The following is a 72,089-nucleotide window of genomic DNA, read 5'->3' on the forward strand; positions in this document are numbered from 1 at the left end:
GCATTATATTATTTCTCGAGTGGATTTTTAAATAGTCTTTAATACATAACAACAGCTTCACACAAGAATAGGCATAAAGATGACCTACCTTATAGGTCGACCGGGATATACTCAACTGATAGCATGAGTAGAGAATCCTAACAATATATCAGAATAACAACTATGTGCCAGAAAATATTCATCTAGAACCTTCTTTAGGGACCATCATGTCTCTCATTAGCAGACCATTTATAACAGTATATTCCTTCAATAACCTTAGCAATGACATAAGCTATAAACGACAAAAGAGGTATACATATGGGTAAAGGAAAGATTCCTCAGACAATAACACACTTTGTCATCTCATGATTGTGGAGGTTATATGAGGTGGTATATAAAGGAGAAGTCCTCTCTATGGTAAAGGTACTTTCTCTGAACATCTGTAACTTACTCTCGTGCTCACGTCTCTTATTGTTCTTCATTCACCCATCCAGACTTGTACTAATTTGAGCATCAGAGGATCTTCGCTAGGGACTCCCCCTTGGTTTCTAAGCGCTGACGTTTTGTTGGATCGTCTCCATGTGCATAGGATTGAAAGAAAGCTTTTCTGTGGAGTAAAAAGTCTTATATCAGTCAATCATCAAGCCACCATGCTCAACATGTCATTTCTGTAATTTTTAGAAATGATCAAATTTGGCTCCGTCTGTGGAAACTTTCACCTAAATTTGAAGATCAGAGATGGAAGAAGTTGGATGACTCACCATCGTTATCCTAACACAAGAAGATCTGGATTTGCTCATCAACTCCCAAGCACAAAAATTATTACAACAGCAACAAGTAACTACAAGTGGTACTCTACCGCCACCTAATCCCATCGCATCAACAATAACCTATTAGAGGGAGAGAGGAGTGAGGGAGGAAGGCCAAACTCATTTACCTCCGGCATCACACTCACTAATCTTACGCCATTGAGCTCTTTTCTGCATGCCGCCCGAGCACATGGGCCAAGAAGGACTACTTCAAGAATCCTCTGGAGAAGGACATGTTCGAGACGGACGCAAGGGAAAAGCTCCAACAGCTTGCAGCTCCCCTGAGCAGATTAGCACCCATTTCTCTCAGAAGGTGTTAGAAAATAAATTGTCGAAACATTATCAATCCCTAGCGATAGGGGAATACTTAGGGTCAATTGATCCTGAGGATCATCTCCACAAATTTGAGTATGTCGTCCTCCTATATCAATATACCGATGGTGTAAAATGTCAGATGTTCCTCACCACACTCGCTAGCTCGGCACAAAGATGGTTTAAGTGACTACCGGCTGAATCCATTCACAGTTTTATGGATTTCTGCAAGGCTTTCCTTCATCACTTCGCTAGTAGTCATCGTTACCAGAAGACATCCCTGAGCCTTTTCTCACTCAAGCAGGGGCCGAAAGATACGCTTAGGGCCTATATCAAAAATTTAATCAAGTGGAAAAAGATATTCCTACAACCACCACCGAGATTCTGGTGAGTGCCTTCTCCCAAGGGCTTACCGATAATGACTTTTTCCGCTCCTTGGTAAGGAGACTCCAAGGAACTTCAATCATTGCTGGATCAGCGACCGAATTCATTAATGTCGAAGAGGCGCAGGCCACCCGGAAGATGGAAGTCATCACACCAGCTATGGTTCCAGTGCTCGAGGACCAAACATTACCCGCTAAGCCACACAGAGGAGTCCAAACTGGTCCCTAGCCTCGCCATCAAGAACCACGGCCCCACACCGTACAGCACATGGAAGCCGAGTTAGAAAGATATCTCGAGCCCCCTCGGGGAACTCTATGAAGGTGGTCTACATACCACCAGTCATCCATTCATGATACCCAGGATTGTTATAATCTGGTAAATCGCCAGAGCAACAATTAAAGATTCTATCAATGCTCCTCAACACCCAATCGCCGCCCTTATCAATGACTGACCGGCTCACCCAGAAGAGACCGGTGAGAGGCTGAGCGACGCCAAAGAACACCCCCACCGCCAGCAGACCAGGCGCAAACTCCCACCCGAGTTTAGCTAAAGTTCCCAACCTAGCAGGAGGAGAATCACAATAATGTTGCTTAGGGTGATATTGGCATGATTGTCGGGGGTCCAACTGATGGAGACTCCAACCGAGTAAGAAAGTCACATGCTCGTCGCTTGGAGATTCATGTGGTCGACTATAGTACAAAGCAGGCGACTGACCCTTAAATTAGCTTCGGGCCTAGAACCTAGAGGGGGTGGAAGTCCATGATAATGCTTTAATAATTATGGATGTTATAGCCAATTATAACATTTATTATATTTCATTGACACATGCAGTTAAGTCAATATAATCTTTAAACAAGCGTTTGAGCACCTGCAAATAGATTCTAACTATTATTGAAGCATTACTAGTCTACTATGACTACACTGGAATCATTGTACAAGTAAAAGCACCCAATGATCCAAACATGTGTTTCGTCTCTATCATCTAATCAGGGAGATCATCAGTAGGAAAGAAATGCAACTCGAGAAAATTTTCACTAAAAGGAACCTAGTAGATCCTTTGATAAAGACTCTACCACAAAGCAAGTTTAAGAATTACATCCAAGCTTACGGTACAGGGCACCATGGTGATTGCATTAGGCCAAGTGAGAGTATGTTATATTTGAAAGATGTCCTAAACAATCACCTTATGGTTTGTACTATTTAATTCGATAAATAAAGATTCATTATTTAAGTGTGTATTGCTTATGTATTTGAATGGTCTTAAACTCACTTACTGAATGTTTGCAATAGATTCATAGCATGAACGAACTTGTGATTGGATCACAACTAATAAGCATCTCTATATGTGCAATTATAAAAGTATTGAAATATTTCCCAGTCAATAAATTGATATATTTAGACATCATCAATTCTATGATATTAGCATGGGTTATATTCCTTGGTCTAACCAAGCACTTGTTACTCATTAGCCGGAGACATTAGGATATCGAGAGTTAAACGTGAATACTAGTTATGGTAACTAGTTCATTGGAGTGACTTGTTGCAAGACTTCATATTGTTCTATACATATATGGTTATGTCTATAAAGTTCTTACTGCACCTTGAGTGCAAGTTTCCTTCGATTTGAGGTATTCAAGTCATCTTGGTCATGGAAGCTTATACTTTGACATCTTAAACAAAGTATCACCTTGGAGATATGGACCTAAGATGATTGGATATAAGTTAAAGTATCTAAAGGTGTTTAGATAGCTCACAGAGGAGATGTATACCCTATGACCACTTGTCACAGTTGTTACTCAAAGTCTTTACAAAGCATCACATGTTAAGAATATGAGACTCTTAGACACATATTGTAGTAATTTGAATCCACAAGACGAGTTAATATTACTTGAGTTAGGTGTGACGTAGTCAGCCTAGTGGGGGCAGACACATAGATCATATCTTGAACCAAGTGAGTATAAAACAAGTGAAAGAAATAAGATATAACTCACTGTAGCTGCTGAAAGGTTTAAAACTAGTTTTAGAATCAACTGTGATTTTTCAATTAATTAGGGATTATGATGTACTATTAGGTGTTACTCATAATTGATTCATAATTAAATAGTAAATTATGGATGATCAAGATAAATCAAGAACTTATTGGGTCACATGTACTACGAGTATCTAAATGATATAAAACAAGTTTGAGGATTTAATTTTTAGATCAAGAGATAAGATATTTGGTTGGACAAGACGAAGGGCAAATATGAAAGATATTTTATTGGAACGGAAGGGTGAATGAACCATATCTCTTATGGAAGAATTAGATCCTATTTAGTTTATTAATAAACCAAATTGGTTTGGTTTAAACCAAGTTGTCTGGGTTGTGAACCAAATCAAGAAGTTAATGGGCTAAATTTTGGTTAAGAAATTTTGGTCTGAGTTTAGGCTTTCTAATCCAACTCATCAAAAGAAACTATATATTGATATAGAAGAGAGAAATTAAACAAGAATTTATTATTTAAGAGTTTAGGTTTTTTAAAAACCCAACCTCTCTCTCTCCTCTCCCTCTCTTTGTTGTCGCCGACCACAAGAGCCAAAGGAAGTTTTTCTTCCTCAAGCTTCTTCACTTATTCTTCCTTCTTCCTTCTCTTGGATTGCATCACCTCCACAATTGGCTAGTTCCAATCGAAGGTGAACCTTATTGCTCCTTGGAGTTTTCTTGAAAATATCAGCTTGGATACGAATAGAGGCGATGTTCGTAGACATTGTTAAGTTGATGTCATTTTCCCATTGCATCATTGGTAAGGTATGTCTAGGATAATTATTATTTTTAAAAGTTTTGTTTTATGATTATGTTTGCTGATTTATATCCTGCATGCGTGTAGTGTGTATCTTATAATAAAATTAATTTTATTATTGTCTTTTTGCTTTCGCTGCATGTTTTGCAAAACATGTTAAGCACACACCACATCGGGCAAGTCCCAATAATAGGGACTAAAAAATAGTAGAAGATTAGTCAAGGGAGAATCAAATTTATGAGTTGGCAATGGAGCAAAGGTTACCATTGTAGCCAGCAAAACTTATTTGTTAAATCTTCCTAGTGGGCTAATTTTGGAATTGGATAAATATTATTTTGATCCTGCATTGATAAAGAATATTATTTCTATTTATTGCTTAAATAGAAAGAGTTTTCATTTGATATTTAGTAACAATTGTTGTTACATAACTTTATATGACATTTTTTATAGAACTAGAATATTATGCAATGGTATCTACGCGTTAGATATATATAATGAGGTATTCGATACTGAAACAAGCAACAAGCGTGCTCGAATGGATGATTAGTTAACCTCCTACTCGTAGCATTGCCCCTTGGCTATATAAGCAAGAGACACATGCCCGAACTACAAAATATTGGGTTGCAAACAAAGTTCCATGATCATGGACTTATAAGGGAAAGATAGATCCATTGGTATGAGGTCTTTTAAGTATAGCGTAAAAATAAAATCATGAAGGCCTAAATCCAAAGTGGACAATATCATACCATTGTAAAGATATCTAAATTCTTTTGGTCCTAACAATTGATATTAGAACTCAGACTACCAAAAGGTCTAACCACTGACTGTGCACAAGAGTCATTGTCCAATCAAGCCATGTGGGTAAAATATTGACCTCTAATGAAGGAAATGGGGGCTCTCATATTTGGATCAAGATAATCAGACACCAGGCAGAGAAGTCCTAGTTGCGACTATGTAGGGAAGTCTTAGTATGTCGGATGGACTAAGGGACAAGGAAGTCCTAGTAAGTCGATTGGACCGAGGAGCAGAAAAGTCCTACTGGATCAAGGATTATAGATGACATTAATTGGATATGCTTGAGAGGACGATCCTTTATTGAGGGGGGATTGTTGGGTTGCAAACAAAATCTCAATATCATGGACTTATAAGGGAAAGATATCTCTATTGGTATAACATCTTTTGAGTAAAGCCCAAAAATAAAACTATGAAGGTTTAAGTCCAAAATGGATAATATCATATCATTATAGAGATATCTAAATTCTTTTGGTCTTAACACAAAAAGTTGGCAGTTTGGAATCATTTTAATTAGATTCATTTGATACATGTGAATCATGCTTAAAAGATAAGATAACAAAGTTAACTTTTTTTGGAAAAGATGAACTAGTGGGAGATTTGATCGACTTTATACATATTGATGTATGTAGATCGATGTCAACTCAAACATATGGAGGTTATAACTATTTCATTACCTTTATGATAATCACTCATGATTTGGATATATTTATTTAATGAAATACAAGTTTGATACCTTTGAAATGTTCAAAGAATTCAGAAATGAAGTAGAGAAACAACTTGAAAAAAAATATTAAGATACTTTGATCTGATCGAGATAGTGAATACTTAAGTCAAGTGTTTCAAGAATATCTAAGATGAAATAGAATATTGTCTCAATAGACTTCGCTTTATATGCCACAACACAATGGCATATTTGAAAGGAGAAATCAAACCTTGTTGGACTTGGTTAGGTCAATGATGAATCATGCTAGTCTTCCCAAATCCTTTGGGGTTATACACTAGAGACAACTATTTACTTGTTAAACAGAGTCCCGAACAAAATAGTCTCTACTACTCCATTTAAGAAATAGTCTGGTAAAAAACCTCACCTATCTTAATTGAAGATATGAGATTGTCCTGCTTATGTGAAGAGGATAATATCAGATAAGCTAGAAATTAAGTCTGATAAACATCTATTTATTAGTTACCCTAAGGAAACAAGAGGGTACAAATTTTATCATCTCTTGGAATAAAAAGTGTTTATTTTAAGTAGACCTGACCACGGTTCGGAACCGACGGTTCGACGGTTCCAGGCAGGTCAACCCTTAACCTTAACCGCCCAAGACGGTTACGGTTCACGGTTCGGTTCACGGTTCGTCACGGTTCGCCACGGTTCAAAATTAATATGTTAAAAAAAATTAAAAATTAAACATTAAACATTAAAAATTAGAAATAAAAATTTATTAAAAAAAGGGTTTGCACTTATTTAAGTTGCCTACGTATCCCTTTAGGGGAATCAAAGCCCACGTAGTTCTTTTACATTTTTATCCTTTTACATTTTCATTCACTTCCATTTCCTGTTCTTGTCGTATTTGTTCCTTCAGTATCAAAATCTTCAACTTCGTCATCTGAAAGTTGCATTCCTTGGATTCTTTTCTCCGCTCTGGTCCAATCGTCCAGTAATGCTTGGGCTTCCAATGAGTCGGGAGACAAAATTGATCGTCGTTCATCTAATATGTTGCCGCCGGCACTGAATGTCTGCTCCACAGCAACAGTTGACACTGGACAAGCTAAAATTTCTTTTGCGATCACGGAGAGAACGGGAAAGCTTTGAGCCTTCTGTGACCACCACTTTAAGATATCGAAGTTTTCGCTATCTGCTTCATTAAAATCAAAAGAAGTCGTAAAATAATTCTCAAGTTCCTGTGTGGAACTTGAGGATCCTCGTGGACGTTTTGTCCGTTCTTTTAATAAGAGTTGTGCTTTTGTAAGTTTTAAATTACTACTAGTAGTTTGTTGAATTTCAGAAATATTAATTTGTGTTCCATATTTTGCATAATATTGATTATAAATATCATATAAATAAATTCTAACATTATATATAATATTAACGGATCGGGGAAGAAGAATCTTTAATTGGAATTAAAGCGTCATAATATAAAGTTAACATTTCTTGTAAAACTTCTAATTTAAATCTAGGATCTAAAGCAAATGCAATTAAATAAATTTCAGGAATTAAATAAAAATATTTTTCCCATTTAGTTTTCATAGCTAAGATGCAAGGAGATAAAGATTCATTATTAATATATTCATTTAAAACTAATACTATATTAGAAAATTTTTCTAAAACTAATTGAGCAGTGGGATAATAAACACTGGAAAGTTGTTCGGTTGCATCATTAAATACTTTTAAAATTTCACAAATACTACTACAAATATTCCATTGTTGTGAAAAAAAATATATATTAGTATTAGTGTTTTGTGCAAAAAATGAACATAATAATTCTTTATATTGAAATGAATCTTGTAATAATTGGTATGTTGAATTCCAACGTGTTGGTACATCACGTGGAAATTTTTTAGGTCTCATTCCATTAATTTTACAAAACCTACCCCATTGTTTCATTATAGATGGATGAGACCATAAATAAGAAATTACAATTCTAATTGGTTTAATATAACTTTCTAAAATTTTTAAACCATCTTGAACACATAAATTTAAAACATGGCATACACAACGAATATGAAAAAATAAACCTCCAATAATAGGTTGACAAACAAATTTTAGATCATCTATACTAGCATTATCTAATGATATTGAAAATATTTTATGAGTTAAACCATATTCTTCTAAAATTAAACATAATAATTGTGCGATATTATGAGCATTATGTGATTCATCAAAAACTCTATAAGCTAATAATCTTTTTTGGAGGTTCCAAGAGTTATCGATCCAATGGCAAGTCACACCCATATACGAATGTGTTTGCCAATTATCACTCCAAATATCGGAACATAAAGAAACTTTATTATCTAATTTACTAAATTCATCAATTAAATTCTTTTTTCCTTGTTTTACTAATTTTTTAATTGTACGAGTAAGTGTAGTCCTAGGAACACATTTAGAACATGGATTAAGAGATCCTTTACAAAAATCTTCAAATGTGCATTTAGATCCAAAACTAAAAGAAAGATGTTCTACGGAAACAAATTTAGCTAATGATTCTCTTAATTTATTATCCGAATATAAAAATAAACCGGAATCGATACTACTGCTAGTTGAAGAAAATCTTGATAATTGTGTTTGAGAACGGTCGAGTCCATATTCCGTCGGGTGCTTCGTTTCTACATGTCGTTTCAACGACCCATAGCCGCCGCCGGCTTGGAATTTGTAGGAAGCATTGCAGTGCTTACATTTTGCACGCATTTCTCCCGACGGAAGAGTGACCTTCTCAAAATGTTTAGTAAAAATAGAAGACTTTAGAGGAGGAAGTTCCCGAACCTTAGAAGTAATTGCATCGGTACTTCCTTATGTTTCGGGTGTCAGATTCGGAAGATGCTTGATCTCATCATCGGTGGATTGAATGTTGGGGTCCTCCTCCCGCGGATTCATTATTTGCTTTCCCTTCCGAGCTCGAGATGATGCACCTCCGCGGCCTCCTTCCATTATAATTGAAAATTGAAAACGAAAGTGTGTAGAGATTAGAGAATACGAAAATGAGATTAAGAGCAGAGAAGATGTGTGTGAAAAATGATGAAATGAGCTCTCTATTTATAGAGTTTTGATAGTAACGGACACTAAATCATAGTCATTGATCAAAAAACGGTCAAATGATCCTAACCGTTGAAAAAAAAATACCCAAAAAATCCTTCCAATGGCTACGAACCGTCGGTTAACCGGCGGTTCCAACGGCTATGAACCGCCGGTTAACCGGCGGTTCAAGCTGTTTAAAATAATAAAAAAAAAATTTACGGCTGAACCGCTGGTTCAACCCGCCGGTTAACCGGCGGTTCGCCGGGTTTACAACCAATGAACCGGAACCGGCCCGGCAACTTGTTGGGCCGGTTCCGGTTCGACCCGGCGAACCGGGTCAACAGGCAACCAGCCCGTTGACCCGGTTACGGGTCCGGGCCAGACCCGGCCTGGGGTCGGGTCTAATTTTAAGGCATGCTGTATATATAGAGAAATAATTTCTCTTATAGGAAAATAATGGAAGTAAAGTTAAAATTGAGGAAGTTCAAGAGACTCCAATAGACATGGAAGAGACGCCTAGTCAAGAATCACAACCGAATACTTATACTGATGAGCTATCGACTGAACCTATGGAGCCACAACATCTTTGTAGATCTAGAAGGACATGTAATATTCTTAAGAGATATGAATTTCTCATAAGTGAATTGAATGACGTGTTGCTCATTGAGGATGAGGAACCTACTTGTGAAGAAGTTCTAAAAATTCAGAAAAGGACAAGTGACTAACAATCATGAAGTCAGAAATGGATTTTATGTACGCAAATTAAGTTTGGAATTTAGTAGACCCATCTGAAAGCATCATACCTATGGGTGCATGTAGGTTTTCAAGAAGAAAACTGACATAAATGATAATACGATTACCTACAAAGCAATATTAGTAGCAAAAGATTATCGTTAAAGGTAAGACGTTGACTATAATGAAACTTTTCACTAGTAGCTATGTTTAAATTCATTATGATACTCTTGGCCATAGTAGCTCATTATAATTATAAAGTATGACAGATGAATGTGAAAAATATATTTCTCAATAGATGGATGATTATGGGTTGGAGAGGTTCTTTTGAAAAGAAGGACGAGTAAAGATGAGCCCTCGTTATGGGGACAAGCTTAGGCGACGATCCAACTATGGATCCTACTCAAAATCTGAAGTTGTGATTGGACAGTTAAGTGACTATCTTAAATAGAATTTACTTAAATTGCATATTCTATGCTAACCTTGTCTTGCAGGTTCAGACGACCAAATGAGTTAACTAGTCAACGAAATGGTCCGGGCGACCAAATAGTAAGACTCGGTCCAGCGAAAGGTAAGAGAGCACCATGTGCTAAGATGCCCTCTATGCTAACGTGGCATTTGAGGTGGACAAGGATAAGTCTCGAATAGTTGACATGGCACAAGATATGAATCATCTAGTTGATGTGGCAGGAGACAAGGATCGACACGTTGACATGGCATGAGGAACAATCAAGGATAAACCTTAGGAGGCTGACATGACCGTGGATCAATATCAGGATGATGAGGTGGTAGAAAAGCATTGGCAGAATACAGGATCGGTAGACTAATCCTATGGATCGGTTGACCACTAAATCGGATCTGGATCTAGTTATCAAGATGATCGATAGATCGATCAAGCTGATCGATACATCGATCCGACTGATCAATACACCAATATAGCTGATCAGTAGATCGATTTAACTGATCGGTAGACCGATCCAAGCCTATAAAAGTAGGCTCAATCAGAGACTTCGACATCAACAGAAGCCTTATTGCTCTCGACTCGTGCAAATACTCTAACGTTACACTCTGATAATGAAACTCTGCTCCATCTTATTTTGTTGGTATTATTTATTTATCATCGCTTTTCTTCATGCTTTCAACCGTAAGGAATGGTAAATTTATTACCATTCCTCATCTTTGGTAAGAGTTGACTTGTAGCCTCTAAATAGTTTGTTGAAAAAAAGATCGATAGTGAATTATCCATTCATAAGTAATCGGGATTATAGATATTGACTATGAACTAAATAAAAATAAAGTGTTTCATGTGATTATGTTTGCCGCGTCTTACTCTTATTTTCCAAAGAAAAAGAATAGTTTTAAAATGGAAAAACAATGCTAGCTGGCTAACATTTTTGGAAGTCCTTTAGGCGAGTGTCGTTGCCTTCTATGACTTCTAGAGAGCAATCTAAGGCCATCAAGATCAAAAGAAAAACATGGAAGATTTATTTATTGTAAAGTTCTTTCATTTGTTTAATTTGTATTCTTACTTGGTATTTTGTTTTCCTTTGCATTATTTGTAGATATAGGAATTTGTGAAAGGTTTCTCCGTATGTATCTAGGCTGATGAAGGTATAATTATAGACACGAATATAAGAGAAATGATAAGTATCTTTCTCTAGTTGCTACTAACATTTTAACTTTATCCCGGGACTATAATATTACAGTACGATATTCAGATTATCATCCAAACATTTACGGTTCGATCCCCAGCTATAAAATATTTATAGAAAATTTTCCTCTAAATAGGAGGCGCAACCAAAGGATATTGGACTTTTAGGCTGACTGTCGTGTGCGCTTCCCGATTTACCCTAGTAGTCGGTGCGAAACTTCCGTAGGATCGGACCGATCATCCTAGGGTAGTCAATGAAACTAACTGAGATTATAATTTTTTTACTAACATTCCAACATTGCTCTCGGGACTATGCTACAGCGACAGGATATCTAAATTGTTACTCAAGCACCGGTAGTTTGATCTCCAGTTATGGTGTATGTAGAAATTTTTCCTCCAAATGAGACACGCAACTAAAAGATACTGGACTTTTAGGTCGTCCATTATGAGTGCTTTCTGATTTATTCTGATGATCAATAAAAAAATTCTATAGGACCGGACTGGTCGCCTAAGACTAACTGGGTTATTTATCATTTTTTTCACTAAAATTCCAACATTTCCACAGAAAAAAATTCTCATTCAAATCTTGTTGGATGAATTCTCATTTTGGCCATCCTTTTGATATTCAGGACTCCACCTCCTTGTTGAATCAATGGTCAAGCCTTTTCAAGAAACTAACTATATCACTTGGTGTAAGAAACTAAATCTTGAGGTGAATGCTAAAGGAAAAGGGATGAATAGTGGTCATGCTCTATTCTTGCTATGATCCCAGTAAGGTCACAACGCAAAATTAATAATAAAAAGATAAACAAACACATATATACTATAAAGACAGACGATCTATGTGGTTTAGAAACTCCCAATCTCTTAGTCCATGACCTATGATTCTTTAGGTGGATTACTCTCAGAATCCTCCATATCTCCTGCTCTCTAGCTAGTGAAGTGCTCATGGGGAGAAACCTTTTATAAGATTCTAAAAGATAACACAAGAGGCATACAAATAGAATTCTAGGATTTTATCAAAAAGGCAGAAAATAAAAATAGAGACTTAGCATGAAAATATAATTTATTGTTATTCCATTTTAGGGCTTCTATGACTTCTTTTTAAAGCCTTTTTCTATGAATTCTTTCATTGACACCTATCAGTTGATTGGTTTATCACTATCAATTGACTGATCCAACTGATTATTGTGGCTCACGATCATTTCTTGTGTTTCTCTAAATGATTGTTTCATCTATGGTTCACTAGTGAACTGGTCGTCCATTATTTGACTGGCAATTTGACTAAATCCAGTGCATCGTAATTGTTTCCTTCGTCTCTTGTGATGATTAGCTCATCTAATCTACATCATTCAACGAATAATTATAGACAATCAGTCGATATTTTTGAGTTGACTGTCTAGTTGACGCAGCTATCCTTTGACTGAAGGACTCCTTTAATCAACTTTATATTCAATATAACTCATCTCTTGGATAAGCCCACCTACATTGAGATCTATAAATGCTAGAGTACAATTTCACTCACCTCTCAGTTGACTAGCAGTTGTCTTTTATCACAATAGCTTCTTATCCCTTAGATACACTGCTTTTTCACCTCCCTTCCCATGTCTCATTTCTAATAATTTTTTACTAAATTTCTCATCCGTGAAATGAATTAAATAATCCTCAACTCTTTCCTCGTGTCATTCTTCTTACTCCACTTACACACGCTCATCCCAACACAATTGCCTCTAATGCTTCTAAATAACCTGCAATATATACCTCGAGTGTCTCATAGCACCACCCTCAATCTTCAAAGACCTTGAGCCATTGGGTACTCACAACCTAACACAAATGTAAGGTCTAATTTAAATTCTTTATCCGGACATCAAAATCTATGATGATATCAAATCACTTGGGACAAATATTCCAACAATTAGCACATGGCTTAATTCTTTAGTTTATATTATTCCTATTATATAATTAACTTTGTCTATCAATTAAGCTTGTGGTTTCAACTAAGTCAGCAACCCTCTAGTTACTTCTCATTTTTATTGTCTTTGGAGCACTATCATTAAAAATATAGGTTGAACATTTAAATAACTTGATCTGAAAAAAATAGACTTGTGGTATATTTATATTAATTCTCTTGATTGACTTGATCTAAAAAAAAAATCCAAGCTTGGGATCAATTGAGGATCGCAACAATAGGAAATTATACTCTTCTTTAATTATTTAATATTTATGGTCTCTTATGTCAAAATTGTAAAATGACACAAAAGGTCAAGATAGAAGTGATTTTTCCCAACTTGCAAATTTTCTAGTTCAATACAAATTGATCAATTCAATAGACTCTTGGAAAATTAATTGCATAAGAAATCCAATTAACTTAACTTCTTGTGGTCAAATTGGTTGGTCTGATATGCAAAGGTAAGGGCCTTTTGAGAACATAAAAATGAACTTTGCTTGAACTTTATTGGTAACGGGACCTAAGTAGAACACTAATGAAAATTAATGTCATTCCTAGCTTAATTGCTTATAAATCAATGCTTTTCCAATTAATAATTTTTTTTTTGGTATTTCATATTCGTTTACCACCTTAGGCAATTACCGGAGCAGGGTCCTGGGACAATGAGGCATTCGTCATTGATGATTAATGATAAACTTTAATGAGAGCAGCTCCTCCATCATCCCCTCAAACAATGCTATTGTGTTCGGCACTCACCCATGAGCACCACAAACATTGACCATGGTGGTCCATGAAGCAGTTGTTGCTAGTTATTTTGTGGAACATAGATAGTGGTGGCATGAACATAGATAGTGGTCGCAGGCATTTAAAGACAGGGAAAAGTCGTTAGAATGAAAAACATAGGTGGTCCAAAGCTAAAAGAGAATAAATGGCAGTTGAAAAAGTGAATGGAGATAAACTCCTGATGATAATAATAGATATAGATTTATTGTTGCTGAGCCGTGCATGTAAATTTTAAGATTTCTCATGTTGTGTACCTAACTTTGATAATATCTAAATCACATAGTATTCTCGAAATGCTCTTTTCTTTTATGTCATTAGTTAATTTTGGACGAAACTAATTGATAAATTGAGAAAACTCTAAACCACTTCAAATCAAAATCAATGGAATTCTAAAAGTCTCTTTAATATATTTATACCTACGGATTTGAATTTAATAATGTAAATTAAAAGAATTTTTAAATTTACAAAGACTTGATAAAATTTATCACAAATTCATTATAAGATTTATGATAATGATACTCATTAATTAACACCGCTAATGAATTTTTAATAATTTTTTAATTAAAAAAATACCAATCTTTTAAATTTTTGAATGATGTAAGGTCTATCGATCAATTTCATCCGAAACTGATTGATGAACTTAAAAAAGTCAAAATTTCTTTAAACCAAAATTAATGTACTTCTGAAATCTCTTTAATATATCTATACCCTTATATCTGAATTTGATAGCATAAAATGAGATCAATGAATTTTTAAACCTTCAAAGACTGATAAAATTTTTCACAAACTCATTATAAGACTTAAAATAATAATACTTACTAATCAACACCATCAATAATATCTTAAAACTTTCCTGATTTAAAAAATATTAAACGTTTAAATTTTCAAATGATATAGATATATCATTCAGTTTCACTTGAAATTGATTGATAGATTTAGAGAATTCTGAATTACTTCAATTAAAATTATTATACTTCTAGAAGTCTCCTTAATATATTTATGTCCTTAGATTTGAAATCAGTAATGTAAATTTAGAATAATAATTTTTAAATGGATAGAGTAAAAATATAGAGAAATTTTATGATTATTTCTTGAAAAAAATTATTGAATTCAGATATATATGGAGACATAAATATATTAAAAAGTTTTTTAAAAATAATTAATTTTAATTTAAAATGATTCAGAATTCTCAAATCAATCGGTTTTAGATAAAATTAATTGATAGTATGAAAAAAGAGGAATGATATTTCAAGAATACACTACATGATTTAGATATTGTGAAAATTAAATATTTAAAATAAGAAAATCTTAAAATTTATCCACGAGGTAAGTAAAATGCCGTAGATTTATTATTTGTTCAGTTGAGAAAAGGAGCTCCTTAAAAAACAAAGCAACCTTTCAAAATAACATTTTAAAGGAAGGACCGTAAACCTAGGTTAATTAAGTACTCTTTTCTCTTCCACTCGTCGGTCGCTTCGGAATCACACACATGCTGAATAAGAAATATGCACGTGCTTCACATGGATTTGGGGGCTAGGTTATAATAATAAATGCTGTTGGCCGGCAGACTAGTCAGCATTTAATTTGGAGAATTCGGACGGTGATCACGCGCTTCAAACTTAATAGCACGTGGGAATTCGACGCCTCGGTGATCCTCCGCCGACTAGCGTGCAACACGACGCCTCGGTGATCCTCCGCCGCTTTTTTATTATTATTATTTTTTTTTCCTTTCGGTACGTTTCCACACCGCGACGGATGAGGTCCTTCCGGCTTCCGCACTATATAGATTCCACCAATTCCCCGCTTCTCATCTCACATTCTCACTGTTCGACCTCTCTCGCTTCCATCTGATTCATCTCCATCTCCATGGCTTCTCTCAGATCTCCCTCCCTCTGCAACAATCTTCCCTCCATCCGCCCCTCCAACAAGCTCTTCGGTCTCCATCTGATCGCCCCTGCGCGCTCACACAGGGGAAGCCCCTTGTCCAGCAACAAGCAACAGCTAAGGTCCATCCGCTGTACAAACCAAATATCAGCTGTTCCCTTGAACCACTCCTACCCCAGCATCAGACCTGGTGTTGCTCCGCTCTACTTTCCTTTAGTCGGTCTCTCTGTTTTATTATTAGTATTATTATTTTTCATTTCTAATATAATTGTGTGAGCTTGTTCCTGCAGCTTCCAAGGTTCAGGAAATGCACGTGTATGAAATCAACGAGCTCGACCGCAACAGCCCTGCTTACCTTCGCCTGAGCCAGAAGGAGGTCAATTCGCTCGGCGACCTAGTCCCTTTCACCAACAAGGTAAGTGAAATTAATTAGCAGGGAGATTCTGAAATTAGTGTGTGACAGAGGAAAATGTCGAAACCGATCGATCGGTTGCAGGTGTACTCGGGGGACTTGCAGAAGCGGCTGGGAATCACAGCGGGACTCTGCGTGCTCATCCAGCACGTGCCGGAGAAGAATGGTGACCGGTACGAGGCCATCTACAGCTTCTACTTCGGAGAGTATGGCCAGTTATCGGTGCAGGGGCCCTACCTGACGTACGAGGAAACTTACTTGGCTGTCACTGGTGGCTCCGGCATCTTCGCCGGCGCCTACGGACAGGTCAAGCTAAAGCAGCTGATCTTCCCTTTCAAAATCTTCTACACCTTCTACCTGCAAGGCATCCCTGACCTCCCTGAGGAGCTCCTCTGCACGCCCGTGCCACCGTCGCCTGAGGTCGAGCCGACGCTCGAAGCCAAGGCAGGCCAACCCCATGCGGCGCTCCATAACTATACCGATTAGCCGATTGCTGCAGTCGCATCCGCAAATAAATTGACTAAAGAAACAATGTCTTCCCTTGATCTGTCGGAGTTTAAATGGATAAAATTTCTGTAATATATCTATCTGCTGGTGAACTGGTGGAATTACAATCGGATCGTATCAAATCTAATAAAATGAGCTCTCGACCTCGAACCCGAACACCTCGAAGGCTCGAGTCCGATCAGGACACCTTAAGGGCCTCATGCCCAATCAAATTCAAGGGCTTGAGCCTGACCCTAATAACTCTGAGCCTGAGGGGCGGAAGACAAACTTGAGGATATTATCTTAATGGGGCAGGACTTAGACGTGGGTAGACCAAATGTGAAATTTATCGCCGTGCCCCCAACCATGACTGTTCCACGTTGGTACGATGAATATGAAAAACGATGAATATGAAAACCTTCACGTATCCTTGAGGGTTAAGCATCAAGTCTAAGTGGAGGTCAACGTTAAGATCCGGATAAATCAATGTAAGGAAGATCCGCTTGGATAGTTATCTTGAATCCTGATCACACAAGCTTTGCCTTTCAGCCTTGGTCGGTCACACCGACTAGAGGTGCTCCGTTTCTCCCCTGGTCGATCTCATCGATCGGACGTTATGCGTTTCTCCCCTGATCGGTCTCATCGACCAGTCATGCAAAAAGTCAATTGAAACAAGATAGCAGATTGTTAAACCATAAAGATGCAAATTGAGCACTTAGGTAAATTTTTGCTTTTATGGACTTATCAATTTATCAGCCCACAGCTAATGAGTTCAAATATAGTCTTGTGCCCATATTATTGTTCTATAATGGGTTGTCTAACAGCCTCTCATGGCAGCACATATACCTTGGCTCTTTGTCTGCATTCCCATGAAATTTAATCCCTGGTTCAAGCTTATCTGACTTGACATTAAAGGACGTTGAGCAATAAATTTACAAAATTGACACTAACTACTTGAGTTTTGGGGATTATGCTATCAGGATTATGATAGTTCAATAATATTGAGAATTGCATTGCAATCCATTTGATGAAAGGAGATGGTCATTGATGAAAAAAAATCAAGTTTAAAGAAGAGTATATTGCTGGAAAACCTGAGTAATGCGTGAAGAAATCAAGTAAGGTCAACATGGGGGTTTGTAAACCATTTAATGCATTTATTGAGTTCTAGGGAGGTGAAAGAGTCCATTAATAAGTCTAGGAACTTTAAATTTATTGAACATTAAGTAAATTTATGTTTTGACAGCAAGGGTTTTTTAGAGAAGAAGCAAAAATGTCAGTTTAGGTCTGAGGTAACCTCCTATTCTAAGATTTCTTCCTAGAATTATCTTGTTTAAAGAAATGGAAGATTTTGAGTATTGAGGTGTCAGTCTGTGGCATCTTTCAATCCCTCTACTGCTGCATTTCAGACAAGAGGGCAAATCCTCCATCAATTTATCTTGTGGTATCAGAATTTGTTTATTAAAGTTGTGGTTTTACTACCAGTCTCATTCTTTGAGATATTTTCTGTGCTGAGTGTTGCGCTTCTCTACTGCTGAACTTTGATTACACCTGTCGTCAACTTGTGTCATGCTCAGGAACCAAAACAAGCAACCACTAATTTAAAAAAAAAATACTGCTCCATCATATACAAAAGCAAAGAATCAGAAAAGTTGTTCATCATGTAGATTACTGACCCACTAACAAAAAATGTTAACAAGTTGACCATCTCAGGTTTTCACTTGGACCCTACTATGAACCCAAACATGGAAGTTGACTAAGATTTGGTTCATTTGCTATCATTTTGCCAAAAACTTGATCTCAAGCCATGAGTAGCTGGGAAAGATAATAATCAGGAACTGCAAATTTCACCTACTCCTCAACTAGACTTAAATACTAACTTCGCCTGCCTAAACAAGCTTCAATGGGTTGACAGGAGCTCAAACCCAGTTACAGTGGGTTGGGTAGGTTAAGTACCAGAAAAAGTTCGAAGAAATATGATTCTGACCCAACATGAGCAAGACAATCTCAATATGAGAAACATATGACAGAATAAGTAAAGCATGTGCTTGGGAATGAACTGTTCATATGGCACATGGAACTAGCCATTGTGGTGAGTCATGAGCACAGCCTTTCATCAATCAATTTTTAATAGACAAAACTTTGTACAATACATGCAACTCAAGAATAAAATTTCTACAGAACCACCATCCATAACATGGTTGTCACTTGAAACAATGAACTAGAGTAGGTGTTGAATGTTAATACCATATTGGCAATGCAATTACACTGCTTTGATAACCATAGTTTGGCAATCATGCATGTGCTTAGGCTCTGAGCTCCATGGAGAGAGGAACTCAGAAGTAACTGGACATAATCAGAATATGGAAGTGTGATGGCTGTCTCACTCATCAGTTAAGTCTTACAGAACCTTCCGTAAAACCTACAAAATATTTGCTAGAATATGAAAATTTAGTTTGCAAACTGCTTAGTAGCCCTATTAGCCTTTTAGGAAGTTTAACAAAAACGTGAGCAATCAATAATGAATACTTCAAATGGCAATCTAAATCTTGAATGGCATAATAGATATGAACCAGATTGTGCACAAACTATTCCAAACCACTAACTTTTGCTAATTTGGAAATGCTTTAATGCACGAGAAGCTTGACACATGAAATAGGAAGGATCTAATTGTGAACGTACGTCAATACATATTGTAGTCAAGAACTTCAAATAACTAACCAGGATGTATAATGTAAAGCTCCTCACCTTTCAAGTTTAACATAAGTGCTTGTCACAGCACGATATAAATCAAAAGCCATTTGCTCTTTCCCATCTTCCTCTAGAATTTCACAAGCGTCAATATACAACCGAACAGCTTCATCAGGGTTTGTATCTTCCAAAGCACTGTGGTAAAGCCAATATGTGATAACTTCTATTTAACCGACAACATTGGTCACACCAAGTTGACTCACCTAGCACCCTTTCCTAGAGCATCTGATGCAGGTTGTGATCGTCCACAATCTCTGAATAATTCAGATGCTTTTCTATAAAAGTCAAAAACTTCATTCCTCCGACTAAGCTCTTTTGCTAAAGAAGCAGCAGACTCCATATGCTTGGCAGCATCCCAAGGTCTGTAAAGCTTGTAAGGATTACAGCTATCCGTCTTTATCAGAAAATACAAATTATGGATTTTAGCAAATAACAAAGCAAACAAGGATACGGGGAAATCAATTCTTGTCCCTTGGAAGCCTTTTCAAAAGCTTCTTTTGCTTTCTCATTTTCTTTCCTGAATCTATAGCCAACAGCTTCAAAAGAATGGAACTAATAAGCAAGCCAAAGAGTTACTACAGCTAAAGAGGCAAAAGTAATATTAGCCAACCATCTTGCTCATACAATGCAGTAGCATTCTTCCAATCTGCATTCCATCTTATAAAACTGAGGTTTGTTCTGCAGTAAAAGAAAACTAGTCATTGATCTCATTCAAAAATAAGCTTGTATAAAGACACAAGAGGACAGCTCAGCATTTTGGTTGAAAGGTTGACGAAGACCATGGACTTAAAAAAGACTGTTTCTATTAAAGGACAAGTATATGAATTTCATAATTGAAATGAACACTGGATAGGCTAAGACAAAATGTTAGTCTAGCAATGAAATGAACCTTGGCCATTATCCTAATAAAATCTGAAACAATAATTTGTATGTAAATCAACTTTAACTGGAAGCCGGGCAAGAACTACAGCAGTAGAGACAGCTAAAGTCGTCCTTATATAGTTTTGTTCTTGAAGATATAAAGGAATGTTGTATTGGCTGTCATGCTTGTACAAAAATGCACATAGGATACTAATGGGACATGCTAAAAAATTCGAGCATTCCAGAACAATACAAGGTTCCATGTGGCAAATGTTTCAACATATGTCAATGCATGATCTTACAAGCATGCATGCTAGCCAAGTAGATAGTCTTAAAATTTGCTTAACCTCTATGAACCCTCCATTCTACCTTGGAAGAGGGAGGGACGGAGGGGCAAAGGGAAGGAGAAGGTCTAATTGAGTTAAGAACTTCTCTTGAAGAGATCCAAATAAGAGTAATATTCTTTTCCAATTAAAGTACCCCCAGTAAGACCTTCTGGCATCAGTGTTCTATGTAAGACTTTTCCAAAGGTAAGTTCTTCTAAGTTAGATATAAGAGCTCCTGATAAGATTCTCTTTCCATAGTAGAAAAAATCTCCAAAACCGACTCTCTCCTTGAGAGTAATAGCTCCAGGTAGTCTCTCCTTCGAAGGTAAGAACTCTCAGAAAGGCTCCCTATATAATGTAAGGACCCCATGATAAGACCTTTTGGGCTAAGCAATACAAGACTCTCTTTGCAAATTATGCTCTAGGCAAGACTCCCTCCCCGAGGTGAGACATTCCAATGCAAGAGCTCCAAATAAGATTCTCTCATACCAAGGTAAAAAGCTCCAAGGACGACTCTTGCTGAGTTTAAAGCATCTCAATAAGACATTTGGTAAGAGCTCCAAGAACAACTCTCCCCTAAAGGTAAGAACTTTAGGTCAGAATCTCTCTTTAAGGTAAGACTTTTTAAGGTAAGAACTCCAAATGTGATGCTCCTTTTCAGGCCAGAGTTTTGGACAACCCTCTTTCTCTCTAAGATAGAACCTTTTGAGTTAAAACCCTCTCCAAGGTGAGATATTGTGATGTAAGATTCTCTGTCTAAGATAAGACCTTATGAGGTAAGATTATCTGTATGGGAAAACTCATTCAAGATAAGAAATTCTGCGAGGTAAGACTCCAAAGCAAGAACAACTGCAAGTAAAACACTTACACCAAGTAGAACATCTGAGGTAATTGCATTTCCAGCTCCTCAACTTCAACCTCCAATATCCAAGACTAACTTCAGAGTAGGAGCGTATACCTGCTAAGCACATTCATGATGCATTCTATTTATATGGTCACAAATTTACAACTTTGAACCAATAAATTCTCATTCCAGTCTTAATCAAATGGCTCCATCCATCTGATCTACACTGAACAGAACAAAAAAATCCTTGACTTTTCCAGCTATATCTTTTATATTATATTATGAGGAACAACTGGAAGACGATGGTATTATACTAGCACATCCAAATTTTGAATTTGTTAAAACACAGCCCATTATTCATCTGAAATGCATCAATATCGATGACTACTAATAATACCCATCCACAAAATCTACGAAAAGTCAACTAAAACAAAAATGCCCGACAAAGAGACAACTACCCTGATATGGATCCAAGAAGGCAATTTCGTCTACCACACAATAACGGTTTACAAGCACAGAAGAATCAATGTCGAGGAACCAAACAAAATGAAATCGCTACGACAACGGGAAAAGGGCAAGTGAAGAAAGCGAGAGAGATCCGAAGGAAGAGAAGAGATGACGAAGAAGAGGAAAAGCGATTACAATTTGTCGGCCTTGGCCATAAGCTTGTCGGGATCTTGAGTCGCCATGGCTGCTCCTTTTTCGCTGCACCACCTTCTCGGTCGCACCGTCGCGTATCGAAGCAGAAAAGAAAGAAGACGAGGCCATATACAGCTCCGGTATTCGGACGATTACTAAAAGGATTTTGGACAGATAAATGGACTTGGACAGCATACGATTCCACCTCATCCAATGCAACAGGTATTTTATTCATCCTGAAAGTAGGAGAAATGGCGTGCTGAATAGATGACAGATTAACTGCAAGAAGATTTTAGATTGAAGTAGGAGTTATGAATGGGAGTGAAAATCCATACTTAGAGAGCGTCCGAAAAAATCCGTTTATATACCATCTCCAATAATCCATACTCAAGAACGTCAGCTGTTAAAAATTATCAAGTAAAAGAATATGAGGCGTATAGTCCGAGTAATCTTTTATTATCATATCATGTGCATCCGTTTTATAACTAACATCATTAATAAAGTGGTCGAAGAAATATACTAGTGGGTTAATGAAAAATATAGTCAGCTTCGCTTTTGAATGTCCATATAATAAGAAATGAATATTCTTTGACAATCGATTATTATTCTCTGATAGATTGTTGTGATTCTCGGATAATATGAAACTTGGAGATATTTCAACCGGATATTCAGCTAACCGAGTGTACATATAAAAACAAAGTACTGAGTATGGTAGGGTGTTCAGCTTTAAGGGCTACCCTGATATATGTTGTGTGATGCAGGAGACCTGATTATGAAGTAATGGAAAACCAAGTCCCCTAAATATGGATGGTTCTTATAACCGACCGACCATATACAGGGATACTTATTTCTGAAGAATGGGAAACTGAGCCCCGAGAGGCTTGACCGATTCTTTCAGCCAATCATCCTTGTATTGGGAGGCTTGTCCCTGAAGTGATATTTGAGCTCTAGGAATCCAATTAGGTTTCTTCTGAGATTTACCTTATATATTTGCTCGACGAATAAGGATATTAAGCCTTATCACTCTAGTCAGTTGTATACCCGATCGCCTATGTACAAAGGACGAGAGAATGAATAGTGAAAGCACATATATTTGACCGGTTGTATGTTAGGTTGCACTCTGAGAATGAAAAGCTGGATCACTAAGACCTAGATGAATATATTCCTAGACGTCCTTGTGACAAACCGATCCTTTATTAAACCCGAGCGACACGGGAACAATCAATTATATGCTAAGTATCCTAGCATAAGAGAGACACACTATGTCCCTCAGGCTCGGCCGACCCTAGGGCCTATCGTCCTTATAATGGGACCCTTAGCGTTGGGTTATGAGTCGGGCCCTGTTGAGTGTAATCCTTTGACTGCCACCTCCCCTTGACTTCGACCGCCACCTCATCTTAACTTTGATTGCCCCATCGCCCTAACTTTAACTACCACGTCATGTTGGTGCAGGAAGCATCCGATGATCGAACCTGTGTTTTGATTATGTCAAAGGGTCCAACATTAAGTTGTCTTGTTATATGATGAGTTTGAATGAGATTGCAGGAAAGTCCTAAGTGTACTTAGGCAAAAGTCCTAGTTGCGGTTAGGCATGTGGAAAACCCCTAGGGGCAGTAACCCTAGGTCCTAGGGGGTGGTAACCCTAGGTGAAGAAAAGTCCTAGCTGCGGTTAGATAGGTGGAAAACCCTAGGGGTTGGTAACCCTAGGTCCTAGGGGGTGGTAACCCTAGGTGAGGAAAAGTTTTAGCTGCGGTTAGGCAGGTGGAAAACCCTAGGAGTTGGTAACCCTAGGTCCTAGGGGGTGGTAACCCTAGGTGAGGAAAAGTCTTAGCTGCGGTTAGGCAAGTGGAAAACCCTAGGGGTTGGTAACCCTAGGTCCTAGGGGGTGGTAACCTTAAGCGGAAAGTCTTAGCGGGTCGAGAGCTTCGAGCAAAATCCTAGGGGGTGATAACCTTAGGTTGAAATCCTGGTGTCACGAACCGAGTGGAAGACTGGACAGGTAGTGGAGCAGACGTCCAACATGAAGACCGGAAGCTTTGGACGCTGAGCAAATGTCTAGTTGGTTTGGAGGACCGGACTGGCAACAGGTAAATTCTCCTGAGTGGAGTAGGTGAGGACGCATTCCCAGGTGAGGGAACAGTAGGCGTTGATTCGACCTAGAGTTTTTGGAGGGAAATTCAAACTCAGAATCGGACAGTCTGAAGACTGTCAAATACTTTATTTATATCTTTATTATGCTAACTTGGTTTTGCAGGGTATGATTAGTTTCTTGGACTAACATATTTTACAGAAAGTGAATTGGACACTTTTACCTCGGATGAACAGTACCCGAGGCGCCCTCCATGGAGCTTGGAGGCGCCTTGGCGGAAGCAGCTTCGCAGCAAGGCCCGAGGGCACCCTCCATGGAGCTTGGAGGCGCCCTGGACGCTGGATGGAGGGTGCCCTCCATGGAGCTTGGAGGCGCCCTCCATGGAGGTTGGAGGTGCCCTCAGGCAGATAAACAGCGAGCGTTGCGGAGCTTATCAACGCGCCTGACTCGGCAGGTTAGAGGCACCCTCCATGTGGTTGGAGGGGCCCTCAATGGCCTACTTAAGGTTGGTTTGAGCAGCAGCTTTGTATAGAACTTGAAATTGCAATCCTTCTTCCGTGTGCTGCTTAAAGAACGATCCGACAAAGCTGTAACTCGACTCCAACGACCAGAAGCTTCAAAATTTCTATTCTTAGTTGTCAGTATAATTTTCATTACTACAGTTAATCTTTGTACTTGTAAATTATGCGAATTGATAGTGATTGCCCAAAGTAAACACTCAACGAGTGTGGACCTTGGAGTAGGAGTTGCCATAGGCTTCGAACCAAGTAAAAGAAACAGTGTTAGCAATGCTTTTAGTTCTTTCTTTATTTCCGCTGCGTATTAATTTTGTGTTTTCCGAAAGGAAATGAATTATCTACGAGCGCTATTCACCCCCTCTAGCGCTTTCGATCATACAATTGGTATCAGAGCGGGGTCGCTTCGAATTGGTGAAACCATCATTCAAGCAATTTTTCATGGTAATTTTCAATTTTTTGGAGTCGATCGGAATCGTTAAAATTGCCGCATTCCGATTTGGTTTTATCACAATCGAGCTTTTCCTCGAAGTTGGTGCAACACCACTCGAGTTTGCATATTAATTTCTTAATCCCGCACTACTAATCCAAGACCAAGTCTTGGAACAAAGTTTCTTGTTTTTGTGTGCGAGATTTTTTTTGCTACAATGGCCCAACAAGAAAGCTACAGCATAGCCCGCCCTGCTGCTCTTCTCCGGCTAAGGCTTTGGCTACTAGAAGGGTCGAATGGAGTCCTACCTCCAAATCCAATTCGAGATGTGGATGATCATCAAAACCGACATCTCACTCCCACTCGGCGGCACAGGAAAACCAGTATCATGCGAGAATTGGGATGCAAGTCTAATAAAGAAGGTCGAGATCAATGCCAAAGCAACATGTACTCTTCAATGTGGTCTAACAAAAGAGGAGCTGTACCGAGTTGGTTCGTTCTCAAGTGCCAAAGACTTATGGGAGAAGCTAGTTGAGTTGCATGAAGGGACCTCCGATACTAAAGTAAGTAAAAGAGATCTAATTCTAAATAAATTATATAACATAAAATTGTAGGATGGTGAATCAGCAAGTTAGTTGCATGGACACATCCAAGACCTCCTCAACGACCTCCACGTAATAGGACAGAAGGTGGAGAATCGAGATGTTATCAGATATGCATTAAATGCATTTCCTAAGAACACCTTGTGGGCATCAATGGTGGATGCTTACAACGTATATAAGGATTTGTCGTTAATTAAATTAGATGAATTGTTTTCAGAATTTAAATTACATGAACAGATTAATATACACTCGGTCGAGAAAGGTATTGCTTTGATTATAGGTACAAGCAGAACACGAGAACCAAAAGTGAAGCACAAAATCGAACCCAAGTATGAAGAAGAATCAGACTCAGAAGACGATGAAATTACCACCAAGATCATAAAACTGGTACAGAAGACGTGCAAAAAGAAGAAGGTGACTCAATCGAATATGAAGGTCAAGACTGGAGTTACATGCTACGGCTACAACCAAAAGGAACACTACAAGCCGGAGTGTCCAAACCAGAAGCAACGAAGAAGGAAGGTGTTGAAGGCAACGTGGTCCGAGTCATCAGAAGAGTCCGACGAGGAAGAACACAAGCAAGTAAGCTACCTTGCTCTACCGGTACAAGCGTATGTTGCCGAAATTGAGTCCGAGTCTGATCTGATATTGAGAGCGAATCAGAAACTGAGTCCGAGCGAAGCCACGGATCCGTATCCATCTCCTAAGGGCCTAACCCCACTGTAAGCTCTCTAATTTCTAGTACTAACATAGATAATTTACAAAATTTAGTTTCATACTTATTAAAGAAATTTGCTAAATCCAATGTCCGGGTCAAGTCACTTCAAAAGGAGGTAACAATCCTTAAGGAGGAGACTAACCTAAGTTCTTTGATTGAGTCAGTTTAAAATGGAAGTTCAACCCAAGTCCAACAACTTGAGGAAGAAAATTCCAATTTGTAAACTCAAGTTAAAGAACTCAAGGACACGTTGGAACGGTTTACCTTGGGTTCCAAGAATCTTGATCTAGTTCTTGGAAAACAAAGAGTCATTTACAATAGATCCGAACTTGGATTTAAGCCTAAACACAAATTCAGATCTTATTTGTCATTAGTAAATCGATCAAATAGAAAATTAGTCCAAGCATGGGTCCCCAAGTCGAACATGATTAATCAAGTTGGACTTAGTCATTACCTTGATAGACCTTATCGAGGCTATGCTCCAGGAGGAGCCAATAAAAAGACCACTTTTATCATAAAATAGAATTATATGATGTTTGATTTACTGCTTTTAATTATGCATGCTTAGACTAGAATAGATAAGGACCTAGGTGTGATTTACACTTGATTAGTTAGACTTAGGGGTTTCAAAAAGAAAATTAAATATCAAATTTCTTTGAAAGGCTTTATCTAGAAATGGTGGATGATCCCATACCCAAGAAGGCCTAGTATCTCACCACAACCTGGAAGCCAATCAATGAAATGAATATTTAATTGACTGATTGTAAAACCTGAGTCTAACTCAATTGTAAATTAATCCTTAGATTGTAATCTAAATTGAAGATAACATTAACTATCTCACAAAATCCTTAAGGTTCCCTGATTGATAATTTAGAAAAAAGAGTGAGATGAATCTAGATTTAAAATTTAAAACAGTTAACCAAATTCAAATTAATTAATTCAATTAAGTTAAATTAATTCATAATGTTAATCTTAATTTTAAAATATTATTTTTTTTAAAATTTTAATTATTTTCAAATCATAATTAACCTTAAAAAGCTAATTAATTTTCAAACTTAATTGATTTTTAATATATCTTCAATATTTTAAATGTTTACTCATATTTTAAAATTTAAAATTCAAACTTATTTTTAGATCACAATTTCAATATTTTTAAATATTGATAAAATTAAAATAAAGTTAACTCCATCTCACACACACTCATAAGCTAAACATGTTTGATAACCTAGAATGAGTGAGATGAAACTTAGGAAAATAAATAATAACCCTTATGTTTTTTTTACATGCTTGGACTCTAGGACTTTCAAATATTTTTTTTTAACATTAATTAAGGGGGAATGCAAAGAAATTAATTTTTATTTTGTTAGAGACATTGCTTTTCAAAGTTAAACTTTTCAAAAGTTCAAAATATTTCTGAAAAAGGAAGTTCATTTTTTTGAAAAAAAACTAAGTATTTGCTAAAGTATTTTTGAATATTTTTAAAGTTAAGTTTTTATCAAAATATTTTTAAAGCTAAATTTGTTTTATCAAAATCTTTGTAAAAGCTAAGCTTTTATGATTTTTTTTTTTAAAAGGGCTAAGCACTTAACTAAATTTTTAACAAATTTTTAAGCTTCTTTTTAAGTTAAGTACTTCTAACTAAGTTTTTTTTTAAAAACCTTAATTCTTAAAGCTAAGTACTAAATTTATCAAAGTCTTTTGAAAACTAAGTTTTTAATCAACTTCTTTTGAAAGCTAAGAACTTGACCAAACAATTATTTTCAAAGTTTAGCTAAGCCTTTGTTAAAATCTAAGTATTTTCAAAGCAAAAAATCTAGCTAAAGTTTTTTCAAAAAGCTATGACAGTTTCAAAACTTAAGGTTATCTAATTTTTTTAAGAATTTCTAATTTAGCTAAGCAATTTTAAGAAATTATTTTTAAAGCTAAATTTCGCTAAATTTCGCTAAATGCTACCCTTTAGAGGGAGCCTAAAGCTATAAAGAATGAGTTTTTTTTTAAACTTCTCTCTACTTAGTATTATTTTTTATTTATGTCAAAGGGGGAGAGAAAAGTCAAAGTTAAGAATTTAAATAAGTTAAGAATTTAAACATAATGAAAGGAAGAGAATAAGATTTTTTTTTTTAAATTAGCACATTCATGCTCATGATACTTATGTTTAAATTTCTTTATTTATTGTTATGTTTTACTTAACTTGAACTGTGTTGCCATAATAAAAAAGGAGGAGATTGTTAGTGCGGGAAGCATCCGACGATCGAACCTGTGTTTTGATTATGCCAAAGGGTCCAAAGTTAAGTTGTCTTGTTATCTGATGAGTTTAAATGAGATTGCAGGAAAGTCCTAAGTGTACTTAGGCAAAAGTCTTAGCTGCGGTTAGGCAAGTGGAAAACTCTAGGGGGTGGTAACTCTATGTCCTAGGGGGTGGTAACTCTATGTCCTAGGAGGTGATAACCCTAGGTGAGGAAAAGTCCCAGCTGTGGTTAGACAGGTGGAAAACCCCAGGGGTTGGTAACCCTAGGTCCTAGGGGTGGTAACCCTAGGTGGAAAGTCTTGGCAGGTCGAGAGCTTCGGGCAAAATCCTAGGGGGTGGTAACCTTAAGTTGAAATCCTGGTATCACAAACCGGGTGGAAGACTGGACGGGTCGTGGAGCGGACATCCAGCATGAAGACCGGAAGTTTTGGGCGCTGAGCAAAAGTCCAGTTGGTCTGGAGGACTGGACTTGCAACAGGTAAACTCTCTTGAGTGGAGTAGGTGAGGACGCGTTCCCCGGTGAGGAAACAGTAGACGTTGGTTCGACCTAAGATTTTCGGAGGGAAATTCAAACTCAGAATCGGACAGTCCGAAGATTGTCAAATACTTTATTTATGTCTTTATTGTGCTAACTTGGTTTTGTAAGGTATGGTTGGTTTCTTGGACTAATATATTTTGTAGGAAGCGAATTAAACACTTTTGCCTCAGATGAATAGTACTCGAGGCACCCTCCATGGAGCTTGGAGGCGCCTCAGGTACCTTGGCGGAAGCAGCCTCGCAGCAAGGTGTGAGGGTGGCCTCCATGGAGCTTGGAGGCCCCCTCCATAGAGGTTGGAGGCGCCCTTAGGCGGATAAACAACGAGCATTGCAGAGCTTATCAATACGGCTGACTCAGCGGGTTAGACGCGCCCTCAACGACCTACTTAAGGCTGGTTCGAGTAGCAGCTTTGTACAGAACTTGAAATTGTAATCATTCTTTCGTGTGCTGCTCAAAGCATGATCCGACAAAGCCGTAACTCGACTCCGATGATCAGAAGCTTCAAAATTTCTATTCTTAGTTGATGGTATAATTTTCATTACTGCAGTTAATCTTTGTACTTGTAAATTCTGTGAATTGATAGTGATTGTCCAAAATAAACACTCAACGAGTGTGAGCCTTAGAGTAGGAGTCGCCACAGGCTTTGAATAAAGTAAAATAAATAGTGTTAGCATTGCTTTTGATTCTTTCTTTATTTTCGCTGCGTATTGACTTTGTGTTTTCCGAAAAGAAACGAATTCGCCACGAGCACTATTCACCCCTCCTCCCCCCTAGCGCTTTCGATCCTCACGTTATACTTGGATCCATGCATAATAGCCCATATCACTAGGCTCCCCTTCAAGTCTAATCGAAGGAGGCTTGGTAGCCGACTAACTGGACCCAAGTATTGTATTTTCCTGATCGTCTCCTTTATTGGTCCGACCGGGTGGATAGTCCTTTAATCCAATTGTCCAATCAGGATCTCGTTCGAGCTTTAGTGTTGTACTTGACTATATTTTTTGAAAAAATGCATATTAGAAGATTGATACACCTAGTAGTGTACCATTAATACACAGGAAAGTATTTTTCATTGTAATGATTTGACTATCTTATCCACTATAAATGTCTATTTATGGGTAAGTGTCATATGCCCCACTAACACATTCTTTTAAGCGATAGCTAATGCACACCTTTTCGTATAAACCAACAACACTCCTCCCTTGGCAAATCAATGATTATCAATGAACATGTTGTTTTAATCGGACAGCTAAAGCATGACCTTATCTCGTGGCGTATGTTTAAAAACCCTAAGTGGTGCAGAGACAAGTCACTTTGCGCTTCATCTTCTTCGACCCTCTCTCCAGCAATTTCCTTCGACCAATTCGTCTTCCTCTTGATTTGAATAAGTAAGTTCTTCCTCTATTCCTTCTTTGTTTCCTTTACAATCTCTCATGGCCTAAGAATCTTTTGCTCCCTAGTACACTTTCACCAATTCTGATTTCGATAACACCAATCGACAAACAATTCGTTTGTAATACGAAATCCCCACCAACTACCATATTCGCCTTCCAACCCCCTAGGATTACTCTCATCGCCCTCCTTTAGGCTGTGTTAACTTCTTTAAAAATCAAATGAAAGCGGGTTTGCATTTTCTGATCCCTCGCTTTCTCTTTGAAATAAGCCTTTACTTCAATATCCCTCTCTCACAGCTTGTGCCGAATGCATTCCCCAGCATCTGTGGGATGCTCATTCTGTTTCGTCTGTATGACATTCCACCGACTCCTCATAACTTTCACTTGTTTTTATACCCCAAGAAGTCGAAGTCAGGGTTTTTTTTTTTGTTTCAATCATGGCTTAAGGCAGTGTTCTTCAAGGACATGCCTTCTTCCAATAAAGGATGAAAAACTTACTTCTTTTTTCTTGAACTACTCGACCCTATTTCTTAGTTGATCGTATGGCGGTTTGACCTTCCCCCACTCCCCGACCTTAGAAATTTTAACGTTCACCCAACCTTCCTCTACTACATAAAGAAACTGGGTGGTGCATAATTCAAGGCTCCAAGTTGTTACAAGAGGGCTTATCTATTTATTCAGATTAAGTCTTGTTCAAGCAAAGCTTCTGTTCTCTTTTGGTAAGACTTATCAGCCAGTCCATTAGGTTGGCACTAACTAAAGTCTCTCTTATTTCTTGCAATGGATGCTTTCTTCCCGTCTATAGCTTTCAAGCATCTTCAATTGTAGGAGGACGACTTGCTTCGACAATAATAATTGTTGTTAGACGAGTGCGAGCAAAAGCCGACCAACCCTTTTGGCGAGGTGTCTAGCAACCAAGCAGTTGAGTCCAATGAGGTGATGTGTGTAGATTATATACACTTTTATGCATGTTTTGATGCACATTCACATACTTTGAGCATGCTTTATCTATGCATTTTTGTACTTCCAGCTTTCCTTTTAGCATATTTATTTTTTTTGTTCGGAGATCTGCTTTTGTGCATTTTCTGTACACAGGAGTCGAATTTGGTGAAGGATTCATGTTCAAGGCCAAATCTACAAGCCAAGTGAGGGAGGAAGGCGTTGTACTTGAACATCACACGACCCTGCCATGGGGGGTTGCCTACGTCGTGTGGAGATCCTTGGTCGTGTGGTTGCAGCAGAAAAGGAAGTGGCCTCGGCCGTGTGAACCTCACATGGTCGTGCCAAGATCTAAAGCCAAAAGGAGCTAGACCGTGTACACCACACGACCATGCAAGGTATCCAGAGACTAAGAAAGCGTTGGTCGTGTACACCACACGGCCGTGCAAGGTTTCCAGAGACCAAAAAGGCCCTGGCCGTGTGCACCACACGACCGTGTGCACCACACGACCGTGTGCACCACACGACCGTGTGCACCACACGACCGTGTAAGGTTTCCAGAGGCAGAGGCAGCGCAGGCCGTGTAGATTTACACGACCATCAAAGGAGAGTTGTGGAAGAACCATGTCACGGCCGTGTATCACACACGTCCGTGTAAGGTAGGCAGAGAAGGGAGTGGCCTTGTCCGTGTGAACCTCACACGACCATGCCTCGGGGCCGTGTGGCGTCCAAACCTCCCCTCTATATAAGGCTTCCTTCATGAATTCAAGGGGGATCTTCTCCCATTTTGGGGGAATCAAGATTTGGGTGTTCCTCCACCATCTTGGAGGGATTTTCCGGCAATTCAAGGGCGGATCTTCAACACTTCGACTCCAAGATTGTGGATTGGATCCGGAGACGGTTCTTCTTCATCATAGATAAGCTTTCTTTCTTCCTCTTCTTGGATTTAGGATCAAGAATGCTTGTAATCTTCCTCTCTTTGGATTTCTTTCCCCATTTTATGGAGTAGATTTCTTTGTTCTAGGATGGAGGGAGTAATTGTAAGGTTGATTTGATGTAAAACTCTTGTGGATGTGCCAATTTCTATTTCTATGATTTTGCCCTGTTTGTATCCATTCTTTCTTATGTGGATTGTTGTAATTAGGGTTTAATTACCATGCTTGATTGAATATTTGGATATCTTGTGGATCTTGTAGAGGTAATTCCTCATTCGATTTTCCGAGGGACGTACGTGACAGACATGCCCGTATAAGGACATTTGAGTGATGATCTTGAAGGTGAAATAGGGTTATTCAAGGGGGTATGATAGATAGTATACATTAATCTTTGTATCTTTATGCGGTTGATGAATTGTGAATTGCTATGTTGATTATCTGAGGGACGTTCGTGACAGGAACAAGCTCATGTAAGGACAACATAGATTCATACCTAATTGATCACATTTGGGTATAGATTTGAGTTCTAGGCCGATTGTCTATTGTAAAAGAGAACCAACAACCTTCTACAAATGATGGGCAATTGAGGAATAAGATTTGATAGATCATTTATATTGAATAACCTTACAAAGAAACCAAAACTCCTAGAACATCCCTTATCATTGCCCTTATTCTTGTTACTTATTCTTTTATATCTATCCTTACCTTTCATAGTTACACTTTGCTTTTGTGAACCAATTGATTAGTTGTTTAGCTAATTCGCGTTGAGGCATCTTTAGTGGTTATTCTAGTCCTTGTGGATACGATATATTTTATTATTACTTACGACATTTCCGTACACTTGCGGAGAGTTAACAAGTTTTTAGCGCCGTTGCCGGGGACTGTGCTATAACATTAGGGATTATCAATTGAGTTAGACTAAACATAACTTTTCTTTTCTTTTTATTCGCATAGTTGAATCTAATTTTTAGAATTCTGTTTTCATAACTTGTTCTTGTATTCTTTTCTACTTCTTGCTTGTTGCAATTCTAATTCCGCACTTTTAATTTTCTAACATTTTAATCTAATTTTTCTCTATTTTTCTTATCTTTAATTCAGTTTCTTTCTTCTTTCTTCTTTCTTTTGAACAACTATCATTTTGCAATCTTGTTCTTGTATATGCGAAGATCTAACTTTGCAAGAGAACTTCTTCCTCTAGACCTTGAGATAGACAGAATATTTCATAGAAGAAATATTCTGCAAAGACATTTAGAAGAACAAGAACATTCTATCATGGCTAATAGACCACTAAAGGATTATGCAGCACTTTACGCTAGGGGTTTTTGATCTAGTATTTCAAGACCTTCAGTTGAAGCAAACAATTTTGAGATCAAACCTGCAATTATATCTATGGTGCAGTAAAATCAGTTTGGTGGATGACCGCATGAGGACCCAAATCAACACTTGGAGGTCTTCTATGAGATATGCGACACAATGAAAATGAATGGTGTTCCTTCTGAGGGAGTGCACTTATTATTATTTGAGTTTTCTTTGAGAGATAGAGCTAATCAATGGTTAAACTCTTTGGGTCTAAATAGCATCACCACATGGGAGCAATGTGAGCAACAATTTCTTGACAAATTCTATCCACCAAGTAAAATGGCTCATATGAGGAATCTTATTGCAAGTTTCAAATAAGATGACTCAGAATCTTTATTTGAAGCTTGGGATAGATATAATAGTATGCTCAGACAATGCCCACACCATGGTTTGGAGAAGTGGTTAGTGTTACATACATTTTATAATGACATCAATTATCATACAAAGGTGTCCCTTGATTCAGCTGCTGGAGGGGCACTTATGAACAAGAGCTTGGATGACGCCGAAGAAATAATTGAAAGTGTGACACAAAATCACCATCAATGGGCTAATGAAAGAAGCGGTGGCTATTCTTGTGTGAACCCAACAACAAAAGCATTAGGGAAATTTGATGTTGATGCAATTACTTTATTGGCTGTAAAACTGGATTCTCTTACAAAGAAATTTGAGAATACGAGAGCTAGTTCAAGTACGGTCAATGCCATTGTTTCTTCTTGTGAAGTATGTGGAAGTTCTAAACATTTTAATGACTCATGTCCATTGGGAGCTATCACTGCACAAATTAATCAATTGGAACAATGTGATGCAATCATGGGGTGAACAATCAGAGGCAGAACAACCCATACTCAAGTACCTACAACCCCAGATGGAAAAGTCATCCTAATTTTTCTTACAGAAATAACCAAGATCAAGGACCATATATGGGGACAAGACCTAATTTCCAATCTAGGCAGCAGAGTTTTCAGCAACAATCTTCTCAAGGCTTTCTTATGTCTAAAATTGAAAAGATGTTTGAAGAAATTATCTCTAATCAGAATGAAATGAAGCAGGATATATTGAAGCTTACTCAGAGAATGAATAATTCTGAACGACATCAAAAGATTCAGGATAGCCATATTGCCCAATTAGCTTCCTCATCTTCTAGAGCACCAGGACAACTACCTAGTAAATCAGATGTTAATCCTATGGAGCATTGCAATAGAATTGAGCTTAGGAGCGGGCAGACCTTGGGAGATCCCCAAGTGACTGCTCCAAAAGGGATGCAAGTTGAAAAAGAGCTCTCTCCTCCAACACCAAATCAGATTCAAGATAATGAGAGTACCACTAAGGTTGAAGAGACTCTTCCACTTAACCAACAGAGTAAAGTTGTCCCTTTTCCTCAAAGACTTATTATGTTAAAGAAGGATGAAGAGTTAGGCAAATTCTTGGAGAAAATTAAAGAAATATGTATTGAAGTACCACTTATTGATGCAATTCTACAAATGCCCAAATTTGTCAAATTCTTGAAGGACATCATGTCAAATAAAAGAAGGAGAGGAGATATAGAGACCATAGTGTTGGTGCGGTTAGCACTAATGGTCTAACTCAGGTTTTGATGAATGACAAATCAGGTTAAGTTAGGTTTGTCGTTATCTAACACTCTGATCGAGTGTGCAGGATAAGTCCAGCTAGGTCGACGGGCTGACCGGATAGCTGGCGAGAAGTCCAAGCGGGTCGACGGGTTGACCGGACGCTTGGCGAGAAGTCTAGCTAGGTCGACGGGCTGACCGGATAGCTAGCGAGAAGTCTAGCTAGGTCGACGGGCTGACCGGATAGCTAGCAAGAAGTCCAGCTAGGTCGACGGGCTGACCGGATAGCTGGCAAGAAGTCCAGATGGGTCGAAGGGCTGACCGGACGTCTGGCAAGTAAGTGAGGTAAGTCATTGGAGGAGAGTGGCTGCGAGGACGCGTTCCCGGGAAGGGAACATTAGGCGTCGATCCGGCTTAGATCCATTTCGGATGTCTAAGTCGAGATCGTGACTAGATTCCGATGTCGGAAAGACGGAATCTAAGTCATACTAACTTATGCTAATTCATACTATTATGAATGTGCTAATAATCTGTTTTGCAGGATATATATTGCCTCGGACTAACTTTGTTTTGCAGGAAAAAGGAGATTTCTGGAACAAGGTGGTCCGGGCGCCCGGAAGGGATCCGAGCGCCCGGAAGGCAAATTATATCCAGCCGAGTCGTCGCCACGTGGAGCATCACAGTTTGTGCAGCTACGTCGCATTCCAGGCGCCCGGAACAGCATATAAAAGAAGCCCCAGGCAGGAGCTTCATCAACAATTCATCTGAGAACTCTTCTACTGCTGGTCTTGCTGCTCGACGTTCAGTGCGACGCCAACAACGCTCCGACAAAGTGCTCCTTCAGTTTTTTAATTTCCTTGTCGGTATTGCTTTATTTTCACTAGCATTTCCTGTATTCATTCTGTAATCATATTTCGATTTGTTAGTGATTGCCCAACGAAAGTGGTCAAGGACCACGGGCCTTCGAGTAGGAGTCGTCACAGGCTCCAAACGAAGTAAAAAACATTTGTGTCTATTTTACTTTTCCGCTGCGTTTATACTCTAAGTTTTCGAATCGATATTCACCCCCCTCTATCGAATCTAACGGTCCTACAAGTGGTATCAGCGCAGGTACCGCTCTGATTTGGTGCAACCACCAATCAGACTAGGGGTGAAATTTTTTCTTTTTCCGGTCTTCAGTTTTACACTCAAAACTCCAAACTGGTTTATAATTCTCTATAATTTTTTTTGCTAAATTGGTGCAACACCAATCTAGATTTTTTTTTATTTTCTCTACCCGCACTACTAATCCAAGACCAAGTCTTGGGATTTTTTTTTGGTTATTTATCTGTGTACAGGATGTCCCAACAAGAAGGCTTCAGCATAGTACGACCTTCACTTTTTAACGGGGACGATTTTCCGTACTAGAAGAAGCGCATGGAGGTCTACCTCAAAACAGACTTCGACCAGTGGATGAGCGTTACGAGGCCCTACAAAATTCCAGCAGATACTTCCGGGAATATACTGGATCCCGAAGACTGGACAACCGATTTGAAGAAGAAAGCATCAACAGAAAATAAAGCAATCAACACTCTACAGTGCGGATTAACAAGAGAAGAACTAAACAGAGTCGGTCCACACAAAAACGCTAAAGAGCTGTGGGACAAATTGATCGAGCTGCACGAGGGAACGAGCGACGCCAAGGTAACCAAACGAGACTTGCTCTTGAATAAAATTTTTAATATAAAAATGTAGGAAGGTGAATCAGCTCCACGCGAGGATCAAGGATATCCTCAACGGGCTTCATACGATAGGCCACCAGATGGATAATAGAGACTTAATAAGGTACGCATTAAACGCCTTTCCACGTAATAGTTTGTGGGCATCAATAGTGGATGCCTACAAAATTTCTAAGAATCTTTCTAAATTAAAATTAGATGAGCTTTTCTGTGAATTAGAATTACACGAACAAACTAATGCTGGAGCCGAGAAAGGTGTAGCTTTATTTGCAGGTTCCTCCAAAGAAAAGAAAAGCAAGCCTGAATTTGAAGAAGACTCCGACCAAGACTCCGAAGATGAAGAACACCTGGTGAACTTGGTAAGAAAAATGTTCACCAGGAGAAAGAGGAGCTTCAGCAAAAAGGATCTTCAAAAGATCAGTTCTCCTTCAGAACAAAAGAACGTGACTTGCTACGGCTGCAATAAAAGGGACACTACAAGAACGAATGCCCAAAACTGAAGTTCGACAAACCAAAGCCAACCAGAAAGAAGGCACTCAAAGCAACGTGGGACGACTCCTCGGACGAATCAGAGGAAGAAGAGCAGAAACATCAGAGCCACCTCGCACTGATGGCCCGCGAAGACGAAATAGAAGACGAGTCGGAAAATGAAGACGGGTCTGAACCCGAAACAAGCCACGAGTCCATACTCGTTTCCGAAGGCCCGAATGAGGTATATTTTAATTTAAACAAAATTTTTTTTAGAATTATTTCCTGTTTAAATAGTAAATTAACCAAAATAGAAAATAAAAACAAATCACTTCTTGAGGAAAATCAAAACCTCAAGGAACAAATAAAAAATTCAAATCCAACTCAAGATCTAACACTTGAGGAGGAGAATTTATCACTAAAAAATGAGATCAACAGTTTAAAAGGAATGTTAGAAAAATTCACAACAAGATTAAAAAATCTTGACTTAATCCTGAACAATCAAAAAGCATGTTATAATAAAACCGGACTCGGATACAAGTCAAACTCAAATAAAACTTTTAAGTCGTTAATAACTCAATACAAATCAACTAATCAAGCGTGGGTTCCGAAAGCGTGCTTAACCACGCAAGTAGGACTCAATCAATATTATATACCTAAAGAAAAAATACATTATATAAAATCAAATAAACCAAACCAAAATCCAAAATACAAACCTAAATCAAATTCAAAATCTAAACAGTTTAAAAATCAACAAAATTATCACCAAGTTAACCATGACTATAAAAAGAATCGACACAAGCCTAAAATCAAAATTTATTAAAGGCCAATAATTCAGGGGGAGGCTCCAGAATAGCTGACACCTCCAAAACTAACTTACCCGACAGGGTAACCCAAAATTTACCAACCTGGCAGGGTAATTAGGATTAGTTAAAAAGAGACCAAGTTTAACTTGAATCATGGTACTGGTGAAATTTTTGGATGATAGTACGTTAGGGAAGCTTGGGCATCGCATGTCTAGAAAGATATGGCTTCGATCTGGTGCATTTGGCCAAGTGGAACTGACCGAAGCTACCCTTAAATGAATCCTAACCAGTTAGACCAAGATTTAGTACTAAGTTCCGTGGATAGGACTATTCGGAAAACCTCGAAAGGTTAGTTACTTCTAATGATGTCCATGTGACTCACCAAGCTTAGAAGTTTATCCGAAGAATGCCTATTTGTGGAAACCAAAACTAAATCTGAATCTAACACACGTTAAACCAAAACTCTATAATTAAAAATACAATTTCATCTCACGAAATCATAGGATTCCCTGATTGATAATATAGATCGGGTGAGATGAATAAGGTTAAAATTTTAATTTTAAACTTAAAAATTAATTTCAAAATTAATTTTAAACTTAAAAATTAATTTCAAAATTTTAATTTTAAACTTAAAAATTAATTTCAAAATTTTAATTTTAAACTTAAAAAATTAATTTCAAAATTTTAATTTTAAACTTAAAAACTTAATTTCAAAATTTTAATTTTAAACTTAAAAATTAATTTCAAAATTTTAATTTTAAAATTAATTTCAAAATTTTAATTTTAAACTTAAAAATTAATTTCAAAATTTCAATTTTAAACTTAAAAATTAATTTCAAAATTTTAATTTTAAATATTAATTTCAAAATTTTAATTTTAAACTTAAAAATTAATTTCAAAATTTTAATTTTAAACTTAAAAAGTAATTTCAAAATTTTAATTTTAAACTTAAAAATTAATTTCAAAATTTTAATTTTAAACTTAAAAATTTAATTTCAAAATTTTAATTTTAAACTTTAAAATTTAATTTCAAAATTTTAATTTCAAACTTAAATTAATTTTACACTTAAGTAATGCATGCTCAAAAGACTAACTTTAAATCCTACTTACTGTAGGAAACCAAGTGGATTTTGGACAGTGGTTGCTCCAAACATATGACTGGAGATCACACCAAGTTCACTCAACTCACTTACAAAAGCCTAGGAACAGTTGCCTTTGGAAACAACGGCAAACTCAAGGTAATTGGTATAGGTAATATTGAATTAAAATTAGACTTTATAATTACAAATGTTTTACTTGTTGAAAATTTTAAATATAATCTTCTAAGTATAAGTCAATTGTGTGATACTAGGTATAAGGTCAAATTTCTATCTACAGAGTGTTTAATCAAACATCTAGATAATCCTACCATAAGCCTAAAAGGTTTTAGAAAAGACAACATCTATGCCATCAACCTAACCATTTCTTCCATTAAGTGTTATTTAACACAAAAAGAAGAAACTTGGTTATGGCATAGGAGGATGCCTCACACCAACTTTAGAAATATGAGTAAACTAAATGGACTTGTAAAAGGCTTACCAAAGCTACCTAACTTAGATTCAACTATATGTAATGCTTGTCAACAAGGCAAACAAACTAAATCAACCCACAAACAAACAAATCAACCACAAACTAACTCAATCTTAGAACTCCTACATTTAGACCTTTTTGACTCCCATGGAGTCAAATCTATAAATGGAAACTTATATTGCTTAGTAATTCTAGACGATTATTCTAGGTTTACTTGGGTAAAATTCTTAAAACATAAAGATGAAACTTTTGAAATTTTTACAAATTTTTGTAAACAGATTGAAAACGAAAAAGATATTAAAATTAAAAGAATTAGGAGTGATAACGGGGGAGAATTTAAAATCACAACTTTAACAATTTTTGTCTAGAAAACGGTTACCATCATGAGTTCTCATGCCCTAAAACCCCCCAACAAAATGGAATTGTAGAAAGAAAAAATAGAACCTTACTTGAAGCTTCTAGAACAATGTTAAATGAGTATAACCTACCTAAATACTTTTGGGCAGAAGCCGTTAGTACAGCCTGCTATGTACAGAACAGAACAACAATAAATAAAACTCATAACAAAACATTCTTCGAAATGTTTTATAATAAACAACCTAATATAAAATATTTTAAAGTATTTGGGTGCCCAGTCTTTATCTTAAATACAAGAGAACACTTAGGAAAATTCACCTCTAAAATTGAAAATGGAATTTTTGTAGGATATTCCCTAAATAGTAGAGGCTACAGAATTTACAATAAGGTTACCTTAAAAATTGAAGAAACTACTAATGTAAAATTTGAAGAAACTAAACAAGACATAGAACCTACACAAATACCTAAGTTTGTTCCAGAAACCAACCAAACTCTAAGTCATGAAGAAGAGGAACAACATCAAGAGAGTCAACCCCCTAGAACAATAAGGGTCAACCCAAATCATCCAATTGATCAAATAATCGGTGACCCAGACTTAAGAGTTCAAACCAGATCATCTTTTCGAAACCTAAGTCAAATTTCATTAATTTCAAAAATTGAACCCAAAACTATGGATGAATCCTTACTAGACCCAGATTGGATTATAGCTATGCAAGAAGAACTAGCCCAATTTGAGCGTAATAAGGTTTGGGACCTAGTCCCACCACCTAAGAATAAGAAAATAATAGAAACAAAATGGGTATTCAGAAACAAACTAAGTGAAACTGGGGAAATTACTAGAAATAAGGCTAGGCTGGTTGCCAAAGGATTTAGTCAAGTTGAAGGACTTGACTATGATGAAACATATGCCCCAGTAGCCAGATTAGAATCCATCAAAATGTTACTAAGTTATGCAGCCCATAAGGGATTCAAACTATACCAAATGGATGTTAAGTCTGCCTTTCTTAATGGACTAATTAAAGAAGAAGTTTATGTAGGTCAACCTCCTGGGTTTGAAAGTCTAGAACATCCTGATTATGTTTTTAAATTAAAGAAAGCACTATATGGACTTAAACAAGCACCCAGGGCATGGTATGAGAGGCTAACATCTTACTTAACATCTAAAGGATTCAAACAAGGTCAAATTGACCCAACCTTGTTTGTTAAATCATTAAATACAGACATATTTATTGCACAAATATATGTAGATGATATAATATTTGGCTTAACAAATTCAGAATTTTTAGAAGAATTTATTAATCTAATGGAAAAAGAATTTGAAATGAGCTTAGTGGGAAAATTAACCTATTTCTTAGGATTACAAATCAAACAAACAAATAAAGGAAATTATATTTATCAACATAAATACACCAAAGAATTACTTAAGAAATTCGGAATGGAAAATACAAAAGAAATAAAGACACCTATGGCAGTAAACACAATCTTAGACAGTGACCCAAATGGAAAACCAATTGATTTAAAACATTATAGAAGTGCAATAGGTAGCCTACTGTACTTAACTGCAAGCCGACCTGATATTTTATTTGCAGTTAGTATAATGCTAAGGAATCCCATTTGACACAAGTCAAAAGAATTTTTAGTTATCTTAAAGGAACAACAAATGTAGGAATCTGGTATCATAGGACAAATAATTTTGAACTAATAGGGTATTCTGACTCAGATTATGCTGGATGCAAATTAGACCGCAAAAGCACAAGTGGCGGATGCCAATTATTAGGTTCATCACTTGTTAGCTGGTTTAGTAGAAAGCAACATTGTGTTGCTCTATCTACAACTGAGTCAGAATACATAGCTATAGGCGAATGTGTTGCACAATTATTATGGATGATGCATACTCTAAAAGATTTCAACTTAAATATCACAAATGTAAAAGTATTAATTGACAATATAAGTTCAATTAACTTAACCAAGAATCCTGTGCATCATTCAAGAACCAAACATATTGAAATTAGGCACCACTTCATCAGGGATCATGTTACTAAAGGTGATATTGAACTCAAATACATTGAGTCCAAATCAAATTTAGCTGACATTTTTACAAAACCACTCCCTGAAAGTGAATTTAGCAACTTACGGCGACAATTAGGGATGTGCCTAATAGACTAGGATTTTTTTAAACTACTTTTAAAATATTTTTTTTAACTTATAAGTTAAAACTGTATGTTTTCAAAACTTTCCATTTTTAGATTTTCAAAAACAGCTTTGGCCTTAGACTAGTTTTGAATCCTTAGAAAGCATGTACCCATAGGTATAGTTTTTGAGCAACTCACCAACACCTTAGGTTTACCTTGCTTGTGTTTGACAAACATAGAAAGGGGTGAGATGCATAGGCAAATTGTCTGGACTTAAGATTCTTATTTCAGTGCATCAGCATAAGTCTGGACGTTAAATACAACTCAGATATTAATCAGATTAAGTTGATCAGTCAAGTCAACTTAATCTGACTAACCAAGTGAAAGCTACTATCTTCTGATAGTCAGTTAGTACCTAACTGGTTAGACAGCTGGTTAAATTTAAGTATCAAGTTCAGGGGGAGAGTTAACTAAAATTTGTGTGTTTGAAAAATGTTTTATGTTTACAAAAAGTTAAACTTAACTAAGTGTTTGAAAAACTTGGAAGATTAATTCCACCTAATTTTCAAACCTGATTTAAAAAGTTGACTATTAAACTTTACAAATTTAGCTTTTATCAAATTAGCCTTAAAAATTTATTTTGGCAAAATTTAATCTCACTTAATTTTTGCTTTGTTTTGAAAAAGTGAAAAGTAAAAGTAAATGTTACTTAAACCAAAAATTTTTTTTTGAAAAGTTGAAAAACCTAATTTAAAATTTTTTTTTACTTGGATTTTTTTTCTTGAATTTTTGAACCAAACTCAGATATTTTTCAAGATCAGCTGTTTTACAGTAACTCTACACTATGTGTACCCTTGTTTTTTTTTGATGAATGCCAAAGGGGGAGGGTTAGGTGGTTAAGTTAGAGCAACTAAATGCAAATTTGAAAAACCAACTTAAAAACCTCGAAAATCATGCTTGATTTTTGCATATATTTATCACTAACTTAACTAGGTTGTCATTCCATCAAAAAGGGGGAGATTGTTGGTGCGGTTAGCACTAACGGTCTAACTCAGGTTTTGATGAATGACAAATCAGGTTAAGTTAGGTTCGTCGTTATCTAACACTCTGATCGAGTGTGCAGGATAAGTCCAGCTAGGTCGACGGGCTGACCGGATAGCTGGCAAGAAGTCCAGACGGGTCGAAGGGCTGACCGGACGTCTGGCGAGAAGTCTAGCTAGGTCGACGGGCTGACCGGATAGCTAGCAAGAAGTCCAGCTAGGTCGACGGGCTGACCGGATAGCTGGCAAGAGTCCAGACGGGACGAAGGGCTGACCGGACGTCTGGCAGGTAAGTGAGGTAAGTCACTGGAGGGGAGTGGCTGCGAGGACGCGTTCCCGGGAAGGGAACATTAGGCGTCGATCCGGCTTAGATCCATTTCGGATGTCTAAGTCGAGATCGTGACTAGATTCCGGTCTCGGAAAGACGGAATCTAAGTCATACTAACTTATGCTAATTCATACTATTATGAATGTGCTAATAATATGTTTTGTAGGATATATATTGCCTCGGACTAACTTTGTTTTGCAGGAAAAAGGAGATCTTTGGAACAAGGTGGTCCGGGCGCCCGGAAGGGATCCGGGCGCCCGAAAGGCAAATTATATCCAGCCGAGTCGTCGCCACGTGGAGCATCACGGTTTGTGCAGCTACGTCGCATTCCAGGCGCCCGGAAGGGATCCAGGCGCCCGGAACAACATATAAAAGAAGCCCCACAATTCATCTGAGAACTCTTCTACTGCTGGTCTTGCTGCTCGACGTTCAGTGCGACGCCAACAACGCTCCGACAAAGTGCTCCTTCAGTTTTTTAATTTCCTTGTCGGTATTGCTTTATTTTCACTAGCATTTCCTGTATTCATTCTGTAATCATATTTTGATTTGTTAGTGATTGCCTAACGAAAGTGGTCAAGGACCACGGGCCTTCGAGTAGGAGTCGTCACAGGCTCCGAACGAAGTAAAAAACATTTGTGTCTATTTTACTTTTCCGCTGCGTTTATACTCTAAGTTTTCGAATCGATATTCACCCCCCCTCTATCGAATCTAACGGTCCTACACATAGCACTCACAGAGGAATGTAGTGCTCTTTTGGAAAAGAACATTTCCCCAAAGTTGAAGGATCCAAGAAGCTTCTATATTCCTTACAATATAGGAACTAAATTTATTGAGAAAGTTTTTTATGATTTGGGAGCAAGTGTTAGCCTCATTCCTTATTCTATTTGTAATAAATTAGGTCTCAAAAACTTTAAACTTACTACTATGACACTGCAACTTGCTGATCATTCCTATAGGTACCCTATGAGTATTATTGAAGATGTACCGGTAGAGGTAGGTGGTAGTATAATTCTCACAGATTTTGTTTTGTTAGACATGAAGGAGGACCCAAAAATTCCTATCATATTAGGAAGACCATTCCTTACTACAGCTGGAGCTATTATAGATGTTAAAAATCATAAACTTTCTTTGGTAATTGGTAAGGAACGGTTGGAATATAATTTATCTAATGCCTCTAACCATATCTCTTCTCTTTTAAATGCTTGTAGCAGGGCAAGCATTTACAAACTTGAGGAATGGAACTTCCATCCTCATGGGAGGCCACCAAATGAAGAGAATAATGTGGTGGAAGATGTTGGGAGAAGGCCTCCCAACAAAAATGAAAAATATGTCTGCCCTCTTAGGGCGAGGAAAAGAGAAGAGTGATTAGATTGGTCGAGCTAAATATCTTAAACAAGTGCTTCTTGGGAGGCAACCTAAGTGTTCTTTTAGTTAAATGCATTTTATGTTTTTTTATTTTTCATTAGTAGTGTTTTTACTTTGCCTTTGCTTTGTTTTCAGGTTGAAATTTCGATTCCATGAGCTGGCCATGATTTCTTCATGGGCATGGAAGAATTGGAGAAGCAAGAAAGGAGAAAAAAATCATCAAGTGGAGCAAAATAGAGCATGGTTGTGTGTTGTATATGGCCAGGCATATGTTGCAGAGAAGGGAGATGCTCTGGTTGTGTCTACATAACACGGCCATGTAGAGTCCCGAGAGAAGAAAAGGTGCATGGCCGTGTCCTAGACACGGCTGTGTGAAGAATCCAGAGGAGGAAAGCTTCCTGGCCGTGTCTCACACACGGCCGTGTGAAGAAACTAGTACAGATGCATGCACTGGCCGTGTCATCCAACATGGTCATGTGCTAATTCCAGAGAAAGAAACTGGTGAGGTCGTGTTCCAGACACGGCCGTGCAAGGATAGCCGAGGAGAAGAAGGTTACAGTCGTGCCAATTGGCACGACCGTGTGAGTCAACCCGAGAGGGAGAAGGGAGGGGCCGTGTAGATCTACACGGCTCGTGTGGAGAAAACTATTCAGGTCGTGTCTCCTATACACAGCCAGATTTAAGCCGTGCCCACCACACACCCCCCTCATCTCAACACCCTCTTCTCTCCAAAAGCCCTTTCTTCTTCAACCTTTTCTCCAAATCTTCTCAAATCTAGGTCTAAAACTCTTTCTTTTCCACAAACTTCATCTAGATCTAGATTCTTCTTTTCTCCTAGACTCAAGATCTCCACTTTCATAACCCTAAGATCTTATTCTTCAAGATCTATTTCTTCAAAATCTAACTTCTCCAATCACAAACAGTACCCTTCCCCACTCAAACTTGACAAAATGTCCAATCTTTTGAAGAAACTTCGCAAGGGAGGTGGTGGATCTAGTGGAGACAAAGGGAAGGAGCCAACCAAAGATAAAGGGAAACAACCGGTGAAAGGCAAAGGAAAGAGGACCTCACGCGACGAAGGTAATGACAACGAATTCAATATTGTGTTTAGAAATGATGATCAAATAACTAGATTTACAATTCTTGTCAATAAAAAGATCGTGTGTACTAGGTATATGGATCCAACCGTTTTAGATATGATTGGAATTAGAGATGATATAGATTGGATGATTAGATTCCTAGATTGGAGTGATATTTTATACACACATCTACCTACTTATACTCGCCTTGTTTTGGAGTTTCTAAGTTCACTAGATGTCCATTTTGCCAATGAGGATGACTATGTTCGCAAGATAACTTTTAGGTTAATGAGTCAAGAGTTTCAATGGACATTTAGTGACTTTAACACTTGTTTCGGATTGTCATTCCGTAGCTCTAGGAGATTTGATTCTAGGTTTAATTGGAATCATTTTTGGAGTTCGATTACCGGATTAGATCAACCCTATGAGCCCTCTAGAGCCAAGGTTTCTCACATATAAAACCCTATTTTTAGATATTTACATCGAGTCATGAGCAAAACTATTTTTGGTAGAGGGGAAAGTGATGGAGTCGTAAAGAAAGTAGAACTTTATTCTCTATGGGCTATGTTGCATAAGGTTGATTTTGATTCTGGTTTTCATTTTTTGCAAATCTTAGTGAGAGCCGCGAGGGCGTCTTCGGGATCAATTGTTCTTGGTGGTTTAATTACTCAAATAGCCATTAACTTGGAACTTGATTTAGATGGGTTAGAAGTCATTCATGGCAATGATATGATCGACATGGATGCATGTCTTGCTATGAAAATGATTATTCAGGATGAGAATGGTTTTGCATTTCTTAGGAGGAATGGTTTTCCTTTACCTCTTCCTTGTCCTGAACGAACTTTAGTTCGCAACCCAGCTAATTGGGTAATCACTGATTCAGTCCAATTTAGGAGGTCACCTCCCAGCTGGTCAGTTCTCCCAGTTATTCAGTTCAACAACCCACACTTTTCCCGTCAGCCTGTTCGCCAAGGCTCCCCCAGCTACAGATTCTAGTATTGAGCCCAAGAAGTTCTATAAATTTTCTACCATTTATGATCTACCATCTGCCCCAATAATAACTTCCCCATCGTCCACCCCACCGGTCAACGATCATATTTTAATAAGGGGCCCGCTGATGGAGGCATGGGAAGCTAGGTGACTTCAGGCCCACTGAGATGACAGATTCTTTTGATTTGACTACGATATGATTTCCACCATTCGATTATCTTTCACTTTGAGCATTTTTTATGATGTTCGTTCCAATGGGCGTTCGAAATGGGCATGTTGTAAAAATTTATAACTTTAGCCCAAGAAAATGAGGCTTTGAAGAAATGGCTATCTGAGGCTGGCTCTATGCATACCCCACCTTGTCTCTACGAAAGTATCAGGCGCAACTTGAGTGACTAAGCTAGCTAGAAAAAGAACTTCAATAAACTCAGTCATCAAGTAAGGATGCCATAGAACAGGCCTAAAAGTCAAAGGTTTCCCTAAGACCGCCTAGGATAGGCTTCGCTCGGAGATAGCTTGCCGAGTGAACATAGTGGCTGAGATAGACAATAAAAATGCAAAAGTCTAGCATCTCTTCGCTAAGTTAGAGGAAGTACATGCTACACATGCTGTAGAGTTGAAGGTGTTAGGATGTATACTAAAAACCTAGCTTTTCGTATGAACATTTATTTTGAAATGAGAATCATATTGGTCAAATGTCTGCATTTAATTAAATGCAGTTGCCCATTTAATTTATATTGTAGATAACATGGTGTGTGGTGTCATATAGAAGATCATGTTATCAGTTCCTTATAAATTATAAATAGTAGCTCACAACCAAGATGGATTGGGACAAACCATTGGAATGGTTGTAGTGTAATTTTGTATTAATTTGTTTTGACTATAAAATTATACTAGTATACTATGTGTGTATTGAGCAGGACCATTTGAGGTTGTTCCTTTTATACTGACTGCATAAAAGAACAGAACCTCTGTTATTATGGATGTGCGTACTCTTAATCCTGATATAATAACAAGCACATATACTTAGTATTTATTTCTTTAATTTATCAATGGGTGAGATTTATTCGTTAAATCAATAGGCCCGATAAGTTGGGAAATAATATTATTTATATGGTGTGGTGTTGATTATAGAAGGAAACTGTGTCCTAGTTATCTAGGTTGATGATGTCCCCTTGAGGAGTTCATAAGGATTGTCATGTAAGACCTGCAGGTGGACTTAGTCCGACATGATAATGAAGTTGAGTGGTACTACTCTTGGAGTTAGATATTAATTAAGTGAGTTGTCAGTAACACATTTAATTAATGGACATTCGATATCTTAAACACAAGGAGATTAATGCACTCATGATAAGAAGGAGCCCATAATGTAATATGAGATTGGTGCAGTAGTTCAATAATAACTCTTTAGTGGTATGAGTTATTATTGATGAACTTGAGTTGGGTGTTCGGGTTGAACACAGGAAGCTCAAGCTCATTAGAAGACCAAAACCAATTCCTCCTCTAGGTCCCTGTTGTAGCCTCTATGTATAAAGCCTCGCATCCACCCAAGTCATCCTTATGGCCGGCCACATCCTTGCTTGGTGCCCAAGCAAGGGGTCGACCACCCCTTGCTTGGTGCCGAAGCAAGGGGCTGACCAACATGGGTATAAAAGTGAGGTTTTAATTTTTAAAATCTTTTTTTGTAGCCATCTACAATGATTTAAAAGAGAGATTTTAAATTTTAAGAACTTTCCTTTTTTGAATCCATCCACATGGTTTTAAAAGTGAGTTTTAAATTTTAAAATTTTTCCTTTTGTAGCCATCTACAATGGTTTAAAAGAGAGATTTTAATTATTGTTAAAATCTTTCCTTTTTAGCCATTACCAAGGATTATAAAAGAAGATAGATGGTACCTTAGAGGATGAGAATAATCTACACAATTCCTCTCTTGTTTTCTTCTTAAAGGTCGGCTCCTCTCTTTTCTTCTTAAAGCTTAGGGCCGACGACACACTTTTGATCCCATTGGTGGTCAGTTGCTTGAAGGAGAAGAAGAAGAGAAGGAGGGATTCTGGCTTATATATCCTTAGTGGTCGGCGACTCTTTGATTCCTTGGTGGCCGAAACTTGTAAGCGAAGAAGGAGTTTAGGTGGTGTTATCTTGGTAGATTGTCACCCACACGATGTCCAAGAGGAGAAGAGGAATACAATAGATGGATGATCCCATACCCAAGAAGGCCGAGTGTCTCACCATGACCTGGAAGCCAATCCTTAAATAGATATTTAATCAACTTCTGTAAATTAGTTTAATTTTTGAAGAACACATGAGTTAAACTTGGATTAAAAATGTTAAGTTTCATTTACAATTCAAGTTTAACTTTTAAAGAACACATGGGTTGCTAGGAAAAGTTCTGTGCTTGTACAAATTTTTGTACAGGGGAAACAGAATGGAATTCCTAGAAGCGCCAACAATTGGTATCAGAGCTAGTTTTTTGCCTCTGTGTGTTTGGTTTTCGGTTAAATTATGCACTAGTCATATATAATTTAGGCAGGATAATAGTAGGATATGCAAAATCGATTAACTCTGTGGTTGCAGACATCCTAGTTCCAACTATTATGACCTATTGTGTTTGTATGTTTTTTGGACCCTCGGGCATGTCGAGGGCATTTTATGTGTGTACATGATTGTAATTATTAAATATAGCAGGAGCTGTATTAGTTTTAGGATTTTACATTCTGTTCAATTTAGATTACATGTACATTCCCTTATGGAATATAGGATCAATAAATGTAAAATTTTATTTTTGTCGCGGATTTATCCTTGCAAGGTGTGGTACTATTTGAGGACCAAAGGCGCGATGGAGAAGGAAGCAAGATAGAAGCGACAACATGATCTATTGGCAGCACACGGAGGACAACTATGGATGAGGCCATAATAGTTGGAAAATTATTTTTCATATTTATTGCCTTTTATGCTGTTTATATGTGTTGTGTTTGTGTGCATGTTAAAATTTCTCATTTTAAATAACTAAGTGGGAGAGAAATTATTTAATTAAATTCCACAGTCTCCATTACTAGTTTGTAAGTGATGCATTCAAACTTGCGTGTTGGCTTTAAGTGCCTTCCTCCACATCGGATGAGTTTGTTTGCGGATCACTAGATCAAACTTCCTTTATGGATGATTATAGGAAATTACTTAGGTTTGTGTGATCTTCTCCATCTGAAGGGACACAATCCTAGTTAATGGACTAAGTATCAAGTAATGGTATACACTTAGGTGCATTTAATAATATCCTCCCCATCGGAGTTACTGCTATTATTTGTGTGACCAAAGACAAACCAACTATTAATTTTATTTGTCATAAAGTTAGGTTGACAAGATAAAATTAACCGGTAAAACCTCCTCTAACAAATGATTTGAATTTGTATACGTCCACACTATCGTGGCATACAAAATTCACGGTGTTTTAAGGTGTTGGTGAATTTAAATGATATTGTTTGCGGAATCAATATTATTTTAAATTCTAAGTTTTAACCAAATATTTTGTGATTCTTAGGATTTTAAATGACTTTCAATCCTCTTGCTATTATATTGAAAGAGAACAAACTTACTGGTCCTAATTACATTGATTGGAAACGAAACTTGGACATTGTCTTAACTGCTGAAGGCTATAAGTTCATACTTTTTGAGGTCGATCCTAGCATGCCTAATAACAATTCTAGTGAAGAGGAGATTGAGTATCATAAGAAACGGGTCAGGGCAGATGAGATGGCACGGTGTTACATTTTGGCTGCTATGTCAAATGTACTGCAATATCAACATCAGGCCATGCCTATTGCTTATGACATGATGCACAATCTCAAGGAACTCTTCGAACACCAGAATCGGGCTGCCAGGCAAGAGACTATGAGGAACTTGATGACAACCACCATGACTGAGGGGACACCTGTGAGAGATCATATCCTCAAGATGATGGCTGATTTAAATGAGATAGAAATCCTTGGAGCTGAAATCGATGGGGAAACCCAGGTCGATATCATTCTCCAAACACTGTCTAAAAGTTTTGAGCAGTTCTACCTGAACTACAATATGAATAAAAGGGTTTATTAGTTGGCGGAACTTCTGACAGAACTTCAAGCAGCAGAAGGGCTATTTCGTCAAAGTTCTCAAATTCACATTGCTGAAAACATTTCTACTTCTAAGCCAAAAGGCAAGAAGAAGAAGAAACAAGTTGGTTCAGCAAAGAAAGTGAATCGATCTCTAGGGACTGGGCCAAAAGAAGGAGTGAAGAAGCCGAAGGGCAAGTGCTTCACATGCAAGCAGTCTGGATATTGGAAGGTAGACTGTCCTCATAGAAAGGAGAACAATAAAGGTATATCTTATTCTCTAGTGGTTGAAACATGTTTAGCAGTGTTATCTACCGGTATTTGGTGTGTAGATACGGGAGCCACTAATCATGTCTGCAATTTATTGCAGGGGTTCTAGGAAACCTGATGACTACATGAAGGAGAGATCACTGTCTACATGGGCAATGCTACGAAAGTGGCGGTTGTTGTAGTGAGAGATGTTTATTTATCTTTTGATAGGAATAAAATATTGATTTTGAAAAATTATCTTTACGTACCATGTTTTAGAAAGAACTTGATTTCAGTTTCTAAATTATTTAAGGATGGATATTCTGTTTCTTTTGATAATAAAGTAGTTGTCAAGAAAAATAGGGTGGTTATCTGTTCTGGTACGTTGGTTGGTAATTTGTATACTCTAAATCCAATAACCCCCACGTTGCAACAAATGGAAATTAATAACACATCTTCTAATTCTAATAAGAGAAAGCAGTCTTCAGAAATGAACTAAACATATCTTTGGCATCTAAGGTTAGGTCATATTAACTTGAGTAGGATTCAAAGGTCAATAGCCGATGGACCTTTGGGTTCATTGGTGGTGGAAAATTTTTCATCCTGCGAATCTTGCTTGGAAGGAAAATGACCAAGAGGTCTTTTAAGGCAAAGGGGTATAGAGCCAAAGAAGTATTAGAATTGATTCATTCTGATTTGTGTGGACCTATGACTATCCATACAAGAGGTGGTTTCAAATATTTTATCTCTTTTATAGATGACTATTTGAGATACGGGTACATTTACTTGATGCGCCGCCAGTCTGAGTGCTTTGATAAATTCAAAGAGTACAAGACTGATGTGGAGAAACATCATGGTAAAAGTATCAAGACACTACAGTCTGATCATGGTGGCAAGTACCTCTTAGGAGAGTTTAGGAGTTACTTATCAGAGGCAGAGATTCAATCCCAACTGTCTGCACCTGGTACACGCCAATAGAATGGTGTAGCAAAACGAAGGAATAGGACTTTTATGGAAATGGTTAGATCGATGATGAGTTATTTAGAATTACCAAATTCGTTTTGGGGATATGCTCTGGAAACGGGGCGTACATTCTGAACTTGGTACCTTCTAAGACAGTAGCCTCTACTCCCACAGAATTGTGGAATGGGCGTAAGCCTAGTCTGAAACATATTCGGGTTTGGGGTAGTCCAGCACATGTGCTGAAGGGAGACACTGATAAGTTGGAATCACGTACAGAAGTTCGCTTGTTTGTGGGTTATCCTAAAGGAACGAAAGGAGGTTTATTTTATAGTCCTAAAGATCAGAAGGTCATTGTTAGCACAAATACTCGATTTTTAGAAGATGACTATTTAATGAACCACAAGCCCATGAGTAAAATTGTTCTTGAAGAAATAAGAGAAGACACGTCTACTTTAGTACCAACGGTACAAGATGAGATACCACAAGAAACTGCAACATGTGTTACAAATGATGCACAATTACAAGTAATGTCTCATCGTAGTGGGAGGGTTGTTAGGCAACCTGATAGATTCATGTTTTTAGGAGAGTCTTCGGACTTGATCCCTGGAGAACATGAACCTGATCCCTGGACATATGATGAAGCATTCCAAGATAAAGATGCAGCATCTTGGCAAAATGCAATGAACTCTGAAATAGAATCTATGTATTCTAATCAGGTCTGGGAGCTTGTAGAACCACCAAATGGTGTAAAAACCATTTGATGTAAATGAGTCTACAAAAGAAAAAGAGGGACAGATGGGAAGGTGGAAACCTTTAAAGCAAGGCTTGTTGCAAAAGGGTATACTCAGAAAGAGGGAATCGATTATGAGGAAACCTTTTCACCGATAGCTATGCTTAAATCTATCCGGATTCTTTGATCTATTGCTGCTCATATAGATTATGAGGTTTGGCAAATGGATGTCAAGACAACTTTCCTTAACGGAAGTCTTGAAGAAAACATCCATATGAAGAAACCAGAGGGTCATTGCAAAGGGTAAAGAGCATCTTGTTTGTAAGCTCAATCGGTCCATTTATGGACTAAAGCAAGCTTTGAGATCTTGGAACATCCGATTTAATGAAGTAATCCAGTCTTATGAATTCATTCAGTGTTCGGATAAGTCTTGTGTATACAAGAAAAATGACAGAAATGTGGTGGTATTTCTTGTACTATACGTAGATGACATTTTGCTCATTGGCAACAATGTCAAAGTGTTGTCATACGTAAGGGTATGGTTGTCCAAGCAGTTTGATATGAAGGACTTGGGAGAATGTGGGCATATTCTTGGGTTCAAAGTAATAAGGGATCGCAAGAAAAAGATGTTGTACTTATCCCAAGCTTCATACATCGATACTATCCTTTCTCATTTTAGCATGCAAAATTCCAAGAAAGGTTTCTTACCTTTTTGGCATGGAGTACCTTTATCTAAAGAGATGTCTCCTAAGACACCAAACGAGATAGAGGAGATGAAGTGTTGGTGCGGGAAGCATCCGACGATCGAACCTGAGTTTTGATAATGGCAAAAGATTCAAAGTTAAGGTTAGTGGTGATCTAACATGTTGAATAAGTGTTTCAGGAAAAGTCCTAGCTGCGGTTAGGCAAAGGGAAAAACCTAATGGGTGGTAACCTTGGGTCCTAGGGGGCGGTAACCCTAGGTGAAGGAAAATCCTAAGGGGTGATAACCTTAGGTCCTAGGGGGCGGTAACCCTAGGTGAGGGAAAATCCTAAGGGGCGGCAACCTTAGGTCCTAGGGGGTGGTAACCCTATGTGGAGAAAAACCCTAGGGGGCGGTAACCCTAGGTCCTAGGGGGTGGTAACCCTAGGCGGAAAGTCCAGTCGGGCTGGAGGACCGGACTGGCATCAGGTAATCTCTCCTGAGGGGAGTAGGTGAGGACGCGTTCCCCGTAGAGGGAATAGTAGGCGTCGGGTCGACCTAGGGTTTCCGGTTGGAAATCCGAAGTCAGACTCGGACAGTCCGAACACTGTCAGCTCTTTTTCACTTATGAATTATCAGATTCTAACATTGTCTTGCAGGGTATGCAATTGCTCGGACTAACCTTGTTTTGTTGGAGAAGCGGCTCCTGGAAAAAGGAGGTCCGGGCGCCCGGAACAGGTCCGGGCGCCTGGGACCAACTTTTATCCCCTGCGCGACTTCGCGACGTGGAGCAACCTGGTTGGCTGGCCACGTCACACTCCAGGCACCCGGAAAGGTCCCAGGCGCCCGGAACCTCATATAAAAGGAGGGTTGAAGTGCAGCTTTAAGGACAACACATTCTAAGCATTCTTTTGACTGCAACGACAACCCAGAGCTTCAGTTTTAGTCTTTTTATTGTTGGTACAATATTCTTTTCTGCTTAAATTGTACTTAGCTTGTAATAGCTTTTACGAATTATAGTTGTTACCCACCGGAAGCGATCAAGGATCGCGGGCCTTCGAGTAGGAGTCGTCACAGGCTCCGAACGAAGTAAATCCTTCGTGTCCACTTTATTTACTTTCCGTTGCGTTATTTCTGAACAAGCTTTTACGATTTCGAAAAACGAAATAGCCACAAGCGCTATTCACCCCCCTCTAGCGCTTTCGATCCATCAATTGGTATCAGAGCGGGGTCATTTTGAATCGGTGCAACCACCATTCAAAATATTTTTCGTAGTATTTTCAGATTTTTCAGAGTCGATTAGAATTTAACTTCATAGTTATATTCTAATTCTTTTTTCTCGAATCGGTTTTCTGCTCAGATTTGGTGCAACACCACCCGAGTTCGTGATCCATTTTCTTCCTTCCGCACTACTAATCCAGGACCAAGTCCTAGGACATTTTGTCAGTTGTTTTCTTTTTAGATTGATCTGAAATGGCCCTTCAAGAAGCCTACAGTACAGCCCGCCCTCCGCTATTCACCGGAGACGACTTCGGGTACTGGAAGAGTCGGATGGAGGCATATCTCCAGACTCACTTTGAAGTCTGGATGATTGTCAAAACCGGAGTACAACTACCAACTGATAGCTCCGGCAAACCACTACCATACGAGGATTGGGACGCATCTCAGATTAAGAAGGTGGAAGCTAATGCCAAGGCAACCTGCACCCTCCAGTGCGACCTATCAAAAGAAGAACTCAACCGCGTCGGCCCCTTCAACAGTGCCAAAGAGTTGTGGGAGAAGCTCATTGAACTTCACGAAGGGACATCCGACACCAAAGTAAGTAAAAGAGACTTAATTTTCAATAAATTATTTAACATCAAATTGCAGGAAGGTGAATCAGCTGCCCAACTCCATGCTCGGATTCAAGATCTGCTCAATGGTCTTCATGCAATTGGATAGAAGGTAGACAACCGGGACATCATAAGGTATTCCTTAAATGCTTTTCCAAGGAACACCTTGTGGGCATCCATGGTAGATGCCTACAAGGTCTCCAAGTGTTAGTTAGAGGCATAGAGCCAATCATTTGATAATTGTATGGACTCATTGTATCATATTCTTGTATATTAATAAAGGCATTTGTTTGGTTATTATACTTATTTGTATTAGTGCCAAATAGACTAAGTATAATAGCGTCCTTGAGTAGAAGGTTCATACCTATATCAATCGATTAGTTGAATCGATAGTGAGATGATATAGGGAACACTACTCTAAATCATTCCTAGTCGTGTATTAACATTTAGGGACAATGTTAATGCAATAAGACTAGCATGTAGGTCAGCTCGATGACTTAATCTCACAAGTCATGGATATAGAGATATCAAGCTGACACATGGGTATACATTGGAGAATGTATACTGAATGACCCGCCATGAGAAAGTATCATGGATCGTTATATGAGTGTCATATACTTTCTCATGTGGCTATTAGTATGACTATTAGTCCTTAGACCTGAAGTCACCATGGATCCCTACATAAGGAGTTATGTACTTTGGTTTCGTCAAACGTCACCCGTAACTGGGTGGACTATAAAGGCGATTACTGGGTATATAACGAATTATGTAGAGGGATGTGAGTGATGTAGATGGGATCTATCCCTCCTATATGACAGGAGCGACATCGGTATTCTTGATAGAGTGAGACCACTAAGTGCATGGTCATGCCCAAATGAGTCAACATTAGATGTTGAGCTCATTTGATCGAGTGAGTCTACTTGGAGTTCAAGATTTAGATTGATTAGAGGATGACACGGTCTATGCCTCATATTGATCAATCTAGATGTCTAGGATAGAAGGACAATGTCATATATTGTGAAGAGTCACAATTAGTAGTCACAAGGTGATGTTGGATCTCGACATTCTTGTAACTTGGGTAGTAATGATGTGTTGCTAGATACCGCTCATTACTTATGCTCCTAAATGGGTTTAGGGCATTGCCAACGTTACAAGAACCTATAGGGTCACACACTAAGGACAATTAGATGGAGATTAGATTTATATGATGAACCAAGAGGATTAGATTCATTTGATGAATCAAATTAGATTAAGAGTAATCCTAATTGGGCTAACTTGAGTTCGACTCAAGTTGATTCATGTGTTCAATGAGTCTAATTTAGATTTTGACTCATTGAATCAATTTAATTAAATGAATTAGATTCATTATATTAAGTTGGCTTGAATCAAATGGTTGGATTCGATCAACCATGGAAGAGATTTGGTCAAGTTTGACTTGACTTGAGAGGAAGATTAAAAGTCAAGTTAGACTTGACTTTATGCCACCTCATTGGTGAGTTGGCATTGATGTGGACCAATGATGTTACTCCACATCATCATGGGTGCCACCTCATGGAAGTTACAAAGCCATTCTCTTTAATGGCTTCATATTAATTGCAATTAATGCAATTAATTTGGGAGTTTCACAATGTAGAGTGGCCGGCCACTTTGGTTTTGAATGGGAATTCATTTTTCATTCAAGTGTGCTTCTTCTTCCTTCTTCCTCTCAAGCTCTCCCTCTCCTCTTCTTGCCGTGGCTGATCAAGGGTGCTAGCACACCTTTGTTTAGTTTCTCTCCACCTAATTAGTTCGTGTGGATACTTCTAGAGGAGTGTCTATTTTGACACTCTCGAGATCCGACACCGTTTGGACGAGCGGGAACGCGAAGGGCTTCGCTACAAGGGTAAATTTCTAAACATGTAGATCTAGATAGTAAACTCGTACTCGTAAATTTTCTTTGCACGGATCTACGGCTTTGGGTGATTCGGGGTTTCCGCGACGCGAAAAGCAGTTTTCGCGGCCCGAAAAACCCAACACCAAGGACTTATCTACCATTAAGTTAGATGAGCTTTTTGCAGAATTTGAACTTCACGAACAGACTAATGCACGCCCGACCGAGAAAAGGTTGGCTTTGGTTGCAGAACAGGGAGAACGCGCGAATCAAAAATCAAGCGCAGAACCGAACCTAAGTCAGAAGAAGAACCAGATTCGGAAGACGACGATGAACTTACAACCGAAATAGTCAACTTGGTAAAGAAGCTCTGCAAAAAGAAGGGCTTCAACAAAAAGGATGTCAGAAAGGCCATCCAGTCTAAAGAAGCCCAACCAAGCTCGAAGGTTAAATTCAACGGGTGCAATCAGAAAGGTCACATCAAGGCAAACTGCCCGAACCAGAAGGATCCAAAGAAACCAAAGAGAAAGAAGGCATTGAAGGCAACTTGGGACGAGTCTTCCTCCGAGGAATCCGACGATGAAGAACTAGAGCAGACGAATTTTCTCGCATTGACAGCCCGAGACTACACCAACGAATTCGGAAGCGAGGACGAATCGGAAGCCGAGTCCGAGAGAAGCCACGGATCCGCATCCGTTTCCGAAGGGCCAAACCCCTCTGTAAGTCAAAATAGGTTATATTGCATAATTAATTATTTAATGCATAAAGTAGCTAAGTCCAAAATTCTAATCAAGTCGCTTCTAAAGGAGGTAACACTCCTTAAAGAGACGACTAATAACGAATCCTTGACTGATCCAGTTCAGATTGGAACCTCAACTCAAGTTCAAAAATTTGAGGAAGAGAATTCCAACCTGAAAAGTCAAGTCAAGGATTTGAAGACAACCTTAGAACGATTTTCCTTGGGATCCAAGAATCTTGACATGATTCTTGGAACACAAAGGGCAATCTACAATCGAACTGGACTAGGGTACAAAACGAAAAACAAATATAGGTCATACCTATCTCTCATACAAAGAACAAATAGAAAAATGGTCCAAGCATGGGTTGCTAAGTCCAACCTGATCAATCAAGTTGGACTTGGACAGTATTGGGTCCCTAAGGATCAAATACATTACCTCAATAGACCATATCGAGGCTATGATCCAGGAGGAGCTAAAACAATAAAAATTTGAAATTAATTTAAAACTCAAAATTCAAAATTCGAAATTAATAACTAAAACTCAAAATTCAAAATTCGAAATTAATTACTAAAATTCAAAATTCAAAAATTCGAAATTAATTACTAAAATTCAAAATTCAAAATTTTGAAATTAATTGCTAAAACTCAAAATTCAAAATTCGAAATTAATTACTAAAACTCAAAATTTAAAATTCGAAATTCATTTAAAACTCAAAATTCAAAATTCGAAATTAATAACTAAAACTCAAAATTCAAAATTCGAAATTAATTACTAAAATTCAAAATTCAAAAATTTGAAATTAATAACTAAAACTTAAAATTCAAAATTCAAAATTAATTATTAAAATTCGAAATTAATTACTAAAATTCAAAATTCAAAAATTTGAAATTAATTGCTAAAATTCAAAATTCAAAAATTTGAAATTAATTGCTAAAACTCAAAATTCAAATTCGAAATTAATTATTAAAATTCAAAATTCAAATTCGAAATTAATTATTAAAATTCATTATTCAAATTCAAAATTCAATTATTCAAAATTCAAATTCGAAATCAATTATTAAAATTCAATTTCAAAAATTCGAAATTAATTCAAAAACTCAAAAATCAAAATAGAAGGAGGGTCCAGAATAGCTGGCAACTCCAAAATTTATTTACCCGAATGGGTAACCGAACTTAATCTACCCGAAATGGGTAAACAAGAGTAAATTACCCGACAGGGTAAGTAAGGATAGATTAAAAGGGTTAGATTTAACTTGAAACAGAGTACTGGTGAAGTTTTTGGATGATAGTACGTTAGGGAAGCTTGGGCATCGCATGTCTAGGAAGATATGGCTTCGACCTGGTGCATTTGGCCAAGTGGAACTGACCGAAGCTACCCTTAAATGGATCCTAACTAGTTAGACCAAGGTTTAGTATTAAGCTCAATGGGTAGGACTATTTGGGAAACCTCGAAGGCATGGTTACTTTAATGAGTACCTTGTGACTCACCATAGCCCAGAAGTTTATCCAAAGAATGCTTACTTGTTGAACCCAAAGCTAAACCTGAATCTAACACAAAGTTAAACCAGACCCTTAAATTCAACCATAATTCATCTCACAACAATTATAGGATTCCCTAATTGAAAACATAGATCGGGTGAGATGACTAAAACTTAAATGTTTTCAAAATCAAAATCAAACTTAAATATCTCTCAATTAAACATCAAATCACCAATAGAATTAACTCAGATTGGGTAAGATGCAAAATTAGGGACTGACTTCAATCAAACTGTCTTTTGATCCATCAACTACTTTATGTGTAGGAATTGGATCAATGGATGTTGGACAGTGGATGCTCCAGACATATGACTGGAGATATGTTGAAGTTCACTAAGCTAAAACTAAAAGACCTAGGATCAGTTGCATTCGGCAACGATGGAAAACTGAAAGTAATCGGAAAAGGTAATATCGAACTTAACTCTGATTTCATTATTCAAAAAGTATTATTAGCTGAAGATTTTAATTTCAATTTATTAAGCATAAGTCAATTATGCGATACTGGTTACTCAGTCAATTTTACCAAGTCCAAATGTATAGTTAAACATGTTGATAATCCAAAAATCGTACTTAAGGGTACTAGGAAAGATAACGTCTACACCGTTTATCTACCAACCTCCTCAATAAAGTGTTTTCTAACACAACAAGAGGAACTGAGCTGTGGCACAGAAGACTCGGTCACACCCACACAAAACTCATTTCAAAAATGAGTCAAAATGGACTAGTTAGAGGGTTGCCCAAACTAAAAGTGATTGAAAATTCAATATGTAATGCATGCCAACAAGGAAAACAAACCAAGTCCACCCACAAGTCAACCAATTCAGTTAGAACTACCTATCTACTTGAGCTCCTTCACCTAGATCTATTTGATTCACATGGAGCCAAGTCACTAAGCAAGAACCAGTACTTCTTAGTCATAATCGATGACTACTCCAGGTTCACCTGGGTGAAGTTTCTAAAAACAAAAGATGAAACCTTTGAAATATTTAGCAATTTTTGTAAATTAACAGAAAATGAAAAAAATACCAAAATCAAAAGAATAAGAAGTGACCATGGAGGAGAATTTGAGAATCACAACTTCACTAAATTTTGTGAGATAAATGGGTACAAACATGAATACTCCTGCCCTAGAACCCCCCAACAAAATGGCTTAGTAGAACGTAAAAACAGAACCCTACAAGAAGCTGCTAGAACCATGTTAAATGAATATAAACTACCTAATCAATTCTGAGCTGAAGCAGTTAGTACAGCATGCTACATTCAAAATAGGATTTTAATTAACAAATTTCAAAATAAAACACCCTATGAAATTTATTATAATAAAATTCCTAACTTAAACTACTTAAAGGTATTTGGGTGTAGAGTTTTCATTTTAAACACTAAAGACTACTTAGGAAAATTTACATCAAAAATAACCCCAGGAATATTTTTAGGGTACTCAACCACTAGTAGAGCATACAGAGTATATTACAAAAATACCCTAAAAGTAGAAGAAACAACAAATATAAAATTTGATGAAGACACTATAAATGAAACTGAAAATACAGAAAATACTAATCCAATAAACAAAGAAGATGACAAAATTCAACTTGAACCTATTGAATCTGAAGAACAAATCACTAATTCAAATGACACACGACCAACCAGAACAAGTACAAATCACTCATCTAACCAAATTTTGGGTGATCCAAATGTAGGAGTCAGAACTAGGTCATCCTATAGAAACCAGAGTCAAATAGCCCTAATTTCAAAAATTGAACCCAAAACAATAGAAGAAGCCCTACCAGACCCAGATTGGACTATAGCAATGCAAGAAGAATTAGCCCAATTTGAAAGAAATCAGGTATGGGAATTAGTGCCTAAACCCATTAACAAAACCATAATTGACACTAAATGGGTTTTTAGAAACAAATTAAATGATCAAGGTGAAATAGTCAGAAATAAAGCCAGGTTAGTAGCCAAAGGATTCAATCAAATAGAAGGGCTAGACTATGATGAGACCTATGTTCCTGTAGCAAGACTTGAATCCATTAGGATGCTGTTGGCTTATGCAGCACACAAAGGATTCAAGCTATTCCAAATGGATGTAAAATTCGCATTCTTAAACGGATTTATTAAAGAAGAAGTATACGTAGGACAACCCCCAGGATTTGAGGACATAGAACATCCAAATTATGTCTTTAGATTAAAAAAGGCCCTGTACGGACTAAAACAAGCACCTAGGGCTTGGTATGAACGACTGCCCAACTATCTAATATCAAAAGGGTTCAACCAAGGTCAAATAGACCCAACCCTTTTTGTAAAAACCCTTGAAAACGACATCTTTATAGCCCAAATTTACGTTGACGATATTATTTTTGGATCAACCAACTCAAAATTTCTAAAAGAATTTACCAAACTAATGGAAAATGAATTTGAAATGAGTCTAGTAGGTGAACTTAATTTCTTTTTAGGATTACAAATTAAGCAAACCAAAGATGGAATTTATATTTATCAAACCAAATATGCTAAGGAATTAATTAGTAAATTTGGAATGGAAAACTCAAAAATCATTAATACACCAATGGCTACTAATGTTAAAATTGACTCAGACTTAGAAGGTAAACCAGTAGACTTGAAATACTATCGAAGTGCGATAGGAAGTCTACTGTACCTAACTGCAAGTCGACCAGACATCATCTTTGCAGTAGGTATGTGCGCAAGATACCAATCTTGTGCAAAAGAGTCTCACTTAACCCTAGTAAAAAGAATCCTTAGGTATGTTAAGGGAACCCTAAACGTAGGACTTTGGTACCCTAGATCTTGCACCCTTGATCTAACCGGCTACTCTGACTCTGACTATGCCGGATGCAAGCTAGATACAAAAAGCACAAGTGGCAGCTGTCAATTTTTAGGGCACTGCTTAGTAAGTTGGTCAAGTAGAAAGCAACACTGTGTTGCCTTATCTACCACTGAAGCTGAATATATAGCACTAGGTGAATGCACATCACAGTTACTATGGATGATGCATACCCTTAAAGACTATCAACTTGAATATCAAAAAATAAAAATCTCAATTGATAACATAAGTTCAATAAATCTAACTAAAAACCCAATTCATCACTCAAGGTGTAACGACCCGCCTTCTACTGACTAGGCTGTAAGGCCGATCGTCACATTATGTTGTGCTAAATTACTATTGCGGAAATCTGGATTGATTAAAATTTTACTAAACTGATTACTGTAAAATCTGAACTTAATATTCTAGGGGTACCTAGGAGTTGTACACATGCTAGGGAAGATAATCTATGCCTCTCGGATGTCCTGCTAATCAGACATTTCAATCGATCCATGAATCGATTGGGGGTCCTCGATCAATCCATGGATCGACGATATCGCACGGAGAAAACTACGGATCGATCGACCGATCCATAAACTATTTTGCTAGATGCGGTGGATCGGTGACCGATCGAGTGCCGATCGATCGGTAGAGATCGATGGCTCACCGATCGGTTGGTGACCGATCGGTGAGCTTTATACTTCCCTAATCGCATCTGGATCGGTAAACCACTCGATCGATCGATCGATCCGATCGATCGATAGATCGATCGATTGGGCATTCAGCACTTGTTCGTGCCAAAATCTCGCACATCAAGTCTATAACAGCTAGAAACATTTTTAACATGTATTAGCTAACACTTTAAACATGATATCACGCATGGTTCACTAATTTATGGCATGCAAATGTACTATGTGAATAATAATAAGGTTCTAACAGTTAACTAATTTTGCTGAAAGTTCTAATGCATAAATAAAGCTTGTTAGATCCCTAAGATCTTTTATTCCAAGTTCCTTCCACACACATCTTCATCGCATTGTCCTCCAGCCTCCGCTAGTCCATTTTCCCTTTACCTTTATCTGCAGTATAAGGAAAAAGTATCTGTAAGCTTGAAGCTTAGTAAGAAACCATCTACCTCACTAAAATATGCATTCGATGCAATATGCTTTTAAAACATGCTGTTTGAAAGTGCACTGATTAGACTGAAATATGGCATATTATCATACATAGAAATCAAAGCTAGTCATGGCATACTATCATCTAAACATGTGCAATAAAAGCTGAACATGAACACCAAAACATGGCATACAAAGCTAACCATAACTATCATGTGTAACAACAAGGAAAACTGAGCTGAACATGAATTAAACTAGTCTGGAACTGAATTCAAACTCAACTAACATAACTGATCTTTGTGAGTTTTGAAAAACTATAATATAATAGATTAAAATACATAATCATACTGCTAATGGGCCCGGCAACTGTACATGCTATGCGCGCATCCTTAACTAGACCCGGGGTTGTAAATCCCGAATTTAGTAAGGTTTACTAGGTTATCTAAACCTAGGGACCGACTATGGGAGCCCAGCCCAATGGATATCTAATCCTGTATAGTGCCACTACTGAAAATAAAATACTGAATCATAGCTAATTAATTTACCTTGCTTCTACTAGGTTATCTAAACCTAGAGGCGACTGTGGGTGCCCACCCATTGGACCGTAGTCCCATATATGCTGTGGCAAGGCTAACTAAACTATTTAAATGCTTCTATTGCATTTACTGAGCTGTTAAAATGCCCTAGTTGCATTTTTCTGTGCTAAATAATTTAATCGAACACTTAGTATGCACTAATTCGCATCTTTGTGCCGAAAGTCTACATATTACTAAACTAAAACATGAAATTCACACGGAAGCTACTTATACTGCAGGTGAGGGGTTTCTTACCTCCTGTTCGTAATTTCTTACGATTCTAATCGCTAGGTTTCACGGAGGAGAGATCTCTTCGACGATCTCCTCGCGTCTATGCGTTCCTCTCGCGGAGGGGAGCATCCTCGTGCCCTTGGTGTTGCCGGGAGGTGTTCCTAGGGCCCTAGGCTTGGTGCGCCGAGAGAGAAAGAGGAGGGAGAAGGGGCGTCGGCGGTGAGGGTTGGAGTGGAGGAGAAGTTACCGAACCAAACAAAAATAAACCAAACCCCACTTAAATTTTCTATTTATATTAAGTGGGTAATTTCACCCAACTCTAATATAAATTTAATTGCCTCCCTTTTCTTTCAGCACGGCCCTGCTGGGTTCACTTGGTTTACTAAAGCTATCTATAAGTCATAGGGTTCGCTAGGTCTCGGGTTCAATTCCCACGTAGGCTATTTTCGTTTTCTATTTATTTTTGCTACTTCCGCTATCCTAAAAATTCCGGAAAAATATCTAAAAATTCCAGAATAATTATAGAATATTTCTAATATAGTTTTGAGAATTTTCGGGCGTTACACAAGGACTAAACATATAGAAGTGAAGCACCACTTTGTAAGGGATCATGTAGCTAAGGGTGATATTGTACTCAACTATGTTGAGTCCAAATCAAACCTAGCTGACATCTTTACAAAACCCTTACCTGAACTTGAGTTCAGTACACTCAGAAGACTAATAGGAATGTGTTGGGTAGAATAGGTATCTTCAAATTAGTCCTCTCAATGTTTTTGGTTTAAAATTACATTTCAAAAATTCTAGGCAAACTTTTGTTTTCTCAAAATCCCTACTTTACTAGACTTTCTAAATTTGGACTTAGCCTAGGCTTTTCCCCTAGAAATCATGTTCCCCCAGGACTCAGCCAGAGCATCTCACAAATACCTAGGTCTATCTTGATTGTGTTTGTAAAACATAGAATGGTGTGAGATGCATAGGGTATAGCCTGAACTCAAGAATGCTTATTTCTGTGCATCAATATGAGTCTGGGCGTTAAATACTTTATAAACAGTAATCAAATCAAGTCTTCGAGCCCTAGTCAAATCTAACTGGATAAATTGACTTGACATGACTAACCAAGTGAACACTGTTGCTGTCTAGGCAATCAGCAAGTAGCTAAAGGTTAGACAGTTGGTGAAGGAAATAATAAGTTTAAGCATGCTTGTACTTAAAGGCTCTGATACCTGATCAAAACCAAATCTTGACTCATGCTTGGACCTTAGGGCTCTGATACCTTACTAAAACAAAATTTGTAAACTATTAAACACTAAGATTATCGCTTCTCCTTTGCCTTAAGTATCTTTGAAATTCATTTCTCTTAAATAGATTTAAAAAAAAAAATTCTTAAAACTTTCAAGTCTCTTCTATTTGAAAATTATTTTTGGAATTTTGTTAGAAAATTATTTAAGTTGAAACTTTTTCGAAAATTCGTTAAGTTCTTTTTGAAAACTCTTTAAGTTGAACATTTTCCTTGAAAATTTTTTTAAGCTGGAAAATTTTTGAAATTGGAAAATTTCTGAAGTTGATTGAAAACTTTTTTCACTAAGTTAAAAAGAGTTGAATTCTTATTTAACGTAGCACAAAGAAAAATCTCCTCAAGCAAAATCAATGGTTTAAAGTTTTTTTTGTAAAAACTATTTTCCTTAGCAAATTTTCAAAAATGTTGCTATTTAAACCAATTCAAAGATGTTGCTTTTCTCTTATTCCTTTTTTACTTCGTACCTAAGTTTTTCAAACAAACTCTGCTAAGTTTTGTCTTGAAAAGTCAAGTTTTTTCAAAACTAGCTTATTTTTGATATATGGCAAAGGGGGAGAGTTGAGAAATTCACAGAGAACAAAAATCCAAAGGGGAGGTTATATTAAGGGGGAGTTTGTAATGCCAATTTTTTCCCTTGTATAAGTTATTGCATATTATTACTTAACTTTGAATTTCGATTGTCATAATCAAAAAGGGGGAGATTGTTAGTGCGGGAAGCATCCGACGATCGAACCTGAGTTTTGATAATGGAAAAGGATTCAAAGTTAAGGTTAGTGGTGATCTAACATGTTGAATAAGTGTTTCAGGAAAAGTCCTAGCTGCGGTTAGGCAAAGGGAAAAACCTAAGGGGTGGTAACCTTGGGTCCTAGGGGGCGGTAACCCTAGGTGAAGAAAAATCCTAAGGGGTGGTAACCTTAGGTCCTAGGGAGCGGTAACCCTAGGTGAGGGAAAATCCTAAGGGGCGGCAACCTTAGGTCCTAGGGGGTGGTAACCCTAGGTGGAGAAAAACCCTAGGGGCGGTAACCCTAGGTCCTAGGGGGTGGTAACCCTAGGCGGAAAGTCCAGTCGATCTGGAGGACCGGACTGGCATCAGGTAATCTCTCCTGAGGGGAGTAGGTGAGGACGCGTTCCCCGTAGAGGGAACAGTAGGCGTCGGGTCGACCTAGGGTTTTCGGTTGGAAATCCGAAGTCAGACTCGGACAGTCCGAAGACTGTCAGCTCTTTTTCACTTATGAATTATCAGATTCTAACATTGTCTTGCAGGGTATGCAATTGCTCGGACTAACCTTGTTTTGTAGGAGAAGCGACTCCTGGAAAAAGGAGGTCCGGGCGCCCGGGATGGATCCGGGCGCCCGGAGGTCCAGGCGCCCGGAACAGGTCCAGGCGCCCGGGACCAACTTTTATCCCCTGCGCGACTTCGCGACGTGGAGCAACCTGGTTGGCTAGCCACGTCACACTCCAGGCGCCCGGAAAGGTCCCAGGTGCCCGGAACCTCATATAAAAGGAGAGTTGAGGTGCAGCTTTAAGGACAACAATCTTCTAAGCATTCTCCGTGCGACAAGTTGCTAACGTCTTGACTCAGAAGTGCTGCAACGACAACCCAGAGCTTCAGTTTTAGTCTTTTTATTGTTGGTACAATATTCTTTTCTGCTTAAATTGTACTTAGCTTGTAATAGCTTTTACGAATTATAGTTGTTACCCACCGGAAGCGATCAAGGATCGCGGGCCTTCGAGTAGGAGTCGTCACAGGCTCCGAACGAAGTAAATCATTCGTGTCCACTTTATTTACTTTCCGCTGCGTTATTTCTGAACAAGCTTTTACGATTTCGAAAAACGAAATAGCCACGAGCGCTATTCACCCCCCCTCTAGCGCTTTCGATCCATCATGAAGGTGGTTCCTTATGCCTCGGTTGTAGGAAGCCTAATGTATGCAATGCTATGTACGAGACCGGATATCTGTTTTACCATGGGTAGGTTAGTAGATATCAAATTAACCCAGGACAGGGATATTGTGTTGGTGCGGGAAGCATCCGACGATCGAACCCGTGTTTTGATAATGGCAAAGGGTTCAAAGTTAAGTTGTTTTGTGATCTAATAGTTTGAATGAGCTTGCAGGAAAGTCCTAAGTGTACTTAGACAAAAGTCCTAGCTGTGGTTAGGCAGGTGGAAGACCCTAGGGGGTGGTAACCCTAGGTTATAGGGGGTGGTAACCCTATGCGGAAAGTCTTGGCGGGTCGAGGGCTTCAGGCAAAAGTCCTAAGGGGTGGTAACCCAAGGTGGAAAGTCCTGGCGTCGCGAACCAGGTGGAAGACTGGACGGGTCAGGGAGCGGGCGTCCAACAGAAAGTCCGGAAGCATCGAGCGCCGAGCAAAAGTCCAGTCAATCTGGAGGATCGTGCTGGCATCAGGTAAATCTCCTGAGTGGAGTAGGTGAGGGCGCGTTCCCCGTAGAGGGAACAGTAGGCGTCGGGTCAACCTAGGGTTTCCGGTTGGAAATCTGAAGTCAGACCAGGACAGTCCGGTGACTGTCAAATATTCATTTATTATATTTATTATGTGCTAACTTTGTGCTGCAGGGTATTTTTGGGGACTAACCTATTTTGCTGGGACCAAAGTGCATTTTACACCTTAGATGAACAGTACTCGAGACGGCTCCATGGAGCTTAGAGGCGCCTCAGGTATAAGGCGGAAGCTGTCTGCGGGAAGGAGTTGGAGGCACCTCCATGGGACTTGGAGGCGCCTTGAACCGCTGCTTGGAGGTGCCTTGGAGTGGCGTTGGAAGCACCTTCAGGTGGATAACGAGCAGCGAGCAGAGGCTTATCGCAGAGTTGATTTCGGGATATGATTTCGGGTTAGAGGCGCTCTGGAGCTTGATGGAGGCGCCTTGAACACCCTATATAAGAGGGTCTCGACCAGTAGCTAGAGATATCACATTCTAAGCTATTCCTCTGCTACAAGCTGCTAACGAGACGATCCCGAAGTGCTGCAATAACATCCCGACAACCCAGAGCTTTAGTTTTCAGTATTCTGTTGTCGGTATAAAGTTTCTTTACTGCTTTTACATTGTATTTAGTTTGTAATAATATTTTCCGAGCTTATAGTTGTTGCCCACCGGAAGCGATCAACGATCGCGGGCCTTGGAGTAGGAGTTGCCACAAGCTCCGAACCATAACCAACTTCTGTTAGCGTTTGTTCTTTTCCTTTCCACTGCGTTTATCTACTCGATACGTTTTAAATCGAACGAAATAACCACGAGCTCTATTCACCCCCCTCTAGCGCTTCTCGATCCAACAATTGGTATTAGAGCGGGGTCGCTTCGATTTGGTGCAATTTTTTACGTGGTTATTTTCAGTTTTACGAAGTCAATTAGAATTAGCTTAATAGCTACATTCTAATTCTTTTTACGAATCAGTTTTTTGCTCGAAATTGGTGCAACACCACTCGAGCTCGTTATTTTAACTTTATTCCCGCACTACTAATCCAAGACCTAGTCTTGGGACATCTCGTTCTATTTTGTACTTGCATATTAACTATATGGCCCAGCAAGAAGGATACAACACCGTTCGTCCCCCGCTCTTCACCAGAGAAGATTTTGGGTACTGGAAGGGACGAATGGAAAATTTCCTAAAGATCCAGTTCGAGATGTGGATGATCGTCAAGACTGGATTCCAACTGCCAACCAACGGAGACAGCAAGCCTACACCCTGCAAGAACTAAGAACCAGCCCTAATCAAGAAGGTGGAAACCAATGCCAGAGCGACCTGCACCCTCCAGTGTGGACTGACCAAGGAGGAGCTCAACAGAGTTGGTTCGTTTTCAACCGCAAAAGAGCTATGGGAGAAGCTGATCAAACTGTACGAGGGCACCTCCGACACCAAGGTAAGCAAGAGAGATTTATTGTTTAATAAATTATATAATCTCAAAATGTAAGAAGGAGAGACAGCAAGTCAAATCCACGCATGTATTCAAGATATTCTCAACTCCCTCCACACGATCGGGCAAAAGGTTGAGAACAGAGATATAATAAGGTACGCTCTCAACGCGTTTCCGAGGAGCACATTATGGGCATCAATGGTAGATGCCTACAAAGTCTCCAAGGATTTATCTTCTTTAAAATTAGATGAGTTATTCTCTGAGTTTGAATTACATGAACAGACTAATGCACAACCAACCGAGAAGGGCATTTCTTTGGTTGCAGGTACAAACAGAACACGTGAACCAAGACCAAGGCGTAGAACCGAACCAGAGTCAGATGAAGAACCTAACTTAGACGATGAAGACGACGAGCTAACGGCTAAACTTGTCAACCATGTAAAGAAGCTCTACAATAAGAAGAAGGGGTTCAACAAGAAGGACCTCAAGAAGGCAGTTCAGTCCAAGGAAACCCAATCAAGCTCGAAGGTAAAATTTAAAGTGACATGTTTTGGTTGCAACCAGAAGGGATACATCAAGGTCAACTATCCCAACCAAAAGGAGGTAAAGAAACAAAGAAAGAAAAAGGTCTTGAAGGCAACATTCGAAGAATCTTCCTCAGAAGACGACGACGACGAACTCGATCAGACGAGTCTCCTTGCACTGATGGCCCGGGACCATATCAATGTGTTCGAGAGCGAGAGCGAATCGGAAGCTGAATAGGAAAGAAGCCACAGATCCGTATCCGTTTCCGAAAGGCCTGACCCCACTGTAAGTATTCCGCGTCTAAACAATTTGGTTAATTATTTATTATGTAAATTAGCAAAATCTAATATTCGGATCAAGTCACTTCTAAAAGAAGTAACAGCCCTTAAGGAAGTGACCAACCCCAAATCCTTATCTGAATCCGCTCAGACTGGAACCTCGACTCAAGTCCAAAAGCTTGAGGAAGAGAATTCCAACCTGAAAACTCAGGTCAAGGATTTGAAGACCGCGTTGGAATGGTTCACTTTGGGTTCCAAGAATCTTGACCTGATTCTTGGAAAACAAAAGGTCATATACAACAGATCCGGAATTGGATTCAAGCCTAAAAATAAGTATAGATCGTATTTATCACTTGTACACAGAACAAATAGAAAGGTGGTCTAAGCATGGGTACCCAAGTCCAACTTGGTTAATCAAGTTGGACTTGGTCAATATTGGGTCCCCAAGGATCAAGTACATTACCTTGATAGACCTTATCGAGGCTATGATCCAGGGGAAGCAAAAAGAAAAATTATCTTAATAACTAAATAAATAAAGAAAGAAAAATTATCTTAATAAATAAATAAATAAATTTAAAAGAATATAATTTAAAATTAAAACTTTAAATTAAATAAAAACAAGTTAAAACGAAAATCAATAATGTAGGAGGAGGCTCTAGAATAGCTGACACCTCCAAAAATAATCTACCCAACAGGGTAACCAAATTCAACCTACCCAGTAGGGTAATTAGGGTTAGAATAAAAAAGGGCTAGGTTTAACTTGACCCACGGTACCGGTGAAGTTTTGGATGATAGTACGTTAGGGAAGCTTAGTCTATGCATGTCTAGGAAGATATGGCTTCAACCTGGTGCATTTGGCTAAGTGGAACTGACCAAAGCTACCCTTTATAGATCCTAACTAGTTAGACTAAGGTTTTATACTAAGTTCAGTGAATAAGACTATTTGGAAAACCTCGAAGGCGTGGTTACTCTAATGATGTCCAGGTTACTCACCAGAGCCCAGAGGTTTATTCAAAGAATGTCTATTTGTTGAGCCCAAAGCTAAACCTGAATCTAACGTAAAGTTAAACCAAACCCTATAATTGAACCCAATTCATCTCACAAAATTATAGGATTTCCTGATTGTAAAATTTAGATCGGATGAGAGGATTAAGAATTAAATTAAATTAAAATTAAGTTAAAATTAAAATTAAAATTAAAATAAAATTAAAATTAAAATTCAATTAAATTAAATTAAATTAAATTAAATTAAATTAAATTAAATTAAATTAAATTAAATTAAATTAAATTAATTTAAATTAAATTAAATTAATTTAAATTAAATTAAATTAATTTAAATTAAATTAATTTAAATTAATTTAAATTAAATTAAATTTAATTAAAATTAAGTTAAATTAAATT

General features: G+C 38.0%; 2 protein-coding genes and 1 non-coding gene across 3 annotated transcripts; 1 reads left to right on the forward strand and 2 right to left on the reverse strand.

The window, feature by feature from the left end:
• Positions 1–15,709: 15,709 nt before the first annotated feature.
• Positions 15,710–16,783, forward strand: LOC121969756 (allene oxide cyclase, chloroplastic-like). Its single transcript, XM_042519993.1, has 3 exons — positions 15,710–15,980; positions 16,081–16,205; positions 16,287–16,783. Exons 1-3 carry the CDS (start codon positions 15,773–15,775, stop codon positions 16,686–16,688), a joined length of 735 nt encoding a protein of 244 aa, XP_042375927.1. The 5' UTR covers positions 15,710–15,772; the 3' UTR covers positions 16,689–16,783.
• Positions 16,784–19,429: 2,646 nt separating this feature from the next.
• LOC121972318 (gamma-soluble NSF attachment protein-like) lies at positions 19,430–22,156 on the reverse strand. Its single transcript, XM_042524000.1, has 4 exons — positions 22,110–22,156; positions 20,047–20,114; positions 19,640–19,916; positions 19,430–19,571 (listed from the first exon to the last, which is right to left on the reverse strand). The coding sequence occupies exons 1-4, from the start codon at positions 22,154–22,156 to the stop codon at positions 19,430–19,432; spliced, it is 534 nt and encodes a 177-aa protein (XP_042379934.1).
• Positions 22,157–34,156: 12,000 nt separating this feature from the next.
• On the reverse strand, positions 34,157–34,262 carry LOC121974064. The gene has a single exon (XR_006109932.1). It is a non-coding gene; the product is annotated as a small nucleolar RNA R71 (small nucleolar RNA).
• Positions 34,263–72,089: the final 37,827 nt, after the last annotated feature.

The sequence above is a fragment of the Zingiber officinale genome, chromosome 4A (assembly GCF_018446385.1).
Source record: "Zingiber officinale cultivar Zhangliang chromosome 4A, Zo_v1.1, whole genome shotgun sequence".
NCBI classification, from domain to species: Eukaryota; Viridiplantae; Streptophyta; class Magnoliopsida; order Zingiberales; family Zingiberaceae; genus Zingiber; species Zingiber officinale.

What these genes read in the sequence shown, in the direction of transcription:
- LOC121972318 (XM_042524000.1), bottom strand. Translation starts at nt 22,156, where the DNA reads ATGGCGACTCAAGATCCCGACAAGCTTATGGCCAAGGCCGACAAATT. An exon ending in TGCATTGTATGAGCAAGATG is followed by an intron (nt 19,917 to 20,046) that starts GTTGGCTAATAT and finishes GCTTTTGAAAAG; the next exon opens with GCTTCCAAGGGACAAGAATT. An exon ending in GCTCTAGGAAAGGGTGCTAG is followed by an intron (nt 19,572 to 19,639) that starts GTGAGTCAACTT and finishes GCTTTACCACAG; the next exon opens with TGCTTTGGAAGATACAAACC.
- LOC121969756 (XM_042519993.1), top strand. Translation starts at nt 15,773, where the DNA reads ATGGCTTCTCTCAGATCTCCCTCCCTCTGCAACAATCTTCCCTCCATC. An exon ending in CTACCCCAGCATCAGACCTG is followed by an intron (nt 15,981 to 16,080) that starts GTGTTGCTCCGC and finishes TTGTTCCTGCAG; the next exon opens with CTTCCAAGGTTCAGGAAATG. An exon ending in TAGTCCCTTTCACCAACAAG is followed by an intron (nt 16,206 to 16,286) that starts GTAAGTGAAATT and finishes GATCGGTTGCAG; the next exon opens with GTGTACTCGGGGGACTTGCA.